This window comes from Neopsephotus bourkii, unplaced genomic scaffold, assembly GCF_033783945.1.
Source record: "Neopsephotus bourkii isolate Nb327-2 ecotype Australia unplaced genomic scaffold, CSIRO-AGI_Nbou_v1 NB_107, whole genome shotgun sequence".
Lineage (NCBI taxonomy): Eukaryota > Metazoa > Chordata > Aves > Psittaciformes > Psittacidae > Neopsephotus > Neopsephotus bourkii.
In genome coordinates this window covers 2,234,027-2,306,115 of record NW_026900624.1, presented here as the reverse complement: position 1 = coordinate 2,306,115, position 72,089 = coordinate 2,234,027, and the positions used below count along the sequence as shown (strand labels likewise).

The 72,089-nt window shown below is 41.2% G+C and overlaps 1 protein-coding gene and 1 long non-coding RNA gene across 3 annotated transcripts; both read right to left on the bottom strand.

Annotated features, from left to right (window-relative positions):
* Positions 1–38,494: 38,494 nt before the first annotated feature.
* KCNA1 (potassium voltage-gated channel subfamily A member 1) lies at positions 38,495–45,180 on the bottom strand. Of its 2 annotated transcripts, none has more exons than XM_061357940.1 (3): positions 44,838–45,180; positions 44,539–44,723; positions 38,495–43,773 (listed from the first exon to the last, which is right to left on the bottom strand). In XM_061357940.1, the coding sequence occupies exon 3, from the start codon at positions 43,309–43,311 to the stop codon at positions 41,836–41,838; it is 1,476 nt and encodes a 491-aa protein (XP_061213924.1). In that variant the 5' UTR covers positions 43,312–43,773; positions 44,539–44,723; positions 44,838–45,180; the 3' UTR covers positions 38,495–41,835. The 2 variants fall into 2 exon arrangements, with proteins under 2 accessions (XP_061213924.1, XP_061213934.1); XM_061357950.1 differs by having other exon boundaries at positions 38,495–43,770.
* Positions 45,181–55,122: 9,942 nt separating this feature from the next.
* On the bottom strand, positions 55,123–57,689 carry LOC133213986 (uncharacterized). The gene is made up of 4 exons (XR_009725947.1): positions 57,559–57,689; positions 56,580–56,640; positions 55,797–55,912; positions 55,123–55,279 (listed from the first exon to the last, which is right to left on the bottom strand). It is a non-coding gene; the product is annotated as an uncharacterized LOC133213986 (long non-coding RNA).
* Positions 57,690–72,089: the final 14,400 nt, after the last annotated feature.

Genomic DNA, 72,089 nt, shown 5'->3' with positions numbered 1-72,089 from the left:
TATAGGTACAAGTACACACACACTAGAGTAGCATTTAAGAAAAAAAAAAAGTAAAACAAAGGTTAATAACATATTCTAAACTTTTTCTGAGTTCCTGTTACAAAGCAAATCACCTTTCCTGAGCAGCATCATGGCACCAGTGGGAAAGGCACCAAGTTTCTCCTATGAACACACTACAGCAGAAGTGGTTTAGCTGCAGATACACAGATGGAAATCATCTATTCCTGGGTCTCTCTTGAATGACTAATACAGTCCTGAAGCCCTTCAGGCTTCACAGAGGTAGCAGTACATAATATTTTACTTCATGCAGTGCTATCTTTGGAGAACAGTTTGAGTCAGCACAAGTAGAAGTGGTAAAATATGCCCTTAATGAAAGCTATTTCTCTCCAGATGCTCATCTGACCCCTCTCGAATTTATCCCTTTTAGAGTCATATTCCAGCCTGCAAGCAACAAAGCCCTTTTCCTACCCAGCAGAATTCTGCTGCTGAAGAAGCCTTCATAACCTTTATGTTGAAGGAATCAACCCAACTTGAACACCTTTTAATTGAGAAAAGAAAAGAATAAACATAAACAGATATGTGCTTTACCTAGGCGTAATGTTCAGCACAGTAAAGTCTTAATTTCGCATGAGAAACAGCTAAGGAAGGAGTACCAAGAAACAGGTTAAAGTCTCTGCTTAATAGATTCCCCAATTCTCTTTAGTGTTGCATAATTCGGGATGGATAAACAGGTGCAGGAAACTAGGGTCAGTAAGATGATCCAAGGTTGCAACCACCATTCAGCAGCATCTGAATATTCAAAAGCAGAGAGTAACTGGGGAAGGAATCTCTGGAGGTATTCAGTGCAATCATTTGCTCCAAATAAAACCAGCTCAAAACCTGGATTACATTGCTCTGCTTGTCCAGCTGAGTTTTGAATGCCTGCAGGGATGTATCTACCACCACTAAGAGGGGGACCTCTTAATTTCCAAGTCCACCAGGAGGAGAGACAGATGGGCAAGGTCTATGCAATATGAGAAACTGTAAAGCAACTTAAACAACTCTGCTCCTCCAAAGGAGGAAATGGAAGTACTTTGGGAACTAACCACTTAATGGAGCTGGGAACTGACTGCACTTCTGCACCCAGCTCCCATGCTGAGTCTTGTTCATCATTCACTATATTAAAGACAAAATACTCTTCATAAGGAAGAGGCATGCTGACTGATATTTCATCCATGTGTCAGTCTGGATTTACTCATCACCATCTAACTCTACCCTTAGTCTTATTTTGTATTTTTTTTCATGAACCAAAATAAGGCTAAACCCTTTATTTATCTAAATGTTTGTTGACATGATTTGCTGCACTAAGATCCTGTGGAGATAACAGGAAACCTTCACAGGCAATCGTATACTAATGTCAGCATCAATCAGCAATCACATTAGAAAGCAAAACCTCTTCCAATATGTCAGTTCAATAAACAGTGATCAAATTCCACTCAGTGCAGGCCATGAGAACTTGCTTGTACTCCCTAATGATTTTTACATGACAGCTGCTTAAATCTACAGGAACTATGCTGCCCTATTTCTAAAGAAAGGAATAAAAGAACTGTGGGTATTCAATTAAATCAGGAAAGAAAAAAAACTCTCTCTTCCGAGGGACAAATGCACAACCATCTAATCTATAAAACAGATCAATCTGATTTCTAGGTTGCTTGAATTTTAACAGTATGGACTCAAACAGAGCAGGCTCAGCCAGTGAGTGCTGCTTTGTGATGGAAAAACGTGCATGCTTAGTTGCAGCTGAAGCCAGATCAAGATCTCTATTTCAGATTTGTTTCAGACACGGCTGTTCTGGAGAAAAAGTGAAAAAAAGCTGCTTGCTATTGAAAGAGCATACTCCAGAAGCTGCACACCCAATTCTCCTTGCAAGTACAGCCATGCATGTCACGAGTCAGTCCATCACAATTTCTAAAGTTACAATGATCCACAAATGAAGTGAGTGGCATTCATTTCATTATTCTTTCTTGCTCTGACTTTTAAAAATCCAGCATCCCCTGAATCCTGGAAAAAGAGTAGGTTGAACTTCATGGTGGAACAATATCCCACTTTGGCCTCAGCATAACTGTGTAAATACAAATTTTATGTACTATGAAGACATGTTTTTCACAGAAATCATGGCTGTGAAGAAACAGTTTCTAGCTGAAATTATGGTCCATTCTTTTCAGACTTGGCCAATGGCCATATTATCCAATTCGAATTTCACCTATACAGCTGATAGTATCCCTCTGGTAAGTTGTCAACTTTTTTCCAGTTTACTCTTCTTTCTTTTTTTTTTTTTTTTTTACTCTTTGCCAGCATATTTGCTAGTTTCCTCCAGTGAAATGAGGAACTGTTTCTTCATGATGCCATCTTCATGACGCCATCATCATTCTCTGGAATGCAGTAATCCAGGGAGCCTGAGAACTGCGTTAGTAGCATGCAAGTATCTTTTTCTTTAAGAAAAACGAGAAATCAGAAAGCTAAATTCCATAGAACTATCTCCACAGATTCAGCTCAGCATTTCATATTTTAGAGGTAAATACTCATAAATCCAATTTCATCTTCTACCAATATACAATATTAATATGCATAATGGATTTTCCTCCTATTGCTTCCAGTTCTTATCTTTTCTTCCACTGCACTTGTTCTTTATATGGTTATTGCTTGAAGTGGAGAGACTTCTTCCATATAGTGCCTAACAAATAATGTTTTGATTTCCAAAGGTCTTTTGGTAATATGGTAACACAAACAATAAAGACAAAATTTCCCTGGGGAGCTTTTCAATACAGCATTAACCACCCACCCCAAGAATTTACACCATAACTCACTTTTTCCTAATGCTGGTATCCAGGAGACAAAATACAAGAATGACAATTTAAAACAAAAAGATAGATGATGCAGACATTTGTCATGCAGTCCTTTTTGTTACACATCGTCATCCTACCTTTCTTCTTCCCAGCGTAACTCTTTTTGTTTAAAATACTTCCATTCTGCTAGAAACCTGTAGCATGAATCTCAATCGGTTTTAGAACAAACTCTGTTCTGCTCATCTTAAAATAAGGTTTTCTGTTCAATAAGACCTTAAAGCCCATGGGCCCATCTCCTTTGTCTATAGTCCATGGTAAAACTTAATTTCTTCACCCTATTGTGTCTTCCAGCTTGATTTCAGTAGCATTCCTATTCCATGTTATTACAGCATTTTTCCTGGGATCCCACAAAAATTCGTTCCATACAACCACACATATATTTCTGCAGTACTTCCATATCCATGTTCCTCAAGCATTTTCCACATATTTTACAGCATCTCCCAATCACACCAGCATTCCCTCAGCCAGCCTTCTCTGGAGGCAACACAAGCCCCACTGTCAAGAGACTGAGCTCCTCACAGCCATTCCTGAAATCTCCTTGCCAGAGCAAGGGGAGAGAGTCTGTGTGAAAACTAGAAAAGAGTCAAGCACACAACACTGAAAAATCCAGGGCTACAATTTCCAAAGTTAGCACTGTGTCTCTAAACATAATTTTTATTTTTTGCAAATAATATGGAAATAAAAGAGGGTGATCTTAGTCTTCATTAGGGACAGAAGGCCCCCATCCAACAAAGCTGTACTGAACTCGCCAACGTTTCCAGACTAAGCAAGCTCTTCCCATTTCCATCTCCAAGACATAGTATCAAGTGCTACTGGACAGGTTAATCACAAGACTGAAGGACAGGATTTGTGCATCCTTTCATTTTGTCTTAGCATTCTGCACTGAAGCATGTCAGTCCTTGATGGTGTCACAGTGGGCAGACAGGCTAGTCTGATTCACCTTAGCTCACCCACCCTCCTCCCAAACTCTTTACCATTATGAAGAATTGAAAACAAAACTAAATCCCTCCACTTTGCTATTCAAGTGAGTATCCTAGGATTCAGGATTTTAGACCGCTGAACATGGGACTCACTATAATTCAGTTAACCTGTCCACTCTTGTGGTTTCTGTTTGTATTACTGTTGTCTAGATTGTGTGCTCTCAGGGCTAAAACCAGTTGCTGAATGCTCAGTTTTCTGTTCAGCTGTTACTTAAGCAGCAAATACTCCCATTAACTTCTGTTTAAATAGAATCATAGAATGGTTTGGTTTGGAAAGGACCTTAAGACCATCTAGTTCCAACCCCCCTGCCATGGGCAGGGCTGCCTCACACTAGACCGCATCGCCCAAGGCCCTGTCCAGCCTGGCCTTGAACACTGTAAACCCATCCATAACTAGCCAAAACACAGGTCAGCGAAGAATCAAGCCATTCTACCAGCATTCAAGAGCCACATCCAATAATACTGTTTGCTGCCTCCTAGATTCTAAGTTTATATCATTTGTAGCCCAGCATATTCTGGTTTCTTTTGTGGCCATAAGCCGTTGTAAATCAAAATCTGAATCTCCTATACACCCCTGACACATACTTATCTTGAGAGCATTTGTGCTGTTGATCATCTTGTCTTAAGACCAGCTAATTGAGGAGATCTCTAGAACTTATGGGAGAAATATCCTGATAGTTGCTAGATACATTTAATTTACAGGAATACTGTTGGCTGGACTATATATAATTGTACTCTCATGCATTTCCGCCTCTACTTTTAGCAGTGCTTTTGGATTTTCTTGTTTAAGAAAGATTCCACTGCTTTGTGTTGGAAATGTAGGAGGAGTACATGGCTTGTCAAGAAGAAAGATACATGAAATAGAACATCACTCCCAGAAGTTTGGTGTCCAATTGCTGAAGGACCCAAAAATGGTAGGGTAGCACCTACACACTTTTAAAAGATCGGAGAACAGTACATTTTTCTGTTAATGGCAAGCACTTATTTATAGTATTCAGAGCATAAAGCACCAGGGTGCTTTAGTTCAGAACACTGAAAATTACATGGAGTTCTCCAGCTTGCCATATCCCAGGCCTCGTTTAACTTCAGAGGGAAGCTTTGATCAAAAAAAGTATCATAGGGAAAAGGCTGGTGAAATCCCAGATGGAAGAAGGCCAGCACAATTAGATACAGTCCTACTTTAACTCATGATATTTTCCCCAGTGAGTTATTGGTAACTGGATATACTAGGAAACACAGCTGAAGCTTACCAAAAAAAAAAACAACCTCTGCTCATAAAGACACAGTGCTACAGACCACAGAAAGACTAAGCCTTGCTTATTTAGCAGCAATATCAATGGATAATTGGAGTAGAGGAATTTGCCCCAAGACTATAGCTTTCTTGAATGGTGCACAAGCCAACTAGCTATCATAGAGAAGGTGAATGGATTGACAGAAGGAATAGTAGAGAAGGAAATGCTTATTTTATTCTTTAAGTATAAAAGTCTTACGACTGTAAGTAGTATATTTTCTTAATGTACCCATTAAAACATATAAAAAAATAGAATTCATGTCACCAGCAGGTGACACATCTCAAACAGAGTTCCAAATTTTCCTAGACACTTTTTAATATAACTTTTTGGCATGAACCTCTCAGCTTCAAAAGAAAAAGAATTGCACACACTTCCAGCTGTGGAATCGGCAAACCCAACATACCACTTAATTGGAGTTTGTGGAAGATCATTTTTGAAGAAGCAGCTTGTGTCCCCTCACTACAGACCAAATGTTTCACACCCTCATCCAAATTTGAGATAGAGATGAATTCATCTTCCTTACTCCCTGTTGTGTAGAACAGGTTGCTTGCTAAGTGAAAAACCTTCTGGAGTCTTTATTAAGGAAAACTAAGGGACAGAAGCTCATAATTAATAACAGCCAGCTCCTGGAGTGACAATGACTGTGGCTTGCCCTCTAAAAGTTACTGCTTTTTCCACACATGCACACGCAGCTCTGAAAAAAATCATGCTTTCTTTGCATGCTTTCTAATCTCTTGCAAAGGCAAAGAAAGAGTATTCTGCATGTCTTTCTCTGACCATGAAAGAGACGTGAGTAAAGTTGTTATTCACGTATTTGCAGTGCTGCAGCACCCAAAGGCTTCCCTCAGGATCAAAATCTACTAGGCTAGGTTCTCTGTCAGCACAGAGGACTTCACCTTCAAAACCATGCTTTTCCCATCTTCAGGCCCAACCTTGAAAAAGCTAGTGAAAATATACTCTTATACTTAAAATATAGGCACTTGTTTTCTTAAGCGCTCATTCTAAGACTTCAGAAACCTAAAGAGTGATGTGAGATGAGGACAAAGTAACAGAATTTTTATCTACCTGTATGCTGGAAATATCCTTCAGTTATCACAGAAGTATGAAATATGTGCCTATACCTCCATCCATATTTCAGGACATCTTGTCTAACTTTTGTAGAAGACCATGATCTTGAGTAAAATCTTAAGAAGAGTGACCCAAGAGCTAGACTAAACCCATAAATATTGAGGTACAAAAATTAGTTTCCCTTGATTAATCTTTTGCTGCATCTCTTTCCCCAAGAAGTCCTGCAAACATATCCTCTTCCTATTTAAGGCAGGAATAAAAAGCAGAGCAGTTTAGTTTTATTCTTTATATAGCAATAGGGATGTTGCCAGTATTCAGTAGGCCATCCTCAGCAGCAATCATGGCTAAGATAAGGCAAGCCATTTTCTTTAGCAGCCTCTAGGTTCCTGGCATGACCCTCTTGCTCCTTTCCACTAACACAACTGTGCCTAGAAGGAGGAGTGACTCCTACTGAATCCTCTGGGTCTGAGCAAGTGAAAAAAAAAGGCAGAGCAAGCCTGTTACCTTCTTCCTCAGATAAAACAGTACAAATTCCAGCCAAACATCAGTACCTCTCCTCGTGCTTCCATACTTGTACACCACCTCTGTGCCTCAATGGGGAATAGCAGCATTTTCCACTAGCTAGAATAAACCAACAAACCCTCTTTTATTTATCTTGTAGCACAGCACCCTCCCTTTCCCTAAGGCAGAGAGAAGAGCAACAAGCCACCCACCCAGCTTCACATCAGTTACTGACATGCCTTGAACCATGTGAGGTTAGAGAATGAATGTTAATTTATCTTCATCGGTGCCATAAGAAGGGAAAACCCTGAAATGTCCACCAGAAAAAAAGCTTCCACTGAAGCAAGCATATGAGGAGTACTAAGCAGCAGAGCTACAGAATGTTAAAGAAATACTGATTCTCTATAGGGGCATTGAAAAGACTGGGGAATTGAATGCCACTTGCATTCATATATTGCATAAGTTTTTGTAGATAGGGACTGACTGTACATAGATGTATTTGCTGGAAACTCTTTTTACATAACCAGAAATTCCAGCAAGTTTTGTTTGTCATATACAGAAGTGTCTCTCTGGTTGTCAAATCACATTCACCACTCACATAACTTGCAACCCTTCTTGAATTCAGTTTTGATCAGCATAAAAAACTTCAGTTTAACTTTACTGGCTGTGATGGTGCATATGGAATACACTTATTTAAACACTTGGTTGTTTTGGGGTTTTTTTTAAGAATATCCCAATCCTTCACTACAGGATTAGCACAAGCAATTATTCTAACGTCTTCATTTATCAACAGCAATGCCATCTTACACAGTGGAGTCACTAGCATAATTTGGTGATTACCAGGCTTCACGCTCCAAATGGCAGGATTAAAGCTAAGCCTAAGGCAGTTAGAAAGCCAAACCACTCATTCATAGGCACCAGAATAACCTCTTCCAAAGAGTGCTCAAACATACAAACACTCCATTACATACCTAAGATAGCCCACATCTCTACACTTAGATTTATCTTCTTTCTCAGAGTGGCACACGTACATTCTGCTGCTGCAGGTGCTCGTTACTACTAAATTTCAAAGCATTAATAGACATCCCTCCTACTCCCCTATATTTGACACAAATATTTATTTTACTCATTTTTAAAGTCCTCTCTTCCACCCCAATCTTGCCTATTTTTTATAAAGCATCAGCCTTCCCTATTTTTTTTCTTGGTGAGCTCATTTCCATGGGGCTTTTTGGACAGTCAGAGAACAGCACTGTCTTAATTCTATTATCCCTTTTTGAGTCCACAACGTTTTCTTCCACATTTTCTTTTCATCCTTTCTTTCGTTGCACTTGTGTTTTACTGGATGCCAATGTTTATCACTACAGCATTCTCCTGAAACGTGCAAAATGTGAGCTCTAATGTTAACACAATTTGTGACAAGCAGACTACAGAACAGAGAAAACTACTTTAACCTCAGCTAAAGTAGTAACTGAGCACTTTGGTATCTATTAGTTAGGGGATCTATCTTCACAAGATTCCATGTAGGCATGCATTCATACCGCTATTTAAGGTAACCACATGAACCATTAAGCATGAGCCCAAAATGACTCTGATGTTTACAGAAAGACTGAAAAAAATAAAAGATGACTAAAATCCAAAAGATGATTCTAAAATACCACTCCATCATTGCATCACAGGCTCTTCAAATTCTATAGAAGAGCTCACAAACTGTGTAGACAAGGCCCTCAGTGACATGGGTTAGTGGTGGCCTTGGCAATGCTGGGGAGCGGTTGGGCTTAATGATCTTAAAGGTCTTTTCCAACTTGGTTGATTCTATGAATACCATGCTCTATGGCTCCCAGGTGCTTAACATCTGGGCCTGCTCAGAGGCACAACTGGTGTTTCTCCATTCAGGTATGCTAAAGTGAAGGGTTATCTCACCCATGCTGTAAGACCACCATAGTGAAAGAGTCAAGGGTACAGTTTGCATGGATGCAAGAGAATTCAGTGTGAAGACAAAATAGATGGCATTTATCACATTCAATTCCCTGAAGATACCTGAATGAGAGGCTGAGCAAGCAGCTTTGTAGCTTTGTAGTCAGTCAGTGCTGCTCTGCACAAGAGACCATTAGAGATCTCCAGTGGTCCCTTTCAAACAAGATTTCTCTGCAGTTGTAAGAAATTGATACAAGGTCGGAGGCTTGTAAGATTGGAATGTGCAAATAGTGTTACAGAAGTGATGACAACATGATGAGAATGTATTACCAGTCATCATGTCCAAGTACCACAGTCTACTAACTCTCTACCAAACAGCAGAAAAGATCAGTATTAGGTGATATTAATAGATCTAATAGCTTACCACCCATTTGGAGTCTGGCCCCATTATTATTCATAATAATGTACAGATGGCATTCACAGACCATACAAAACTGGAAACCCCAAAATCCAAGTAGGACAGTGAAGTGATACAAAAGGGCCTTCAGAGACTAATTCAGAGTTATGAAATACCAGATTAATGTCTTTTCTGTCATTTGTTCTCTCAGCAACAGAATCAATATGACAAACCTGGCAAACTCTGATCCCCAAGTATTGTTTATTAGCTACATGCTATGTACAAGTAACTTCCTAACCACTTGGCAGCTCTGTTTCTGTAGCTCTGCCTTTTCCTTTTTTGGCACCCTTCAAGAACCCAGAATGCAGTGAATATCACCAAATGCCTCACAGATTATTTTAACAAGCATACAGCTGGATTCAAATATATTTAAGACTTAAAAATGTAGATATGCAGTGGGAAGAAGAGAAATGGATAGCAGCACTGCTGAAGAATGGCACTGAAAGCCGAAAAGAGAAATACAGACAGCAGTCAGATGATACCACCAATAAAGTTCTAGTGGGTTTTATAGGAGGGTATCAATCTAATCAGTTCTGCAAATTGAAAATACCAGAAAGGTACTAAGCTATAGGCACCATTATCTACATCTTGCACCATTAGACACTTAGGCAGGCTATCAAGTCATTACAAATGAAACCAGTAACCCTCTCCAGGCACTTGGGATTGTCACAGGACAGATACAGGATAGAGACTTAGAACGAGGGATTGCAACTAAAACTGATGTATTTAAGTAAAAAAAGTGACCCAAGTGACCACAGAAATGTCCTTATGGTAAGATCTGGAATATAACCTCTCAAAAGGGGAAATGCTAGAAGCAATACTACGTCAACTATTAAAATATGTCTGACGAATATGCTGGAAGGAATTAGACTCCCCAGAGCAACCAGGTCTTTCCAATCCCAAGCTAATAAAATGTTGTAGTTCAGCATGTTTTCCTTAAGTATATCAGCTGCTAAAAATCAGCAGATGAGAAGCCATAAGGCAGGACATTCAATTCTCAGCCCCAACTGGACTAAGCAGAAATCTCTTGGGTGTGAACGATTGCAGCAAATGCAACAGAAAGACCCACAGAAAATGAGGGAATGCAGGTCCTCTGAAGCTGTTCTAGTACTTTTTTCCTCTGTTAAATTAAGGGAATTTGAAGGATGGCCTGAACTCTCCAACAGAGTTCTACAATCTTCAAAAGCAAGAGGCAGGGGGAAGAAATTTAAGCTAACTGCCATCTCTCATCAGCTTATTGACCGAGACTGCGAGGAGGAGTAACACTATACTCTTCCAACCCTGCTTGCCAGGGGTAGCTGCAGGTTCCCCCAAACCTTTCAGCCAAGTCCTCCAGAATGATACACTAAGGCCCAGCTTCCCCCTTAAACACAGCCAGACATCACAGCGTTTCCCATTTGCTAAACACCTACAGCAAACCGGGGAGACCGAGCCTGAAGTGAAAAGCTACAGCCACTCCTTCACCAACTCCTGTGGTTCACATGGTCACAACTCCCATACCTGGAGGCAGGTATTGGTGCTTATCTGATACAAAAGCAGTCTACAATCTAGTCTTCTCTCAAAGGAAAGAAAAGAGGTTTACAGAGATGTCTAATACAGAGATATAGGTCATGCTGCTACTTTTAAGATGGTGACTCCTGACAATATTTCTACTATGTTCCTGAACTCTACCTTCCATCAGTGATAATAACAGACTAAGGGGTGCAAAAGTCCTTTCAGGCTTCTGTCTGTAGAGCTGTACAGAACAATTCTGAGCAAATTCAAGACAAATACCAAAGTAGTCACTCTCAGCAGAAGCACCCTCCTTCAATACACTAAGAAGAAACCCACTGGGTTATTTTTATTATTAATTGCAGGAACAAAAATCCATGACAACTCACAAAAAAGGAACTTTACATGTTAATTAGGTAATAGAATGAAACAGAAAATTATATAGACAGTTAAATAATTAAGAAAAGGTATCTTTCATTTAACAGATATGTCTTTTCTGAAAGCAGCTGGTCTGGAGTTTAAAATAAAATCAGACTTCCCCCTGACTGTCTCCCTCCCTCATTAACTTGATTAGTTTTCCTCAAAGCATCTGAGCATACCTGAACTCCAGTAGTTGAATCAGCTACCAAATAAACACATTGCATTGTCCCTGCTGAGCTACTGCATCTTGTAATGATATTCAAGTTGAAGTATATTCAGTATAAGGATTATTAATAAAGTCTTTTATCAACATTCCTTTGGCTGAACTATTTGGGGTAGGTTAAAAGTGTTCTTTAGTAAGAAGAGATTCTTGAAGAAACAAGTGTTCTATCAGTTTAGGAGGCAAAACCAGTGCACACAAACAAAAACAAGTTATGATCAGTTGGACATTTTAATTGCTGTTAACAAACCAGAATAACACTATGTGGTGAATTTCCTTTTTTAAGACATAAATCTAGGCCAAAAATATGCTTAAATATTTTTTTCATGTACCTGAATTAGCAGATTCTTTCAGTTTAAATAGATGTGTTTCTTCAAATCCACTTGTGAGTGTGCATACAATCAGTTGTGGTTAGGAAAACATTTGTTATTTGCAAGGTGCAGTTATAAACAATGGCCCAGCTATTTCTACAGCATTATTGATTTTCAACAAAGATGACAGCTTCATGCATCAAAGTAAGGAGAGTGAAGTGCTGCCGTGTTTTCTATTTGCACCAGAAGAATACCACTCAGCATTATCTAACTAGGAGCATTATCTGACTGGCAGTAAGAAAGCTAGATCAATCATTTTCATTCCAAAGCTCATTAAAACATGCTTGGAAGGATCTAATGCAATGCCCTTTCACATCAGTGGAAAACCTCACTTCATTGAAGAACCTACAGCAGCAGCAAGTTTTATCTTCCACATAACTCACTGCAAATCTACTCTGCATAAAATAATTTTAAGTGCTACCCTTACTGGTAAGTACCTAAAGTTTCAGTCACTCTTTCAGGAAGAAAATTACTCTCCAAGTTGCATAGAAGTTCAGTTACCTCTGAGGGTCTAATACTACTCCTGGGATTCAGCAGGTTCCCACTTAAGCACAGAAAACGTATCCTGCAATCAACAGAAAAGAAAGCAGCATCCTATCCACTTAAACAGATCCCTATGACTGCCACTGCACAGAAAGGATTCAGTAAAGGCACAAGTAAAAAGAACCTGCTTGTGAGATACATTCACATTAGCTGCTAAACCAACCTTTCCCAAGAAAGTCCCAAGTACTGGAGACAAGCCAAATAACAAATGAAGCATTTCTATGAAAATTTCAGTCGCTGATTTGTTTATTTTGGCTGCCAAGTGGTTTGTTTAAAGATGTTTCATCCCCACAGCACATTTGAAGTAAACAGGTACACAAAAAGTCTTTTACACCCCCCGCCCCTAATCCTTAAGCTTCTCTCAGCAGTTTGCAAACACAGTGTCCTTCTATACAACTTTCTATAACTGTATGTACACACCAGTTCCCTTCTTCCAGCAAACACAGCATGATCTGTGCATGTTGGTTCAGCACTAAAAGCAAAGGCAAATGGTGACTTGGGCTGCCTAGCTTCCGTATTTCAGAAGGAGTTTCTTTTATTGGCTGGTGTCTATATACCACTTCTGCCACATTAATTTATCATGGGGACTTTGCTTACTTTTGAGCAAAAGAATAGAATCATTTGCTTGGGGAAATGAAACCACTAGGTACACCCTCCAAAAATATCCCATTTTCAGCTAATTCAACTTAATTTATAATTCATCTTAATTTTATGATACAAGGAGTCTGTAATAAGCAAGTGGATATTAGTGAAAAAGTGAAATGACCGCAATGAATCACTTAATACGTCTTCATGTGAAGTAGGAAAATCATTCCTTTGACAGTTAACTAGGGTTCTGTTAAAGCAGCACAAGCCGCTTAAGCAAAGCCTAAGCCACAGAAAGGAGCAGAGCACTGCAGTTCCTAAAGCAAACTTCAGCCCCATACACACTATCCCCCATGCACCCCAGCAGAGGCTGCAGCTGGAACCTCACATCAGCAGTACAATAGCTAAGGGTCTGCCTGGGTGAGGATCTCCTGTCTCCCAGCTGCCCTTTCCCATCCTGGGGACAGCACAGCCTCCCTGTGCATGAGAAAACTTGTGACAGATTTATGTGCTCTGCCATGCCCACAGTGACTCGGTGGGATCTTTCAGTGCAAGATCTCAGTCACTTTTAGCCCATGTGAGACTGTACTACCACTTGAAGGAACGGTCCTCTCTTTTTACCTCACCCATAGCTTTGAGTACCCCATTCTTTCCCCACTCTCCTATTTTGCACCAGTGACACTAATCTTGTAGCTACACAATGATCTGATCTGCAGACTGATGGAGCTGAAAGCTAGTTTTCAGCCAAGCTCAGGGAGCTGATCTGAGTCACAGCACAGCTTCAAGAACACAAAGTCGATATGGGCTGTTGGGAACATTAGCTGAGCACAAGCAGAACTGCTCCTTTTGGCAGCAGATCATGATTCAGTCATGATAAGCTGATTGTGAAGCCACAATCTCAGTCAAACACTTTTAACTGAGCTCCAATAGCTGCAGCCACAGAGTAATGCACACTTAGCCAATAGGTTGCAAAGCTCCCTAGACTAAGGACTATGTTTTCATTTATCTTTGAACTATATCCAGGACCAAAAGGTACCCCAGGTCTCGTGACATTATTGAGCCACCTCAGCTTTTAAAAACTTTGTTATTATAATCACTATCCTAGATCCATGCTGATCATGCCACATCAGAATCCAACTCTTTCTCCTATGCAGAAAACAGGCATATGTTTCCTGAGTATATTTCACTCCTAAGCATACCCTGTCCCCAATAACCAAGATCTCCTTTCTTTTCCCTCTGAACCCTATTAGGGCTTTCTGCCATCTGCTACGTCTGTGACAGATGCTTGTGTAACTGAGTGATCAGGCTAAATATAAGATATCAACACCTCCGCATGCTCCAACCATTTCAAGTTTAGTATTCCTATAGTATGCAAGGCCTAAACATAGTAAGACAAAACAAAAACATCTTTCACGTTGAAGTAGTCCTCAGATTGATGACACCTCAGAGCAAGGCTGCTGAAGCTTAACAGGGAAGGGAGAGGACAACGTCTCCTGTTATTAGGAGATTAAAAACATAATTTCCAACTTCCTAGCAATCCTCTCCCTGCAATAATGATACTCTGCAAAGAGAAGCAGCATAGTTGGGGTTAACAAAGTTTACGACCATGGGTACAAAGCCATAGTGCTATGGAAGCTCACTGTCGGGGAGCAGCACACTGTAGAAAAGACCAGCTCAGCTTGGGAGGGGACTGTCGTATTTTCTAGGCCTGTAGGCCAGGAACAGATGTTCCTCATCTTGCTCAACACGGCAAAGCTGGCCTCTTTTCCAGGTCTCTGTGGACCAACCTGTATAGAAAAACTGTTCTGTTTTCCTCCTGCAAAGCTGCAAGGTTCCTGTGTCCTAACTGACAGTGAAATCAGGGAAAAGAAGCCCTTTGCAGACTGAAGAATACTTAGCAGCCACAAAACCTACTGTTTCTATAGTGCTTTTCACTTTGAAGTGACTTGGAACAATTTGTGTAGTGTAAGGAGCTGCCAGTTCACCCACCACAGAAATCCAGCTACTCATCTGGTCAGAGGTGGCAACTGCTTAAGTAGACTATCAGGTGAAAAAAATACACATGAAAGTAGAATATACCACTGAGAAATAGTATAGTTTTAGGAGACGCACATTTAAATAGAAAATAGATAGATACTCACATAGGACTTCACCAGCTACGTTAACTTGAGAGGTCTGTAAACCACAAAGAGCTAATACCTTTATTTATTTGCCTCAGGAAAACAGAAAATAAGAAAAAACAATGCAAAGATTGCACTGTTTTCTGTACCACTGCAAAGCACAGATGCTGTATTGCATCTGATGAGGCAGAGCTAACAGGTTTCACTCAGGAGTCTCCTGTTCAGGCACTGTCTATATTTAATAATATGGCTTAAGTTCACCAGCATGAAGACATCCATAACACATTTATGTGAGTACTCCTTCACCCAAAAAGAGATCATTAGTCTCAAGCACCAAGAGCAAGGGTTGCACAAGCATGGAGAACAATGAGCCAAAAGCAATTGCTACATAGGCAATGCCCACACCAACTCGGGAACAGTGCCGCTGGTGCAGCAGATTGATACCTAGCAGGGCCACCACAGTGACAGTGACTAGTTCCCCTAAAATATGAGGTAAGAAGTCAGGTCTGAAGTCAGGTCTAAAGTCAGTCCATGGAGACCAGTCAGAAAGAGCAGGAGAGGGGAACAGAGACTAGGTACAAGATGACAGCATATGCATGAAATCCATACTGAAGAGAAAATAGGAAGCAAGCTACCCAATATATAGTTTTGAGATCCATCTAGGATAAAGATCAGGTGAGGCTGAACAGCGTAATTAAGTTATATTAGTGCTTTCAGGAACATGGCACCAAGCACAGGAAGTAGATGGGAATTGTAAACAAAGACACAGAGAAAGGGCAGGCAAGATTCTGTCTCACGTTGAACACGTCAGAACCTTCCTATGGTATATTGTTTGTATCCTATAGGATCTCATTTGTATTCTATGATAGCCATAAGATAAAAACCCTATACCTCAAAGAGTCAACTTAGAGAGACAATCAGAATCTTCTAGAGAGCTTAAGGCAAGACTGGCAATTGCATGTGGGAAAAAGCTGTTCTAGATATGGAGCCGCATGTAACAGTGACTTGGTAACAGTGGTCTTACAGGCTTGTTTGCTTTCTCCTTGAGTCATCCGAACTACTTAAATGCTTCCAAATGGAAACAGCCCTGCTTTTATGGCCTATCTCCAGCATGGGAGCTTCACTCAGACATCTTGAATGCTATCTGTACTTCAAAAAATCAGCAGCTGGTCAGTGTGGGTTCTGGAGCATAATCTGACATTAAAACACACCAAACATTATCAAAGAATTTGGGCCCAAAAAATGATTAGGAAAGGAACATAAAAATGACTCACCAAAGGACAGATCTTTTGAGAGATGGCCAGAATTTCAACAGGTAAGATGTGAAAAGTATCATGCTCATGCTCCATTTAAGAGGGGAAGAAGAGGACAACTGAAGTTCAGTGCTGTAGAGAGCATCTAAGTGACATGCTGAGATAAATCAGTACCAGAGAAGCTGTTACTATGAGGTGCCAGAGTCAGAACAAAAGAGAACCGCAGAATAATTTGGGGTAGAAAGGATCTCTAGAGGTCTACAGTTGAATCCAAAGTTACTCGGAGCACTCAGATCTCCTATTTTGCAAACTCCCACTGATGTGACTTCCCAGAGAGGAAAGAAAAAGAACAGGGCTAGGTATTCCAAATTATCACTCTCTCTTGGTTGCTTCAGTGTTAAGTCACCCAGCTTAATACACACAGAGTAGGATTTTCATGTCTGTTTAATAGTTTGAAACCCACTCTCCTCTGGAGATGCCAGAGGCAGCAAAAAGAGATCAGGGTGAGATCATTAAAAATTCTGTCCATTAACACTATCAGAGTAAATGTAATAGCAAAAAAACATTGGCCTCACTTTGGACATTTTCACAAAAGTATTTTGTTTTAGCTAATTAAAATTAATGTTTTTGGAAAAGATGAAGGTTTTCCCAGACAAGCTGTCCTGCATATCTGCTATATCTGCTCTTCTCTAACTGATCCTACTGCATTGTTCAAACTGAGTAGTATGTATTTGCTAGCCTAAGGAAGTACTGAAGATCACCACTGTCGAGCTGCGTACTGCTGTAAGTCCACTGAAGGATTTTTAATCTCAATGCAATTTCCTTATGAAAGCACAAGCTTTCCAGGAGGCAAAACAAGCTGTGAACACACTGTCAAGAAAACTCTTCAAAAGGCGTTCTTCAGAGCAGCCACAGAACCCTGACACAAATACTTGCAACAGCCTCTCAGAAAGTCATGGAAATTCAGGTATTTGGTCTGATTCAGGAGCTTTAGTTGTGTGTAAAACATATATCCATTGAAAGGAGTGCTCAGCCATTACTAGCATGTATGTTTTCTAAGTAACTGACCCAGGAATTTTCCTTCCCCATGAATTCTGTTTTATGTAAAACTGGTTGGAGTTTTTTGCCTCTTTGGAAAGCAAAACAGTCAGTCCAAGAATATCTAGTTCCCACATCTCAGTAACTTCTACAGCATTTGGTCAGTAGGCATTTCTTATTATATATAGGTGCGAATCCAGGATTCATACTTGCATGACCACTGCCTGAGCTTCTCCAGGAGCAAAACTGGCATCAAGATGATGAACAGGTCAGGAAGAACTTTACAGTGAGTTAGTTCTTTGAAGTCTTTGCATGTAATGCAATATTTCATACATTGTGGATTTTTAAATATCCAGTTAAGACTTGGAACTGAACAGCAATTGCAGCAGGGCCCTATAGGGACATAAATGAGATAAATCAGTTTGTGTTCCCATGGTAATGTTCTAAACACATCATTGCAGTATGCCTATCAAATACATACAAGGACATTCACAAATGATCATGGGGAGAAATCTTTTGGCTCAAGGAATGGATACAGCATCATCTCTTTTCCACATTCTTGCAATATCTCCATGGTATCTGGGCATCCTCCCACTATAAACTCAGAGATGTGACTAGTGTCTGCACCTTCTTTCCCAGAATGACCATAGAGGAACGAGAGTCAGCTCCTTTTCCCCAGAGGAGTCTGAGTGGAGAAACATAAATGTAAGGCTGATCAACACCATTCGCTTACAGAGATGAAATGTGATGATGGTGAAGAAGGAAAACACAGCCATTGGGACCATGACAGACTCATGCTGAGCTGCTCCAGCTAAGTGATTTCCTGAACCAGGGCCACTCTTCTTAGCCCTTTCCACACAAGGGTGAAATATTGACTCCGCAGGCAGTGAGAAGCTCCCTAATTTGAGGAAAAGGTGGGGTTGGGATGAAAGGCTTTTAGCCATTCTGTGATCTCAGCACAGGACTGGAAGCCATGGATGGGCTACACTGGTGCTGTGGCCCCTCCCTAGTGGAAATGCAAGGACATTTCATCTCCTTAGCTTGTGTTATCTCTAGATATCCCGGTGCATTCAAACTGAGTTTTCAAGAACTATGATCTCTTCCCAAAGACAAACGTCTCCCAGCAAATAAAGCTCAGCAACACAAACTGCATGAACTTCATAAACTGCTTTGAATTAAAACACCAGAGTTAGAATTAAGCATCAGCTTCTTCACAGTGCATGAATATGACAGAAAGCATTGACTTATATCTTCTAATCATAAAACCCCTCTCTTCCTTCAGTGCTACTACAGACCCTGGACTGAAGTACTTTGCACAAACTAAGTCACTGATTCTCTTCATCAGAAGAGAGTGGATGATGCACAGCACTGAAGTCCTCAGCATTCACCTGTCCCTTCAACCCTAGTGTTTCCTCCAGTGTAATATTTCTCCTGCAAATCATCTGTAGAGGACACTTCTCTACTGGCATGCAAAAAACAGGCAAGGTGATTTCTGAGCTACAAGGTGCAGCTCTGCTAGTCTCAGAAGAATCTCTGTTGTTTTACTCTCTCCTGTCTTTTTACTCATGTAGCATCTACTCTCAACACAAAAGTGTTAGCTGGAAGTGACCTCTAGAGGTGTAGTGGGTTTTGGATGGGATAGAGTTAATTTTCTTCACAGAGGCTTGTATAGGGCTGTGTTTTGATTTATGCTGGAAACAGTGTTGATAACAGGGATGCTCTAGTCATTGCTGAGCAGTGCTTGCACAGAGCCAAGGCCTTTTCTGATTCTCACCCCACCTCCCAGTGAGTGGCTGGGGGTGCACAAGTAGCTTTGAGGGGACAGAGGTGGGACAACCGTCCCCAGTTGACCAAAGGGATATCCCATAACATATCACATCTTCTTCAGCCATAAAAGCAGTGCAAGAAGAGGGAAGGGGGAGGGAACATTTGGTGTTACAGTGTTTTGGCTTCCCAGGTAACCATTACACATGATGGAGCCCTCCTGTCCTGGAGATGGCTGAACACCTGCCTGCGATAGGAAGTGGTGAGTGAATTCATTGATTTGCTTTGCTTGTGTGCATAGCTTTTGCTTTACCTATTAAACTGCCCTCACCTCAACCCACGAGTTTTCTCACCTTCTGATTCTCTCCCTCATCCCACTGGAGGGGAGAGTGAGCAAGCATCTGTGTGGGTCTAAACCGTGACAAAAGGTCATCTAGACCAACCTTCTGCTTAGAGCAAGATTATTATCAATGCTAGATTAGGTCAGCTGCAGCTTCATCTAGCCAAATCTTGGAAATTTCAAAGTTTAGACTTTCGAACCCCTCTCCAGGTGGCACATTCCATTGCTAAAATACCACGTGGGAACTTCAGTTTGTTTCTAATGCCTAATCAGAACCTCAGTGATTTCATTGGAAACCTTGCCAAAGAAGTTTCTCCATCTCAGTATCATTCCTCTTTCAGACAGCTCCCATCCTTACCCGGCAAACTCCCACATTAACACGTACCACCTTGCCCTTACATTTTCAAAGTTTTATATAGGACATACAGCTGTATAGCTCCTGTTAACTATGACCTGATTTGATTCCAAGTTTAGCATTATCAGAAGGACAGTTTCAGGGATGGGAATTTCATGGATTTGTGACTGTGCAGTCATCTGATTTCAAGAAATAGCATTAATGCATATAATTTTCAGTAAGGCACTGAAGAATAGGATGTTTCCAAAGGTGGTTTTTTCAGGGGACAACTGTTTACCACTGTTTCTAGGGTCTCAAAAGCTACCAATGACCATTTGGCTGTCTCACACCAACACAAATTTGTGATTTTATTTCAGACCAGCCTGCATCACAGAATGCCCACAGAGAGCCAGACTCCTTCCAAAACCTAGAGTATTATCTTAAAATCATCACAGAGAGACCATGCAAAAGGTCAAGAGGTCTGAGCACCAGGAGTATAAAGCAATACCAGCCCTTCCAAATGTGAAAGAAGCAAGCTGGCAAGTCCTGCCTCTACATTCTCAGTGGAAACTATAATCAAAGGAAGCCTTCAAATTGTGAGGATACAACTGTCCTTGGTCACACTGTGCAGCTCCCCTTGAAGCCAGCAGGGTCTCTAATTATGTACCTCCAGGAGAATATACCTCTGAGATGATGCAGGGGTACTTACAGCATAGTTTTACTTTATAGGAAAAAACACCCCAAGCCCCAAATTCCATGTTAGAAAGACTTGATTTTATATTCTGACAGAAGAACAAAATGAATGGGCATAAGGAGGCAGGCGACGCAGTATAGGCGATTCTCAGCAAAGCACTTAACAGCATCTCAAAAAATATGTTTGAAATATAACTTGGACATAATAAATGAATTGAAAACCAAGTATAATTGCATAAATGAACAGCAGCAATTGGCTGCACTATATCAGAGAGCACTAACAACACACTGGAGGTGATAAGAGCTTCTTTATTACCTCAGTGTAAATACCTGCATTTCAAAGGAGAGAAGCAGTTGCAGTTGAACAGCAAGAGAAATCACAGCAGTACACAGCAGCTATGAAATCCAGCTTGGAAAGCCCATAAAACCTGATTCTTTACTGAGCAGTACATCAATACTAAAAGAGACTCATTCATATTTCAGAATAATTTGGCATAATAAGGAGATGAAAACCAGTCCAGGGGAGTGAGGGAAGGATCATCAGAATGGCAGGTTGGTGCTGTTTCCACAGCAGTCAGTGGCAATACTCAGTCCTCTACTGCCTTTGTACTGTGAGGCCAAACAGCACACTCAAGCAGACCGATAGTAAAAATAGTACCTCACCAGCACAGCAACACAGCCATGGGAAACCTGTGATGGAGGAGATATCAATTAATGATGCAAAATAAAGAGGAATCATAAACAGAGGCTAATAGCTTCAATGGAAAAAGGGTAGGACCATTAGAAGGCAGTGTCAAGAGATCTGGGATTAGCAATATTCTCATAAACTTGGCCAATACGGCCAAGCTACCAGTAATCTTCTCATGGTTTGTCCACATGACGAAGTGGGAAGAGAAAACCACTTGACCAGGGAGTTCTAGAAACAGTTTTCAGCCATATCAGAAATTAAGTGGCCAGAGGTCGATGAACTGATTTATGATACAGCTTCTCTGTACAAATAAGGTCCTTGGTTACATAGTGCTGTAAACAGCAACATGGTATGGATTCTGAAGCTGGCACTGTGTGGACCTGCTGCACAGATATACAGAGACTATACCTCAGATTACTGTATTGATTTCTGGGATCATCTGTATTAAAAGCATAGCAGCAACCTGGAACAATTCCATTCAAGTGTGACAAAAAGACTTCAAAGGCTCTATTTATGAAGAAATTATTTCTCCCCATCAGTCAGCCCTAATTTTATTCACCCTTTTGCTTCCAGAGATCTACCCAGTCTCTCTCATATGGAAAGTTACATAAAGTAACAGGTAAAAAAGTACAACAAAGGCTTTTTCAGCAGAAATATGTGCTAAAGGTAAGTTAGCTTGTCTATAAAATGTTGAGGTTTACAGACTCATAATAGATTTTCTAAAGCCTTTGGCATTTCCGAGTTTCAATGGGAATAAGTATTGACTTTTACTGCATCATATAACACAAATACAAGTCTTCCTTCAGCTGCCTCCAGTTTTACTGCTGAGAGGCTTCCTGAACTGCTTCAATAACATATCTATAGAATCAAGACTCCCCTGTTGACCCTCCAGTAAGTTATACTCTCTCTACATGACGAGCTCTGCACTCTCCCCTACAGCAAGCAGAGAAAGATGTAGCTGGACTGGAGCTGTGAGATTGGTACCCTCTGGAGAAGCTCTGCATGTGCTGCAGCATGTGTCCACAATCACCTTCTCTTGGGAGGGGAACAGGGATCAGGAAGTATGTTAAGAATCGGTTTCACAGGTAAATCAGGGGGCTCATTACAATGAAGTCTGCAAAATGTGTGAAGGTTGGTTTTTTTTAAGTTTTTGGCTTCCTCTCACACTCAAGAAAAGGTAATTGTTAACAAGGATAGAATCAAAATTATTCTGGGGTTTGGGATCCTTCTTTTCTTGAAAGCCAAATGTTTCCTTCTATCAGCAAAAGAACTCCTGGGTATTTTGATGAAAATGTCTAGAGAAAAGAAAAGGCTTCTACTTCAAATCACAGCTCTGAACGTTTCAAAAAATTGTCTGGTTATTTTACTCTAGCTGAGATTTTTGTATTGTTGAAAGTCAGTAAACTAAGGAAAGTGGAAAGTTCTTCTCTCTTCAGCTGCTGGTTTTTGAAACCATCAATATTTCAGGAAGGGAAGCTTTTAATCTCTTTCTTTAGGCCAAAGATTCATGTCTCTTCCCTTGTCCTAGCAAGCTGGGAAGTGGGCTCTCTCCAGTGACACACTCCTGCTTTGTGTGACTCCAGACTCTTTATTTTCTCCAACTCTTACACTTACACCAGAACTTCTGCAACTGGAAAAAACCCAGCACCCCTCCTTCCACTCCTCTGGAATTAGATTTTGGGCGAAAAGATCCCCCAGATCAGAAGAATCTAAGCATCCTTTTTTTGTATGTGTGATTCTACAGTGACTGCTACTCCCAGATGAGAATGAAACACTCAGCCTATAATTCTGTCCGTGTTCTCCTTCACAGGCACTGATTGACTAAAAGGAAGACATGACTGATTTAAAACAGTGTGCTCCAGTGCAGAGTTTGTCCTTTTTCTGTGCCTAGATTTCTACAGCAGCAGCATCTGCTTCACACTGCAGTCACCTCACAGCGATGTTTCCACTATCTCCTCAGGCTATGATGAATGCAATTTGTCAGTGTTTGCATGAATCCCACACAGTAGTAATCAGCAATTATCAGAAACAGCAAACAAAAATAATTAGACATTTCCAGGACATTCAAGTACACTTTTCCTTGCGATGCCTGCCTCTCACAGCTATGGGTAAAAAAGTTGACTGCACAACCTACGTGATAAGAGGGAAAGAACAACTTTACCTCCATGTCTTGGGCCCAATCCAAGCAAGTTAGACAAAACAGTGTGGATGAAGGCGTTCAAGTGATTTCACATTTTCAAAGGAAGCAAGGAGCTTAAAATGACACCTTCTGTTCAGGTTCCATAATCAGCCTCATAAACATGGGGAAGCACAGTGGGTTAACTTTGGCTGCCCAGCAGCATTGTTACCTTTAGTGTCCGATGTCATTCCATTTACTTTAGTATCTGACATAATTATGTGTGCTATGGCAGATCAGTGTCCTTCACACCCTCACTACCAACTTCTCCCAAATAAAGTTCAATGCCAAGAGATGTCAACCTTCACTGCACGACAAGTCTTGACATGTTATTAGTCACATGTTCCTGTTGTCTTCCCTAGATGAGTTCCTCTAAAATTTTGAAATAGAGGATGTATTTTTGCTAATGTGTAATATTTCCTGCCTCTTAAAAAGAAAAAAAGAAAAGGAGTAGGTTTTTGCATACTTTTTCTAACAAAATGCATCTTCCTTTTCAAATGAAATTGCTGGACAGGCATACAGTTAGAGGGATACTAAATAAGGATGCTGATATATTCAAGTGCACTCATTTACTTTTCTCAAACTTAAATTCTAATGAATAATTAGTGTATATGTGTGTGCACACTGAAGGAGTGGGAATGCTGGCTGAATAGCCTACTCACCCATTTCGCCTCTCCTCTCTCCAACTTATTTTTGCTTCTGAAATCACCTGACCAATTTGCATCTGCTATAAACGATCATAATTTGGTGGAAATCAATGGACCTATATCAGTTCCCATTACCTGAAAGCTTTTATGTACACGATGTACTTACAAATCTAGCAGGTTTGATTAGACCACTGGTCTACTGAACCCAGTCCCAAGAAACCTGTACTCCCAGAATTAACTTATCTGCTCTTAATCTTATTAACATTTACATAAACAATCTAAATTAACATTAACATAAACAATCTAAATTTAATTTTTAGGTATGCAAATCTGCACAGAATAAACTATTTCAGTGAACTGAATCAGCATCAGATCAAATGGGTCTCTCCTACATTAATAATTCCTTAAAGGACAAGAAACATGACAGATGTTGTCTCCAGATTTTGCATTTTAGTTCTTTCCTTGACCTTCAGGGAAACAAATATATCCAAAAGAATGTGTGCATATATACATATATATATATATAAAGTATATATATATATAAAGAATATTTGTCATAACTACCTGTTTAATTTTGAAAGAGACACTGAACCTCACTTTTTAGATTTTAAAGCAATCTCTGTGTACCGGAAATCAGGATGAGACTGCATACGAGAATATGTATAGTCTTAGATGGTCCTACATGTATGTCCTTTGGGGTCCCTGTGTATTCCTGTAACACTGGGTTCTGCAGAGGACAGACAACTGGGCTACCAGTCGTACCAGAGACAGACTCCAAGCTACTGATCTGTCATGTACTTGCAGAGATAGGTCTTCAAATGTCTCTGTCTGAATTCCCAGTTACTTGTGATCACACTGTCCCACTTGTGATCACACATCCCACAAAGATGATCAAAGGACTGGATCATCTGTCATATGCTGCAGCAAAGGCTGAGAGAGGGACTGGGACTATTCAGCCTGGAGAAGGAAAGGCTCAAGGGGACCTTGCCAATGTGCATAAATAACTGATGGGGAGTATGTAAAAAAGACAGAGCCAGACTCTTTCAGACAGGACAAGACGCAATGTCCGCAAACTAAACCACAAAAAATTCTACTAAATTCCACAAAAAATTCTAAACATGAGAAAAACAGTTTTTTCTTTTTAATATGGAGGTGGTTAAACAATGGAACACATTTCTCAGAGACAATATGGAGTCTCCATCCTTGGAGATATTCAAAATACAACTGGGTTTGCTTCTTTGCAACTGGGAGACACAGCTTGAAGCATGGGTATTGGACAAGATTCAACAGAGATCTCTCCTAAACTCAGCATTTCTGTGATACTGTACTACTGCTGAGCAAAAAATAATGACTTTCAATGTCTGGTCCAACATGAGTTAAACCAGCACTATTCCCCATCCCTGGTTATCCTGAAAAATACACTTGCTTAGTGAGTGCAAAGAGAATGGCAATATCCCTTTCTGGCACTTTGTGAGTCAGCATATTAATTTCCCTTCTATCATAAAACTTCGAGATGACCATGTCCTTGGAAAGTCAACGTGAGGAAGTAGAAACAAGTATAACAGCTTTGTCTTCCCTACATTGTACTTTCCTTCCCTGCTTCCTGCCATAATACTGACCTGCATCACTCCAGAGCAATGATCCCTCCTATTAACTTCAGAATTGCCATGATCCAAACTGCAACTCATTTAATCACAGAGAAATATGTGATAAGGATGGAGCAAAACCCTGTGCTTGCAACTGGAGAAAACATATTGTGCCCTCTGAGAAAGGGTAAGTACCACAGGCTATGGAAATATTTGCAGATAACATCAATTTTGAAACTGGGAACCCAAGGGAAGGTGAGGGGAAGAACAGGGAGGGTAGCCAAGCAGAAAGGAGGGCAAGGACCAGGATGCTGTACACAACTGCTCTTTATACCACACCATTTCTTTACTCTCCCAAGAGGGCAAAACTCAACTCCATGAGTCACACACCAAAATGCCTATGTGGACAAGAGCTATAAGACAAGTACCATGTTCCTTGGAGAACTGAAAAAAAACGGAGGGCTGGGAGTCGTTTCCAGTCCTATCTCCCCACCACTGCAAAATGAGGATGAGCACAGCATTTGGTGGCATTTTGTTGACAGCTGCTGCTGGCTTGCTCATTCTGCCATGGGAGAGAGATGCAGATTACACAGCCTTGCTGCCTGCCATGTGATGCAGTCCCATGACAAGAAGCAGGCCCACACTTCTTGCCTGCTGTATGTCATTAAAGAGCCAACTAGTTGCACAGCTTTGAATCAGCAGTTAGGGAAGCCTGCTCTCATTTGCACAGTATGGTGCTTCTGCTGCATTGGGCAGGGTGAAGTTCAGGAGTCTACAGAGACGACAAGAAACTCCCATGTACCCTAGTGTCCTGGGTACATATTAAAAATGACTGCTACTGCTAACCCCAGGACATTATAGAAAACTTCTTTCTTAGATCCAACATGAACTTCTCCTGTTTCAGTTTGACCCCATCACCCCTTGTCCTATCACTACAGTCCCTGGTGAAAAGCCCCTCTCCAGCATCCCTGTAGCCCCCTTCAGACACTGGAAGCTGCTCTGAGGTCTCCATGCAGCTTCTTTTCTCCTAGCTACACCAGCCCCAGTGACAAGTACAGCAGCATCGTTTGAGAGTTCTGAAGGTTTTGAATGGCCTTTGGGTACCCTTAGGATCTGCCTGATGATTGTGAGTAGGGTCAGGTGTCCTGTCTCTGCTTCCTCCCGGCTTCCCCTCCTCCCTGGCAGAGCATGAGGCTCACAAAGTCCTTGGCCAAACCAAAACATCATTGTTATCAGCTCTGTTCCCAGCCCGAAAGTCAAAACACAGGACTGCAGCAGCTACCAAGAAAGAGAAAAATGACTGCTACTGCTAAGCCCAGGACACCTAGAGACCAGCACATCAGGAATTTCCTGTATCTTTATGGGCAAGGACTCTGCAGAGTCAGGTAGTGACAGAGGCAGTAAACTGCTAGTACCCAAATCTCCTGAGAGCAAATTGTCGCCCCAGTCGTGTGTTGGGCAGTGTACTTGTAGACATGGCTTTTACATGTAGCCATGCATCCTAAAGACTGCAAAGGCTAAAACAATTGCTTGGCAGGCTGTAAGTTAATCACATTATCAGCAGATTATAGTGTCCCTGTACAATATTTATGAGCAGAGAGACATTTGCCAAAGTGATTCCTAGCAGACCCGTAAAAGGACTAGCATCTTACTGCTTCTATTGAGCTTTACCTCGTGTTACTCATAGAAAACCTGAGAGAAAGAGAACAGTAAAGAATAAACCGGTCTTCTACATATTACCCTGGAAAAGTTCAGACAAATGAGAAAATAGCAAGACCTTTTTTTATCTCTCTTTCCCTGTCAGTCACAATCTCAGCTTCCACAGAGGTGCTGTTCATACAGGTTGTAAATGAGACAGAGAGCTTTCCTCCCATTTACCCATAAAACACTTGCCTCACTCCAGATGTTACTGAGTTGAAATACCAGAGAGGGCTTTATTTTAAACAGTAATCAACAAGATTAGATATATTAAAAAAATAATATCCTTGTTTTAACTCCTATTTTTAGTGTAGTTACACCATGACTTGCAGGGCTCCACTTGGTGCTTCACACCAACAGTCCCTGTCTTGAGTGGGTAACAAGCATGCAAGCTTTATCTGAACTAACTGCAGAACATCATTCAAATAACAGTGTCTACTGCTTTTCCACATGTCACTGTTAATATAATTCCTGCTCAGTAACATATTAAGAGGTGCTGAACTGAACAGGAATTTAGGGCACTTGGAAAGATCAGCTCAGAAATTAAGTGGTATTCGCAGAGAAATGCCCTCAATTGCTCTCTGATGCTGTAAGCTGCTTTTATACTATAATTTCATGGCTGATGCCTGCCCATTTTCTCCATGCCGGTAATCTCATGGGGCCACTGGCTTCCTTGGAACTCCCATTTAAACCAGTTGAGCATCGAAGTGGTCCTTAGCCTCCCTTCTCCAGAGACAGGGGCTTCATTCCCTCCCTTGGCACCATCCTGGAAAATGAGGAAACACTAGATCAATGTTTCATGGGGCTCAGTCAATTTCTCACATACCCTTCCCAGCTAGAGACCGTGAGCCAAGTGGCCCAAGCTGCTCATGCTATTCTGTGCAAGTGTTTCAGATTGTTTAAAATTAATTGAGATTCTTCTTAACCTCGGTAAATTTTGTGTCTCAAGACAGCTGGAAAAACCCCTCCACTACCCTGAAACCAACCCAAAAATCCCATGAGATGTATCTAATAAGTGAGGTATAGAAGAGATAGTCCCATTCTACCAGCCATGACACTCTGAAAAGGTCCAGATGCTTTAATTGCTTTACCATCATCACTGCTCATCAGTGTTTCACCATGCAGTGTAAGAAATCATTAAGTTGGGTGTAAGTTTTAGCACAATTTAGACTGTATTAGAGTAGATTCAGTTCCAAAGAGCATGTAGGTTGTATTTGTAGAAAAATTATTGGTACGGGGTTTTAACAATGTTCTGAATAAACTAAGATAAACAAGCAGATTTGAAGTATCATAGCAGAGATTTACTGTGATAGAAATAGTTACTACACTTCCACTAGCCTTGTGGATAATATTTATCTGCAGGAGGTTTTAGGCTTTCATGTAGAAGCCAATAAGGCCTGGAGCATATCAACTTCCAGTACAGTAAATCACATCTTTTGGTACTGCTACACCAGCTTTATCAGAGGAATGTTAAAAAAACTCTGGAGAAGAGTAGGAATTAACAAGTTAGCTTGCTCTGTAAATGTCTCCATGAAAGCTGACATTTCTCCTGTATCTTAGTTATTATCAAACTAATTCTCCAGCATTAGCTTATGTTTTTCATACACTATTCCAAATTAAGTTCAAATTTATGCACAATGAAAGAGAAGAATGTAAGTCTTCACTAAACCAGCATCATGGTTATGAGGCCTGTGGGCAAAATAAAGGATGTTTATATATATATTTCAATATATATTTCATTGCCTCCAACTTCTAATTTTATTATCTTAAAGCATACATTCTGTGTGATCACAGATTACTGTCCAGAGTCACAAAACATCAGCACATGAAAATGTATTTGGTGTCTCCTTTAAAAGAGTTTGTTGGGATTTTTTTTCCTATTTACTGTACCATGGTGGCACCTGATGGCCAAGATTCTTCTCTCTTGGCCACACAAAAGCTCTGATTTATATAAAACATTACCAGTTATGAATAGGAAGGAAAGACCCTCAGCTGGTTAATTCCGAAGGAATAAGTTATGCTGATTTTCAACAAAGCATTTTTCATTTCATGTAGGAAGAAAGAGCTGCACAAGATGCAGGCAGTGAAGTCTTAGTTCCCATGCTCTTCATGCTCGTTTTGGTACCCAAGTCACAGGAGTAAGAACTCAATGGGTATTACAAAAAAAGACACCCAGAAATCAAAAGACCAACACCCCTCCACTCTTCTACCTGTCTCCCAGCCACAGATAGCCTAACCTGGGATGTAGGGTTGTGTGGATGCATTGATCTTTTCCGGAATGGGATCAAGTTGCTCTTTCTGTTGGTAGATTTCAACAAGCTTTTTAAAGTGTCATACATTGATGATATCACAGACATTTGAAGACCAGGAAAAAACCATCACAGCCCTGTCAGACAAAATGCATGTTTTGAATATGCATTAGCAATAGTGGCTGTATAGTATGCAGTGAGAGCCAGCTTCCATTTGCTACCTTTAATAATTGAAGATATTGACTACAGTAGTTTCAGATTGCTGTTTAGTATCTTCTGATACACAGATTGATACCTTATATTAACACAGAGTGTGTCATCCTGAGCAGTCCACAAATCCTTTACCAATTTAATAAACTGACACACAAGTTCCCTTCCATTTTTGAAACACAGCTACTTCTGCGACAAGACATGGCTGCTCTTCAACAGCACCCTGGAATGCTACCAAATGAGGAGAACAGCACATGAAAAATTTAGAGGGTAAACGAACACAAAGCCAAAGTAGACTAGAGCAGAACTCCAGTTCTTCCCAGACACCAGGAAGGCATCACAGTCCTTAATGACATCAAGATCTCATTGCATTACTCAACCCAAACACCAACAGGATGCCCCTTACTGCCATGTTGGAGATCAATTCAACATTACCCGAGAAGGACTGAATCAGTGGCTTCAAAGTCTCTACACCAACTATATAGATGTGCTGAAGCATTCCGCAAATCAAATTTCACCTACATAAGGGCATTCATAATTTCTAACAAACTAGCCACAGCACACAAAACATAGCAGTGCTGTGGTTCATGCCAGATTTATGTCTCAAACTCAAGAGGACAGAAAAAGCATAAAGGAAAAAGGAACAAAACTTTAAAGCCAAGATGACAGAAGCTAATGTGCCATGAAGCCCACTGGAAGATGTTAGACCATCATTACCTATTGAACAAATTTGTACAGGACAAGCAAGATTATACCAGATCAGTGTTTTTCTCATAGGCAAAAAGATTTTTCATTCGGCATTTGGAACCTGAAAGTTAATTCATTCTTCTGTTGAACCATTGCCTCGCTGAAGCAATGACCCAGGGGGACTGTGGTTTCTAAACCAGGCTCTCATCTCAGTGCCCAATGCTCAGTTCCACTTGCGTTGCTACACTCCAATGACCAGTTGTGGCTGTTACTCCAGAGCTGCATAGCCACCATGTTGTAAATATTACCTTCTAAACACCATGCTGTTGCTTACATACCCAGCCATTGTTCCTACAATATTCGGATCTTACCCTCTTCAGGATTTAAATATTAAGTATCAAAAGAGTTTACATTAAAGCCCCATTAGCAGTAAAGGCTCTTCTCTTGAAATGTCAGACATTTTTATCATCTAAATAATCATAGCAAAGGCATGTAACCCAAGGAACAGAAATACATTTTTTTTTTTTTTTTTTTAATTCTATTCTTTCCCAGCTAAGTAATGCCAAGATAATTCAAACAAAAAAAGACAGTTTCAATTCCTCCTCTTTGGGAGGAAGCTGTTCAAATGCATTTTGGGAAACATTAATTTCCCTTTTTATCTTTTCAAACTCCTGAAGAAAAGAAGTTTGTAACTGAAACAACCAAACTTAATGACACTAATTGAAGCTGCAGATATCAAGGTAGTGAAGAAAAACCCATCTTTGAGTAGCTCAGGAACATTTGCAAGAGATCTATTTGCATCAAAAGCCATGGCGACAAAGTTCATCAAACCAGTTCCTAACAACATCTGGATAACTAAAAAAGAAACTAAAGGAAAGCTACCTCCCGTGTAAGCTGGAATTGGCTTTTTTGGGGGGCTTAAAATGAATACTGCACACTGAAACAGAAGGGAAGGTTCAGAGTCACTAGAAGAAGGCAAAGATACATCTAAACACCTACCATTGTCTGAGCGATTCCACTTGGAGGCATGACCCTGTTGGCAGGCTCAACTCCCACCATCAATCCAGAATGTGTAGGAAACCAAATGCCATAACAGTCTAAAAGAGTCTTCGTTCTGAATTTAGTGCAGAATTTTACATACAGATTTGTATTCATCATGGTCAAGCAGCAATGAGCTAAATACTCAATAAATTAAAACCAGGTTTTTTTCCAACCTGTAAAAGCTTTTCAAATTTATATTGTACTCTCAATATTCATTGAAAAATTATCTGGAGAATCTTTCCACAGCTTGTCTGAAGATCTAGATTTTTGGAAGCCTGTTTCTGATGTCTTGCTCCCAGCTGAATTGTTCTTAATGAAGTTTAGCCATATACTGAGTTATGGGCCTGATTCAGGCCCTATGTATTTCTTGTCAAACAGAAATAACTCTACCAAAATTAGTTGAGCTACTGTAATAGTATGTGTGCACCACCAAAGAGTGAAACTGTGGGCTTAGCCACTTCTTGCCCCAGTATGTATCAAGATGAAAAATATGAAGTATTTCTTACAGGGACTGAAATGACAACAAAACCCCCCCACATATGGCCACTATAGCAGGTACATTTGGATTGTCAAGCCCTCAGGCATTTGTCCTCCTATTATTTGTATAAATCAAAGATGTTTAACTAAGTCTTTTGAAGTGACTGTAGGCTGTATCAGTAGCATCAACCTAGGTAACTGTGGGACACCAAACCCCACTTCACATCGTAACCAGATGTCACATAACAGGCTTCTTACATGAACTGAATACAGATGAACCTCCCATTCCTCACATACTGTTGTTAACCAAGTAGGATGGAAATGGTGACCCATGAAACACATCTGTCCTCAACCTGTCCTCCTTCTAAGGGTCATCCAGCCTTTTTTATGCAGCTCTATCACAGTCAGAGACAACTGCAGGCTTCTTTGCTCAAAAGCCAAATGTGCTAGTGTTCCTACCTAGTGAGAGGAGGTCACCAAATATACCACCTACAATTACATTTTCATCTTCTAGCTGTAAAAGCTTTCTATTCAACAGTCATTATTGTCTTCTTGTTGGAATAAAATGTGAGGTATTTTAGGAAGCTGTTAGAGAAGCTGAGTGGATTGAAGTATTATGGTGCTAATTAAAGCTTCTTTGATTTTTGAATACTTAATCTCAACACTATAAAGTGAGCATTTTTATAAAAAGACAAACCATGAGATATAATGCAACTCTAAAAGTACCTGTTAAAAGCCTTGAGTACAGAACATTTCTTATCTTCTTAGCAGACTGAAAGGGAGCATGAAATCACAGTCTTTCTGCAGTCTTCTGAAGTGAAAAGATACAATCCTATTTACTTCTGTGGACTCTAGTTTACTTCAAGAGCACATATTTGTACATATCTGCAGAACTTGGATGCAGCAGTACATAGCAGCTGCTCTCAGGGTTAGCACTGAATCAGCCAGTCCAATTTTCTTTAGCAGTCAGGACATCTGACTTAGACTGCTAGCCCTGAAGGCAGCTGCTCCACAAGTTTTAAATGAAGGATAAAACATTAACAGTGGGTAGCAGCTCACCTGTGAAAAAAGTTTCAAGCTCAGCGATGATTCATTTTGTGCTGTGGAATATTAGGATTCTTATAAATTGAAACACAAATATCTGGTTTCTGCATAGCAAAGGAGTGCATATTCTCACCTGAGATTCATATGTTTCCTTAAAGCTATTATTTTTTTATACATTAATCAACAGTACATGTAAGCTGAGCAACTTGCGAGACCAACTGTTAGGTAAATCAAATTCAGGTTACATTCATCAATATTATATAGAGAAGATAACATGTTAAAAGAGCACCTTGCTACTGAATGGGCTCTCTCCCTTCCTGTGTTCAAAGTCCGCTGAATTAGTCTCTGCTCCCCTTACAACCAGAGTGCGAGTGCAGCTGAAAAAGAAAGAGGAGCCTATTCCACAGATCATCAGCATGTCTGTTATCTAAGTCACATCTTCAGAATGAAAATTTTTTTCCTCAGTGTAGGTTGCTTCAGAGAAAACCTAGAGATAAAGAGGCATCTTCACGTAACCAAAGGAAAGACTCAATACACAGATTTTTTTGTAGCCGATGAAGCGTAGAAGACAAGATAGGAGAATTCGCATTTGGGGGGAAAAACCCCAAAAAGCAAATACATATATCCTTTTGAGATTAAGCAATAAGTTAATTCAGAGACTCAACTAACCCATTACACAGTGTTTTGGGTTTAGTTTGGTTTGGGTTTGTGGTTTTTTTTGTTTGGTTAATTGGTTTGGGTTTTTTTAATGGGGTCATTTCAGGGGGCAAAGAACACATCCTAGAACCTGGCGCTGAATGCATTTAGCTTTGTTTGAAAACCTCCACTTCGCAAAACTGATCACATCACAGTAAGTATCTCAGTACAAGATATACCAAGGGGTGCCATGACTGCAGAGGCTGTGGGAAAGATGAGGAATCATAAAGTATGAAATGCTATCTTGTTAGCAGCATGGCCAAGGAACCTAACGGGTGCACTTTCCACACAGAGGAGGTAGCACAGATGGAAACAGGCAAGGTTTTCTTCAAAAAGATGCATGATTTTGAAACAAGAATTGGCATACCCAGTCCTAAGAGAAAGGAGCTTTTTGAGCTCAATCCATGACAAATATGATGAGACAAACCACAAAGGACCTCAAGTGAATGCTCTGGAGATGGTATTTTACAAGATGAAGTGTGGCCAACAAGGGAGGAAGCTAGTAGAGAGATACAGAAATGGGCTACATGACAAGAGAATTGTAGATTCAGGAAAACAGATTACACAGCAACATTACTATTTCACCCGAATAGTGCAACAAGAGTTTTACTAAGGACAAAAGGGAGAAGACTGATACTGTAGAGGTGATAAACAAGCACGTAATTTTTTCTACACAGAAAAGAAGAAGGAAGCAGTGAGACTTTATACACACCTAGAGCAAACAAAACTCAGTGACGCTCAAAGTAAGTCATAGCCATGAGTACCTTGTTGAATCACAAACACCACCACAGAGCAGAAACAGACAAATGGCCTGGACTAGACCCATTTGAGACTGATACTGCAAACCTTTACTGTCAGCTCAACAAAACAATTTTTGACACTTTATAAGATTCAATAAGATGGACTAAATATACTTGAAGCTATTGATGAGTGATTATTTCACTGACAAAAGCTTTTCTTGACCAAGAAAGCAAACAAAGAAATAAATAAACTCACATGACAAGCCACACAACATGTTCTGCCTCATATATTTTCATTTCATTTCACCATATGTAATCCGCATTCTACAGCACACTGATCCCACTGTTACAAACTGCACCTCTCTACAGAAAGACCTGGGAGTCTTTATGGATGGACTTCTAATACACAGAGGCAATACCTTGGGCATAAAATAAAATAAAATTAGCATTTATGTCAATGCCTTCTTTATATATAATACAATACTGAGTCATGACTGTAGCAGACCACTTTGCATGAAACACACCTCGAAAAAAAACCAAACAATTTTCAACAGAAAACAAGAGCAAGTCAGTTTGACTTGCTTATATTCAACCCAAGCCAAAAACCACGATCAGTCATGCAGTTGTTTGAAACCTGATTTCAAGTCTGCACTTACATGATAATGTTCAAATTCAGGAATGTAGCTGTAAAATGTTAATTCATACCCACCAAACCTTTGGAGAACACAATCAGTTGGCTTAATCTCATTTCCACTGGGTTTGATGGAACTCAGTGCTGTCTCAGCAGTGAAGGCAGCAGAGTTTGGCCCCAGGACATTACTCACTCAAGGGTAGATCTGAAGCTGATGGAAGCCAAACTCTTATACTTTAACGGCTGAATTGACATTTACAAGCTTCTCAAAGCCCATAGCCACATTTCCCACTCACTACATAGCCATTTCTTATACCATACCAATAAGAAAGCCACCAATGAACCAACCATTCATTTCAGATAAACTGGCCAGTAATGACAGCAGAGAAACCAGACTCCAGAAAATAACCAGACAGAATAATCCTGGGTAAGATCCTTAAAAATTATCTTTAATTGATGCCAAGTATGAACAGATGAACAAGTACAGAAGCAGGTAAAATTGCATAGATGAAAACTATGCATTTCAAATAGCTCAAGAACTGATAACATTAGATGTTCTAAAAAAGGTAAGTCAAATGATTTCACTGCTGGAAGTAAAATGAGCGGTAATGACAATGAAGTACATACTTGACCCAAAGTGTAAGCCATTTGTAAATGCTGGAAATAGGTACAGCTGTGTCAGCTTAAATGGTTTGTTGCCCTGATGGTGCACTTTCATATGGATACTATTCAGTTTATATATTTCACATTGGTAATAACTGATCTTTAAAATCAGAGGTATGTCTGAGAGGCCATATACAGTTCTATCAACAACTGCTATTTATTCATTTCAAACCGACATAGTGCAAAAAACAATGGTTTACATGTAAAGGAAAGGAAAAAAAATATTTCATCTTAGCAGGTTATAGGTAAGGGTTTGCTGAATTTAGTCATAAAAATATCATTTTTACTTTTGTACAAAAGTAAAATATACATTTGATCCCAATTACATTATAGAAACGTCACTGAAACAATAACATGGATCAAAGACTGATGCACCTAAAGGAACTGAATGCAACGTCTTCATTTTATTATAGAAACTAGAAATGGAAGATGATTTTTGTTTTATAACTTGTAGTGGCATTTGCTAGAGCATGTGAACAGGTGAAATATACAGAATTACATAGATATTAACAGATACTTTGACACAAATTTCAATTAAGACCTCAGTTTCATTTCATTTCCTTTGAAAATATCCAAGCTATGCCTTGACAACATAAATTGTTGACCTCACTGGTGGCAAGTTCACTTATACTGAGTGAAACGGTAGAACACCCTGAAGTTTCATTTTTGCAGATACAAATACTGACACCTTTAAGAATACTTGGTAAGCATTTCAGGGAAAAAAAAAAACAGTTCTCTACACTGATTAAGTAAAGCCAGAACAACAGAAAACAGAAGAAGAAACTCAGCCTGAAGTAAGTTCAACCACTGAGCCTGTTTCAGACTTGCCATAGGCAGGTCTGGAACAAACTTGCCATGTTGTGCAATTGCAAGGACAGCTTTGCAATTCCGTCCAGCTCTGTGGCTATGGAGGGTAAATCACACTTTAGAGCTCATTCTGCGTTCCTGCAAGTCTGAAATTAGTCTGATGAACAGTGGCATTAGGCTGCTGGAAGCCTACAGAATCAGACCATTCCTGGAAAAACTGCAGTACTTCCCTCTTCTTCATGTTAGGGGAATTGAATTAATCCAGAATGGCACCCCTCTAAAAAACAGTTATCCAGCTAATAATATTGGAGAGAAATATATTGTCTGTATGTTACATGTGTATGCAGAAGATCTTATTCTAAAATACAACTTTCTGCCTTTTCCTCATAAATTTCTGATGTTCTTGTCCTAGTGTTTATTTTGGTTAATATGTGTGCAAATGAGAAACTACACTGTCCAAGTGAGAACTATGGAAAAGTGAAACTTGCCCTCAGTTCCTTTAAAAATACTTTCAAATAAGTAGGTTTTTATGTTACGCATGGGTTTCAGCTCCCTCAGAAACAAACTTTCTGCACTTCTGCCCAATGGAAACAGTTGTCCCTTAGTAAAAAATGTGTCAACAAAAGTTGCCAGTGCTCCAATTATTGATCTGGACCAATGTAGCCTCTAAAGAATGATGCGTAGCTGATTTGCTAAGAAGGCTCTGATGCCTGAAATCTCTATTTGGGCAAGATGGCTGCTGAAAACAAGAGTATTTTGCTGAATTTTGTCCTGTCTCTAGTGCTTTGTACTGTCTTTCAAGTGCTTGTCCACATAGCCAACATTACATCAGGTTAAGCACGTGTACAGTTAACAGGCTTCATAAGTGGAAATTAATTTCTTTGGGGCATGATTATCGTCAGCTTCCCAGAAGGCAGCATGATTGATTTTCCTCACACCTACAAATGTGTAAACCATGAACAACGGAAGGAAATCACTAGAATTGTTACCATGTTAGTCCTCAGTAAGCCAGGCTGTGAATCTCCAGCACTCACATACTAAGAGTTTAGAGGCACATGGCCGAGCTCTGCCCAGCCACCCCCTGTGAAGCAGGGTCAGTTCCATTACATTTAATGATTACTAAAGGCTTATCTGTCTGAATGAACTTGTGAGGCAGATGAGGTAAACTGCATTAAGCCCCATTGTGTTGAGAATTAAAGCAGCCTTAATTTAATTCATCTTACTTTCCTTCCAAAAAGAATGCCTCCGAATCAGATTAAGGTTGCTTTTATTCTGCAACAGAATGTCCATGCTGGGCTTTAAAACAGTTTAACAAATCTACTTTAAATGCACACCTTTCATTAATTCACATTAGTTTTCCTGAAGTCCCCTGTGGAGATAAGGCTTAAGAGACTCCATGCACGAGAATTTGCATGGGTTTGATACGATGCTCTCAACTCACACCCTGGCTTACTGCACACTATCTTCCCTGTGAAGACAAGTAAATGCAGTTTCTTGTCTCTCCTGAAGCTTCTGCACAGAGAATTTGAGCTCTTGGCAGTCTGGCAGCAACCTCACAGCTCAGTGATGGAAGAGGCTACAGAGCCTTTTATTTCCACTCTCCCCCTTGCTCCTCTGCCTGTTCCCTAGTGCTCTGTAGCTAAGTATGGTAGGGCCAGATGGGGAATTCTGGAAGTAATACCAGCCTATGGGATTCCCACCCACTGCCCCTCAATTTCATTCCTGCCTCTGCATTGCAGTGCACTGCTTCCTTGCTCATGCCAGATAAGTTCCCTCATCCCCTTCACTGTGTGGATGAGGAAAAAGCTGTACTGGGGCAACTAAAAGCAGAAGAGGCATAGAGCAGTGGCTGGTAAAGGAGGCTTAGGTAGTGACTCCTTATGGTGGAAAAGCTGCCTTACCTCATCAAACTAGAGCCCAACTAAGATTGTCATATCTACTGGTTTCTCTGGCCAGCATAACAAGGAAGAGCATTGCTTCTGGGAGTTCAATACCAAGTGAATGAAAGACTCTTGACTCTTTCAGAGGTACACTAAATTGGCCAACAGCTCATTTCCAGTCCTTGTCCACTGACATAAACAACCCCATAGAGCTCATGTGTGTCAAAACAAAACATACGCCAAAATGGGGTAGGAAAAAAGGAAAGAAAGGAAGGGAAAAAAAAAAAGAAGAAAAAAGGAAGAAAGAAGAAAAAAGAAAGAAAGAAGAAAAAAGAAAAGGATGCTAACTGGTAAGAACAGGTAGTTAAGTGCACCTTCAGGACCACAAAGACACTTCGGCACTCCTGCATAAAGGGAGTAAGAGCTTTTGTTGCTATCTTCTTGTGTCAAACATATCGAAAAGACATGCTTATGCTACATGAGATTAATTCCTGAACTCCGTATGTATTGAGATCCTTTGCAGTGAGCTATAAATGGACAAAGCAACGTTCAGGCTCCCCAGACCACCCCACGTCCTAATGATCCATCCTGGTCTCCTGACAAAGAAGAATCACTGCATGCAGCACTTTACAGATGTAGAATGATTATCATTCTGTTCATTAAGCTAAGATGTCCATGCCCAACTGTGGCAGAAGTTGTTACCAAACTGAGGCCTTGTCTCCCAGATGCTAATTTCTGATCATCAGTCCCACAGCACTGAATAGATTATTGCTGTTTAGTTTAGTCAGTTGGTTGTTTTATAAACTGAGTGCAGCATTCAAGTCTGTTTTGACATGAGAAATCATATCCTAGAATTCACGTTTGAGAGCATCAGGGCCACCAGAATTTAATGGGGAGATGTGTACAATGGGCAGGGGTGTGAGCAGGGGACAGGAAGGAAGCTTTATAACATCTACCTAGAGAATGTAATGCCCTGTTTTATTTGATGCTTTGCATTTCGCAGGAGTCAAAAGCCCCCTCAGTTCTTGACTGGTTGCTCATCGTTAAGATTCACAGAAGCTACACTGAGAAATAAAGTCAAGTCTTTCTAGAAACCTGGCAGGTCAAGCTTGTGCGTTACTGCAGAGTTAGGGTTGTTTTTTAACTCTTAAGTGCCTTGATTTTATATATGTGTGTGTCTGCACATGTGCGTGACACACATGCATAACCAGACATATATATTTATTTATACACATATATACACATATCAGAAAGATAGGGAAGAAAGAATCTGTACAATGTGGAAGGAGAAGCGTTCAACAGTAGTTGGCCACGTGTTAAGTGCAGAATGAAGATCCTCAACTTTTTCCATTTAAAAAATAAAGATTAGTGCCTACATTAGTTCAGATCAAAGTTTAGCATCTTCCAGAGCCTAGCAGTCAAGGATGGCATATTGCAGAAGATACCTTCTCCTAGTGTGGATTCCTTCACCAGATGATGGTGGAAGTAAAATAAGTTTAGGAACCAGAAAGAAGAATATGGTTTAAAGGAGCTGTGATGGGATTTAAGATCTGATGGACTGACGAAAGGGGATAGAGGAGGCAGGTATGGGGGGGCACTGGAAAGCCTCTCCTACCTACCTGCTGGGAAATCCAAGGGAAAGAAAAGCACAGCCCTGCAGTCTGGTTGCCTGACTGGGTGATGCCGCAGTTCATGCTGACCCCTACTTCTTCCTGCAGCCTGCAGCCTGTCCCCAGCTGGGACAGGCTGCCAAAAAGCCATCTCAGGGAAAGGAAGGGCAGATACAATGATGGCAGCAATGTCTCTATAAACAACCTTGGGGAACTCGAAGTCTTGCATAAACACAACTATGAGTTATTTGGCAGAAGCAAATGCTGAGCCCTGCAGTATCAGGCTGGCTGGGGAAGGAAGGTATACTATGGGTGCTGATGATCTCTGCCCCCTTCTTCTGCATCCCTCTCACTCACACTTGCTTTTTCTTTCTCTATCCTGTTCTGTGCAGTGCCAGGAGGCAGCAGAGAACACTCCTGTACTTGTGCTGGTGCCTTTTAACCCTTTCCTTTGCTATCTCTGACCAGCTCAGTTCCTGGAGGCACTTTCAGCAATTTAGGGGATGTAAGATAAAGGCACTGCGCAACTACTTATATCAATATGTTGAGTCTCTTCGGTGAGCTTTAAGGGAATACAAAAATGTCTCAACTAATGACTGCAAAAGAAACCAGCTGCTGCAATTTGGATGCATATAATAAATAAGTTTCATTTACATTCTGAGAATGCACCAAAAAGCATGCATCTGCACCTTTCAGCTATAAAGGATACTAGGTTGTAGGTGTTGCTATAGATAACTTGACTTCTTAATTTTACATACAGCTTTCCCTTTAAGGGTTGGGATATCTTCCTTTCCGACAACGCCTGGACAAAAGCCAACACGTTTCCCTGAGCAATACAGGAAAACAATCAAGTTTCTCTAATCAGTTCATTTAGGCCTTCAGTCTACCAATCACTTTTTTTTGTTGTTTTTTTATTGTTATTATTAGTTATTGTTATTATTATTGAATTCATGCATTAATTAATTCAAGTTACACCTTAATCAAATAGGCCATAATGCTGAATATTTGAACATGCTTTGATCTCCAAAAGTTATTGTTCCCGTTTGACTAACATATGCACTTAAATACAGTACTTTAAATTACTAGTCAATGATTTAATAAACTAAGGAGTGCACTTCTGGTGAATGCAAAACAAAAAGAAAAAGAAAACAAGGAAAAAAATGAGAGAAAAAAGAGAGATAAAGGACCTATTTTTAGGAGATTCAGTTCAAACGAAAGCTTATCCGCTATTGTCTGAGGTAACGTTTCAAACATGCTATTATAAAATAAATAGTATCAAATTCAAACATGCTTCTATTAAACTCCATTGTGCTATCTTGCAACAGAGGGGCTTAAAGTTTTGTATCCAGTTCTGGACAGGGAAAAGGAAAAGTATGTTTAAATCATCTGCATGTAAGAGAACTTAGCAGCATTGCAGATGTTTTGTCTTCAGCTTTGTTTGTTATTTTCCTTTTAGAATAGTTCTTGTATGGAGAGCAAAAGAGACCAGGCTTAAGTATGTCTGTAATAAGGTAGGCTGGAAGTATGTAATCTTTCACACAGGGGGCAGAAGGAAGTTTTGCACTCCTTCATAAAAACCATGGCAAATGCTTGCTGCAGTTTTTTGCTAATCTTTTTTCGTTATCTGATGCACTTTCTTGCAACTGTGCAGTTTTGCAGAATATTTTCACTGGAATCCATGCATATGCTTTATAGCTCTAAAAACTGTCTTGCTTAGTTTAAGTTAACTGTATCAAACAAAAAAATAAAAGGAGGTGGGAGAGGAAAAGTTTAGGTCTAGCATCACACAGCTTAAAACTAAACTAGTTCAAATGGTTACCATTTACCAGGTGGAAAATGTTTTTTAGAAATAAACAAAATCTTATCTTTCATGGATCCTGGAAGCTTCTTTATCGCTGAGCAAATATTCGCAATGCAACAATGCATTTACGAGGTAAATAAAGCATTCAAAGACTATCAGTAAAGCATCTACAAAGTGTGACTGTGTCACTAAAGTCTTCAAGCTGTGAATGGGGATTTGGTTGGGTTTATTTTGTTTACACATCAGTCAGCAGCTTGCTTTTATTAACGCAGTTTTGGTTGGCTACAGTGCAGTTGCCAGTTCTGAGATTAGCCTCTCTAAAATTGTCTATGCTATTATTCATATCCTCTTCGATTTCCATGTACTCAGATTTGCTGATTGTGGAAGAGCTGCGGCGACTGAGATCACTGTCAGATGCTAAATTAGGGGAGCTAACGTGAAGTAACTGAGCCTGTTCTTCCCCTTCTGTTTCTCGGTGGTAGAAGTAGTTGAAGTTGGACACGATGACAGGTACGGGCAGGGCAATTGTCAGCACACCAGCGATGGCACACAAGGAGCCTACGATTTTGCCTCCAATTGTCACAGGGTACATGTCACCATAGCCCACAGTGGTCATGGATACCACCGCCCACCAGAAAGCATCGGGGATGCTGGAGAAATGAGACTCAGGTTCTTCAGCCTCAGCAAAATATACCGCACTAGAGAACAAAATCACCCCAATGAAGAGGAAGAAGATCAGCAAACCTAGCTCTCTCATACTTGCTTTGAGGGTTTGTCCCAAAATCTGGAGACCCTTAGAGTGCCGGGAGAGTTTGAGGATTCGAAAGACTCTTACCAGTCTGATGACTCTCAGGATGGCCAAGGAGGTAGCCTGCTCTCCTTTCTGAGTCCCCTCCTGCTCGGCCATCTCGGTGCCCAGGGTGATGAAGTAAGGGATGATGGCCACAATGTCAATGAAGTTCATGATATTCTTGAAGAATTCAGTTTTGCTGGGGCAAGCAAAGAAGCGCACCACCAGCTCAAATGAGAACCAGATGATGCACAGGGTCTCCACAACAAAGAAGGGATCTGTGAAGATGTTGGATTTGTAGACCTGGGTGGTGTTGTCAGTGCGATGCACTGTGTATTCCTTGTCTTCTTTTAGCTCAGGTAACGTCTCTAAGCAGAAGATCACAATGGAGATGAGGATCACCATGACAGAGACTATTGCAATGACCCTTGCCGGCCCAGAACTCTCTGGGTATTCAAAGAGGAGCCATACTTGACGCTGGTACTCCCCCTCCGGCAAGGGTCTCTCCTCGTCTTTGATGAATCCTTCATCTTCCCTGAATTTCTCCATGGCCTCCTCACCCAATTCATAAAATTTGATCTCCTCAGAGAACATGTCCAAGGGCACATTGACCGGCCGGCGGAGCCGCCCCCCAGACTGATAGTAGTAGAGGATGGCATCAAAACTGGGCCGATTCCGGTCAAAGAAGTACTCATTGCGCAAGGGGTCAAAGTATCGCATGCGCTTCTTGGGGTTGCCCAGCAGAGTGTTGGGGAACTGGGCTAAGGTCTTCAGCTGTGTCTCAAAGCGTAGTCCAGCAATGTTTATCACTACGCGCTCACAACACTCATGGTCATCATGGGCAGCGGGCTGGTAGCTATCCTGGGGGTGGCCAGGCAGCGCAGAAGTCTCATCCATGTTCTCTCCAGCCATCACGGTCATGGTGGCACACGGGAAAGGGGACCCAGGGGCACGGGAGGAGAAGGGAGGGAAGAGGGACTAGAGTGGGGAGGAGGATTGAGGAGAGTACAGAGCCTCCCAGGACAGTTCAGGGAAGGGTTGGGGGGGGGAGGCTCAGAGTCTGCAGCGAGGGATGATGAGTCTGGATGGAGAGCTTGAAGAAGGGATGGATGAGAAGCCTAAAGGATGGAAAAAGCCAAAAGGGGAAAGGAGAGGTGGGACAAAGGGAGAGGCATCAGGGATGATGGGAGGGTGAAGAAAGAGGGAAGAAGTACCTTTAGGGGGGGAAGAGGGCAGGTAAGGTGAGGGGTCCTGTATCCCAAGCCGGGAGGCTGAAGGTCTATGGAGTGCACCCCCAGACTGAGGTCCCCTCCCCAGCCGTCTCCTTTTGCCTTTAACTCGATCCGTCCAATTTTCCCGCTGACTGGACCATCTCTGCAGCTGCTGTCACGAACTTACCACACACACACACACACACACACACATACACATACACACAAATAAATAAATAAGTAAATAAATAAATAAAACAATCACGGGGCTGCTGGGAGGTGAGTCCTTGCAATGCCAACTCAGCAAATTTCCATCGCCTGGGGGGGGGGCCCCCCCCCTCCACTTCCCCGGTCCTCTCCTCTTATGTGCTGGAAAGGGAGTGATGGAGATACCCTGCTTTTGAAGGCATAAATCTCACTTGCAGGATGGAGGCTGACAGGGAGGAGAGAAACATAATAAACCAGCCCCCAAACCCCACCACACACACATGCTCAGGCGCAACGGATTGGCTTTCACACCAGCAAGAGCATCCCGCTCTGCCCACTACAGCAGCACATGTGGAACCCCTACGCGTTCCCACGCATCCCCAGACATGCACCGGGGCCTCCAAGGCAGGAAGGGGCCGATATGGAACCTGCGGTGCCCTAAGCACATCAGGGGGACTTCTTAGGCAACTTCAGTGGGGTCGACTCCTGCGATAAGTCTCCTGACCGCCACACTCCCCACTTCACAGACAGTGGAGACTCAGCTGATCACTGACAACTTCATCACACCAATCGGGGGAATAAGGGGAGGGGGAGCAAAGCATCTCCTCTCTTGCTTTACAGCAGCTAAATACAAGTGAGAGAGAGACGAGGGAAGGGAGATCGACAAGCCAGACCCAAACTGTCCAAAATAGAGTCCAGTCACGAGGAGGGGAGAAGGGGATTTCCTTACCTGTTCCGAGTGCGATGCGCTGGTTAGGGGTAGGAGCCAGTGCCGGAATGCGTCAAGTCGCCTTGCAGCAGCATCCAAAAAAACCAAACCAAAACAAAAACCGCAGCGGCAAACTCAACCCTCGTCCTCTTCTTGTGCCCCTCTTAATAATACAGCGATCGCTTTACAGGGCTGCCTGCGAGACACTGAAATATTCATACACTGTCTTAGGCTGCACCAAGGGCGAGTGGGTTTAATTAGTTTTCTGTCGAGAACCGCAGTGGGGGGTGGGGGAGTTGGTTTAAAAGAGTGCAAAGTACCTTTGTCAAAAGGCTTGAGTTAGTAAATAAAATCAAGGAGTCCTAGATAGCTGCTGGCTCTCCTGCTCTCTTCCCCTAAGATAGCTGGAAGAGGAGCCGGGCGCTGGGCAGCGGCCGCTGGAGAGATGTGAGAGAGCCGCAGTCCTGCAGCCGCATCCCCGGAGTCAGTCTTGGCTCGTCCCGGCAGCAGCAGCAGCAGCAGGAGGCAGAAGCTGGACGAGTGTGGCAGGAGCGAGAGGGCTGCTGAATGCATAAGAGCAAGGAGCAAACTCGAGCCATTTCTTGACGCTGCAGTATCAGCAGAAACCTGAGAGCTGTTTGGTGCAGCTCGGGGAGCGGAGGGCGGGGGGACGGGTTTTGGGGATGGGGGGGGAACGCACGGGATCAGCGGGAGGAGCGGAGGCAGGAACGCTGCACCCCCTGGGGCGCCCGACAGCGCGGCCCCACCGCCGCTGCGCGCTGCGCACCGCGCCCCCGACGCAATGCAGGCTCCGGACCCGGACCGCACGGACCGCAGCTGGGCCACGGGGCAAGGGGCGGCGGGCGCCGGGGGTTATGCACAAGAGGACCCGTTCCTCGGCTCGCAGCCCGCAGGCACCTGCAAAGGAGGCGGCTGGTGTGGTGTAGGGCTTTACACATCCCACACGGAGGGAGGTGGCTGCGCCTGCGGTGTCCCGGAGCGCCCGCGGTGCGGGGCTGGCACGGGTCCGTTCGGCCTCAGGTCCCGGTCCCGGCCCCCCCGCCACGCCGTACGCTCAGTAGCAGGTGAGGCTGTGCAGCCAGAGCCTTCTAGGCATAGTGATGGAGGTTGGGTCCCGAGCGGTGTGGCTGAAACTGAGAGGGAAGAGTTAATCGGCAGGCAGCGTGTTACAAGGAAATTGCCCTTTCATGCTGCTTTATCCCGCTGAATTCATTTAGTTGATGAATCACATAACTTCGAGATGGAGAAGACCCATTATGTCATCAGCTTCCCTCCCCTGCCAGTGCGGGATTGTTCCCTACAGTATAGGATCATGTACATTATATAAAAGCCTTCTGCTCACTTTGTCAAAGCAGGCGAGGTGATCAAAATACAACCGGGGCCTGTGTAATTTGAAGCACTCCAGGGCTAAGTAACACCAAATCCATGTTTAACAGACCTGGTCTCATTAGCTTTCCACTGCATAATACATTATTGTCACTTAAGATCACCACCTTGGCAGTCCAAAAATACTTAATCACCTGACCTCACGGACAGTTTCTGTCTTTTCTTCCCTTCCTGTTATTTATCCCCATGTGTTGTTAGCTTGGAGTGGGGTTTTTTGCTAGAGTACAAACCATTTGAAAATCCTCTAGCCCTAGCTGTGGTGTAATCACAGCTGCTTTGCATGCTGCAGTCACCAGTCCTGGTGGAAACAAAACTAAGGAAAAAGAAACAGATTTCCTGTCTAGCCTGGTGTAGGCTTTTTTTCCCTTTCTTTCTTCTCAGTGAGTGTCACATATGCTGAGAGTTTTGTAAGAAACTTCTGGTAAAGTTCTGAGCAAGAGGAACGTCTCTTTATGCCACTCCTGCGCAAAATAATCAAAGCACCGAATAAAAGGAGAGATTATTCTCCTAGGGAAAATCACAACCATTCATTTCCTGTCTGACAGTTTAGCAGCTCAGCATCAGCACCCTGACTTAGACCCAGCATCCCTAGACGCTCTACAAACTAAAGCCCCCCCCCAAAGAGAAAGGCAGTCCCATTTCCTAAACTAACCATGCGGCTTTTCAACCCTTCAAAAAACTCAGCTACAGCCTTTAACTCAACATCCTCTTATGGCAGTGAATTCCATGCCTGGATGACATGCTGCATAGAGCTGACTGCAAAGTATTCAGAGAGCTCTGCATTCAGTGTGTTTGGAACTGCTTTGCAGAAATATCTCTGTGAGCTACTCAACCGCCTCTGGTGCGGTGTTATATCCCCCTGTACGAGTTCAAAGACAAATACGGATGCTCAGGAGTGTGATGAAAATGCAGATCTGACAATCAGAGGCCTGAGTTCAAGGTGCTGTTCTGCCCTTGTCTTCCTGCATGATTGCAGGCAAGTCTATACATTATGCTTTTACATCTGGAAAACAGGAATAAAAGTACTTCTCTTGCCTGTCACAGCTGCTTAGGCTGTTTGTTCCTGAGAGCTGTCTTTGTAGAGCAGAACCCAAATCCTTATTGGAAGCTGTGGGTACACCAGCAACAGAAAAAAACATGTAAAAAATAGCACCTTTTGTTTTGACATTACAAGGTAGTGAAAGGACAAACTGGGATATTGCTAGCCCCCCCCCATTTTGAATAGCTTTGCACTCTGATTTCTCATTCCAAACTAACATTAGCACCAAGTAATTGCGCTGGAAGGTAGACATCTTTCTAAGAAAAGTGGATTGTCAGCCATAGGGTCACTGAAAATCTTGTTAAGGTGTGTATAAAACTAATGAGCAATAAAACTAGAGATTGCAAAGAGGTCGTATGTTACATGTTACAGTGCTAAGTAGCTTAATTAAATGCTAAGGAATAGAAGGAAACTCCAACATGTTGCTGAGTTTGGAGTCAGACTGCTGTTTTTCCATACTTTCTATAATACAGAAAATGGCCACCAGCAGTTGAACTGGTAATGCCTCCCTGAGCCAAACTGAGGAGTGCTGTTAAGGAGCAAAAGTTTTCATAGGGAAATGACAAGTTCTAAGCAACCAAAAGCATAGCTTTTTGTGGTGCTAGGTCTAGTGGTACAATGCAAATGTCATTATCCCTCTCCGATAGCCTTTCACTATGAGGAACACTTCCACTTGAGCCCCCCCATGGAAAGTGCATCCATCTTGGCATGGTAGCATGGATGAGCACAAGCAGATGGGGAAGCAGCAGGCATTCTGAGTTGCACGGGGTGAGGAGCTTCACTGCCAATTTCTATGGCCGATGATGTAACTTTTCGGAGTTCAACCAGAACCGATAGACTCCTTGTGTCAAAGGTAGGTCAGTGCAGCAAAAGCAGAACCATTTCTGCAAGTTCAAAGTCTTGCCTTGTAGACAAAGGCACAGATTTCCTGTGTTTCAGTCTGGTAAACAAAAGATTTCCCCAGAAATATTTTTATTATTATTATTATTCCGCAGATTTTTTCTTTAGTATTTCAGAGAGAGAAAAACAAATTTTTGATTAAAACTCTTAGTGTATTGTAAGGTTTAAAGAAGAATTGTATTGAACGATTGTGACTCTGAAGCTGGATTAAAAAATAACTATTGGCTTTATTCAGTGAAATAGGCATTAAACACTGTCACCAGGGGATCTGAAAACTGCTGATTGAAATCAAGGGATGCAGGAGCAGAGTGGATTTCCCAGCATGGCATTATTCATGTAGGTGTCATGAGGGACACTGTCAGCATGCTAAATTTCCACGACATGAAAAGACAGTTCTTGTGACAGAAACCACTGAAAAATCTGAAGTGGCAAGAGATGTCTGGGGTTGTTTGAACCTTACGGATCTTCACAGGCACGGTAGCCCCAGTTCATTCACACCTGGAAAACCACCACATAACACAGCTCCATTCAGAACTGCATAAACCCGCAAATGAGTTGTGCAGGTGTCACCATAGACAAAATTTAACGGCCTTGGAGACAGAGGATGCTATGGATGAAGGGACATGTTTCTGCTTAAATTTGCCTTGCAGAGCAGTCATAATGACCTATTGGTCGTAATGACCTATGAGATGGAAAGAGTCTACAGATAGAATAGAACAGCTAGAACCAAAGGTGGGCTTGTGGTGTTGACAGCTGGGTTTTATTCCCTAGGAGGAACAAAAGATCTTTTAAAAAGTTTATATCTTTTAATACTGATTTATGAGCCTTGTTACTATCCTGCAGTATTATTAGGCATTGTTATGACTGGAATAATCAAATCTCATGCTTCAAAGCATACTGATAGCTGATGGGAGATGACAATGACTTTTGTTCCCTCTTGTCATATCATTACCTTGTTGTTCCTGCTCCTTTTTAAAGTCTTAAATGTGGGCCTTCTATTACCAAAAGAGTCAATGAGTAGATCCAATATTGTTGCTACACGAAGGCAAGATGAGAACTTGGGAGTGCATCCAACCCTGGGAAGAAAGAAGCAGAAACTGCCCTCAATCACCTGACAGTTTTGCTGCTAGGACCAGCCTGGAGAGAAAAGATGCCACCGCTTTGCTGCTTTTTATCCCACAACAGCGGACTGGATGTGGGCAAAGTGTGGCAGTGGAAGGATGGCTCGGCAAGGGAGGACAGAAATTGTGCTGTGCTAGGACAGGGTTGAACCTGCTTTTGTCCTCCTCTGAAGCAGCTGTGTAATCAGACAAAATGGAAAGGCAAAGATGCTAATCCACTTCACAGTGCCCAGAAAATTTCACACGCTTTTGGGCATGTACCCGTAAGACGAACACACTTCCATATGAAATGCAATTAAAAATGCTCAGGAACAATATTTTCATGGCTTTAATATCAATTTCTCCTTCTCTGACCTCCTTTCCTAGTCCTAGATTTTATTCCCAGAGCTTTGCCCAACTGGCTGCTTGCTGCTGGGAGAGCCCCGTGCTCAAGCAGGCTGGTCTGGCCTGTGAGAGGAAGAGACTGTATTTTATTGAGACTTGTGGACCAAGTCTCTGAAAATCATTTCTGTATCCCATTTTGTGCAGCAGGAACAACACATGGAGAAGAAGCCCCAAATAACTTAGTAACTGCTGCTTCTGTCTATGATTACTTGAGCATACTCAGTTATTCAATCCACATGAATTCTTTCTTAACAGTACTCAGTGTTGGCTTCCCATGATTGTATTGCTTAGGTCTCATACTGGTGCAAGAGCTTTGTTCACGAATGCTGCTGGCCACAGAGTATAGAAATCAGAGAGTGAACTTTGCCCATGTCACTAGGTGTGAGCATCACATAAAGTGCCACTGTCAGAGATGGAGAACACCTGAAGAAGAAAGAACAACATCAGAGCAAGTATGTTTCTGTAAACCCAAAAACCCGTTCTTGCAATGGGTCCTTGTAATACACAACAAAGAATTCAACTTTGGGAATCCTCAAGTTTCTCCTGTGTGAGATCATTTACAGCATGATTACAGCTTATAAGAAAGATGCTTCAACAAAGCTGATACTTATCTAAAGAAACCCCCCTTCATATGGCATTTCTACTTGAAGTGCCCCGAAAAGAATGAGGAAGTGCTGGTTCTTAAGGAGCAACAAATCTTGCTATGAAACCCCAAGCTTGAGGCTAAAGGCATCATGGAGATTGACATAATCATCTTTAGTTGAGTTTCTTTGCAAAAAGAATATGTGGCTTAACAAGTCTAGCCATTTCAGGGTACTCCCAGTGTTCAAATAGTTTACCAGTCCTACCATAGCTATAATTACAGCTGTCCCACCAGTAGCCCATTCACAGCCAAATTTGTCCTAGCTGGGCTGCAAGGTCACCTGCAATAGAACTCCAGTAACACTCATTAATGGCAACATTAGACTGCAGTAATGGAACCTACAATTTACAGTGATGCTTTACAGTTGAGGCTATTTTGAGGCTAGTGAATGGATGGGAGTTCTCAGTAAGCTGTCATGAAGTATGGCGCATTATCACTTGGTCTTATAATAAAGGGCACTCAGAAAGTCCTTCCATCCCTAAGCAGCTCAAGTAAGCATAGCATACCACCAGAATATCTTCAGTCTGGGAGAGCAGAGGGAGAAGTCATCATGGGCCCCATTAGGCCTTTCAAAAAAGTATTGCCTTATAGTTTAAGGAGACTGATACTTCCCTCAAAAGCTGACTATGAACCTGACATTCAAGCTACTGAAACAGGAAACTGTTGACACTCTCAGTGTTACTGAGGGAAAACTCTAAAAGAAAGAGGCAAGATGTCAAGAGACCTACTGAGAAAGGAGCAGAGAATAAATCAGCAGCAGTGGAAAAATAAAAACAACAGGCATCTGCATAAAACGAGAGTCTACACTGACACCAAACCAGTGCACACAGGACTGGAGGGAAGCCACCAGGCTTTAATAGTAATACAAGTCAGCCTCAATTTCATCTATCAAAATCAAAAGTATTCAGTGTCTGTTATGAGTTAGATCTGGATCTTGAACTGGATTCATGCTCTCCTGTATCACACCTGACAGAGTGTGAATGCCGAGAACATGACTATGATTAGTGTTCCCAGCAAACATTGAAACGTGCAGTAGAGCGGCTCCCAGGCATCAAAGCAGTGGGTGGTGGCACATTCTGCTGTAACTGAAAGTGCTGAAGAGGGAGTCCCCAGTCATGATTCCAGATTGTGACTGGCCCCAAGGAGACACTGAGAACACATATTAGCCCTAATGCAGGCAAGCTGAAGCTTGAAGGGGGCAGTCACCAGAATATCTGTGAACTTTAGAGTGCTTCCACTTATACCTCAGAAACCTTAGAGCTGCTAAGGAAATGACCATAACAAAAATGGTAAAGGATTTCTAGGTGCTCATAGAGAAGATGAATTACTAGATTCTTCTTTCTATCTTTCCACCTTTCCAAACACAAGAATTGTCTAAACAGTTAACTCACAGAGACAGAATTTGGCAGCTGTCAGAGCCCCATGTGATGGGGTAAAGGCAATCCAATGCAGGGAACCAGTCCCAAATTGCTATAAGCCCCTGGAACAGATAGAGCCACAGAAAGCTTGGAGTCATGATGCTGCAAAGTCAGCACCTTGAACACTTACTGGTGGAGCCCTGACACAACCAGGATGGAGTCAGATAAACAAAGAGCTGCTGCTCCTGCCTAGGGGGGGAGGACAATCCCATTGTGTCACTTTGGGGCATGGCATAAAGATGCAGTTTGAGGTCCAGCAAAAAGCAAGCATGATGAGGAAATGCTGAGTGCTCCTGAAAAGCTGCCTGGGTGGGATGATAAAGGCATTGAAGCAGTTCGTACAAGAGAGTATGTGGCTATACTGGAAGGAAAAAGGACTACAGGCATTGCCTCTCTTGTTATTAGGCAAAAGACTGAGTGTTGTTAGTGTGTGTGTGCACACATGTGCAAGATGGGATTTTATTTAAAGCAGGACAAGCAGTAATCCCTGCGGATATAAGAGCTGACATCAGGAAATGAGTAACTTCATACCTAAGGATAGAGGGTGCTTTATCTGAGCATTTCCATTGGCCCTTCACCAATGTGCATTGCAGAGCATATAAGACCCAGTGTGACATGTTTTCAGGGTACATTGATCAGTTTTGATCTTTCTGCCACTCTGAGATGCCTTTGCAAATGGTCATTTTTAAGGACAGGAGATGGACAGTCTGCTTTCTGAGAGGTGACTCTGGAGGAAGCTCTGGTAAGAACTGATCAGGAGTCAAGCAGCACCCTCCCAAAGTATGACATGCCTAACACGCTCTGCTCTGACGCGACTCATAGCACGCTGCAGCAGGATTTATGTGATTCAGCACTTAACAGGGCAGATTTGAGCACCAGATGTCTTGCCGTGGGTATCAGAAATGAAAAGTGCGAGAGAAAACAAAGTTGGCAGCATAAACAGCGGAGGGACTGATAGCAAAAACAAGACAGTCAGGAAGAGAGCCTTACCTGCCAAAGCTGGGCCACAGCAATGCTTTTTCCCTAAAATTGGATGGGAAGCAAGGAATACATTGACTAAAGAAGAAGGTGTAGAGGGGGGGTGTGTTGCAGTCCAGCAGTCAGGCTTTAGAAACATGTCACACACAGGAAAAATGGAAGAAAACAGGCATCATTTGTGACTGCTGTTCAGAGTGAAGCAGATATGAAGACAGCGAGTATCAGCATGGGTAATGGCCAAAGGAAAGCAGCTGCGTTCTGACAGGGATCATAGGTAATAGCTACAGTGACAGGACACTGTAAAGGAAAACTAAAGATAGCTGCAGACCTGGGAGAAAAGACACAACCTGAGCAAAGACCAAGCAAGTGCAGGACCTCACAGAAGCACCATGCTTCAAGAGCAGTGTAGGAGCACGAATATCAAATGGGGAATGACTTTAAAGGTCTAGGGAAAATCAAAAACCCTGCAGTCAGGGGTTCCATCTCTCTTGGAGGGACTCAGGATCTGCAGCCTCAGCTCCAAGTCTACAAAAAGCTTGGAAAAAAAACACAGAAGGGAAGAAAATGCTGAGTGGATAGTTGAAGTGCCTCTGTCTATAGCATCGGGTTGGAAATGCTCCCTGCTACCGTTGTTCTCTCACAGTGAAACCTAGTGCAAGTTGCTTTGCAGAGCTAGTTTGGCAGCAGGGCTTCTTCTTGCATTATTATCATGCTAGAGAGGCAAAAAATGCTTAGCAGGGTGTGTTTCAAATGTGTAATTTCCCTACAGCCTCAGTCAGAGTTACACTTGTAGAACATCTTTAAGGAATAGGATAGGGTTTTTTTTTAAGTGGTTTCTGACATACTTGGCCAGAATGGTGGTTGTATACTGGAGAGACAGCTGAAGTGAAGCAGAAGCAATTATTTATATAAAAAGAAGGAACTTGAATAAATGAAAATACTGGCAGCTGCTGTGTGTTAAAGTGAATGACCCAGATGCTTTGAAGCCTTGTCCTCAGGTGATTGTAATCACTTAAAAATTATTCTAAGTCTTACCCAAAATCAAGGCAGCTAGATACACCTCAGAGACTATCAGTCCATCAGCATCCAAACTCTTCTGTGCCTTGGGCACTGCTATTGCTCTAGCTTCTCAGTCTTGCTTTTTTGTGTCTTGCCTACTTATGTCTGGGCCAGGGTCTAGTTTGGAGTCTAGAGGTTTGTGATTTATTCCTTTTCTGGAGGACTCAAGCTTCCCCACTACTGTGCTGTGTATAGCAGAAGGGAATGGACCACTTTCTGTTGAGTGCTTTGAAATGTGTTGCTAGATCCTAGCACTTGAGTCCTGAGCATCTCTTTTTAAGATTTATTTTCCCTTGAAGTCTCAAAATCAAGTCTCATGATATTTAAAATGACACTGAGAGCTTAGTGAGCACATTGCAGTAGGGCCATTACACTTCAGACAAATCTTTCTCTCCCTTCATGGCAACTTGCTGATTTATTTACAAATTGCTTGCCTTTTGAATTTCTAAAGCTTTTGCCCCATTATGTCTCACATTCCAAATCCTTTTGCATTATGTAGGAAAAGAGAAAGGGCATTAATCTGCATTACCTCCTGTCTGTGCTCCACTGCCTCAAAGCAATAATCTGTGAGTTAGTATTCAACACCGTACAGTATTTTCTATCTTTAATAGTGTCTAAGGACTGATTCCAGGATAATGATCCCATTGTACTATGCAGCAGAGAAACACATCGCTAATGCAAGACATGCCAAGAAAAGCCTTTCAACAAGGTACAGATAGCAGCGAGTATGGCAAGATGTATGTTGTGAGGCAAACATAACAGCACAGTGCAAAATGTCTTGCCAGCAGCTACTTTAAAATATTTTGCGCATAACAGTGTATTATAAAAGGCAAAGACACGCGCTAGGAATCCCCAAATCTGAGTCAGAATATTAAACCTCTGTTCTTACTCAATGTTACTGAATATCTTCTTTATGTTGCACTCCAAGAGATGCTTTGGAACAGATTATCTACTGGAGAAAGCGAGTTCCCTGACATGGGACTGCAGCATGGGACTGGGTGAATACCCAGTGTGATGTATGGCAGGAGACAGTAAACATACTCATAGGAAGATGTTAGGTGTCTCTTTGAAACCTGAAGATGACCCAGTAACTGATCTAGCAGGCACGCTTTTTGGAGAGGCATAATCCTTGTTCCACACTCAACCCACTCACTACCTTTATTTGGATTCAGAGACTGTCATCCAGGCATAATCTTTGATTTTCCTTATTCTCATTGACACATCTTAAAAACATAAACCTTATGCTTGCCTCTCCCTCATAAGCCAACATGGTGTTGGCTATGGAGCCTTCCATGAACTGAATGAAATGCAAGGCATGCAAACTAGCTGCAAGAACAGGTAATACCCACAACCCAGGCGTCCTGTGTCTTGTCATGTTTTATGCATGGCAAATCCATCTCTTTTTCCACTGTGAATGAATATGGACCTTTTTGTTACCCATTTGTTTCTAATTTTACAGAATTTACACACTACCACTTACATATCTAAGGACAGATTTCACATTTCCTCATGAAAATGTACCTAGTTCTGTAAGGCCATTTTCCTACAACAGCAAAGCAGTAGAAAAGTAATTCTGATGTTTTCTCTTAAACTGGTCACTCCAATTTATGAAATTCATCACAAATTTTGAGTAGTTTCAGGTTATCTGCAGCTGTAAACTTTTAGAGTTAACTTTATTTAAAATAAGGTCATCCTTGTAACACACACAGGCACTCATGACTACATATATCTCATTGGTTTGCTACCAGCTGGAAAATCAGTGTGGGGAGCAGAACTTTGACCTTTCTGCTGCAAAACTGGAGGAAACTATCAACTGAAGGAGATAAAATAAAAAATGGTCATTAAAAAGGAAGTGGTACATGGCAATAGGGAACAGAAATCAAATTCGCTTGTTCAAAGATACACTTTGCCAAATAGCCCACGAAGGACAAAAGACTCTACTTGTTTAGCCACCAGAATAAATAATCTGTGAATTATAACTTGGAGTACTAAATAAATCAGAATACTGTTACATGTTATTACAGCAGAGGTTGCAGGACCTATTCAGGTGTGGAATTCTGCTTTACCAAATTGCTGTACGAGCAGACCAGGCTGCTCTTTTACCCTGGCCAGGGGAACAACAGGACATCCAGCAACATTAACACCAAGTAAATACAAAACAAAGGAGCTATTTCTTCACATAATATGAGAGTCACCACTGTATTGAGGACAAGCACAAGTCATATGTTCTTCTTAAGTCGTACTTAATCCCTGCTTTGCGAATTGAAAGGACATTCAAGTGATTCATAAGCCCTGTGCTTGTTCTCTGCACAAGAATGATTTTTACCCACCACAGAGTCAGCTGAGCCATGGAAAATTCTGCTGTGGGTGGCATCAGTGGAATAATGCTGCTGTGTTCAAGAAGCTCTGTTTGACCATTGCAGCTGTAGCTTTAACATCTGACATACTGATAATCAAAATCATGGGTTATGGTGTGCACTAGTTCCCCAGGGGGTTCTGGAAGTAATGTATGTCTCTTACCGGCATCATTGCGTATCTGGCTGGGAAAATAAGTCAAGGAGGGGTTTTTAGCAAAACATCAGGCACCAGCCAGGAATAAAGGCAGGAAGTCTCTTCTGATAGTTCATTGATCTGATCCAGCATGACAAACTTCCTGTTTTCAGAGAAAAAAAAAAAAAAAAAGAAAGAAAAATGTGTGTGTTTGCAGAGAATATGTCCAGCCAGAAAATGGGCAGAAATCAGTAAAATGTTGCTGCTTTTGAAGGTAGCAATCAAACTGCAAAAGATGGCTTCAGATACCATTTCCATACTGTATGTGAATGTATTTTCCATGTGTTTCTGGTTTATGCATCCTTATGGTAATCTGTTATTGCATATTATTTGCAGACCCTTTGGTAATGACTCTTGCATCTATTAGAACTCGTTCTGCACCATGCAGCGGAAAGGAGATTATTCTGATCTAGAATTCTGTCCATTGACGCTCCTTAAGATACTGTGTAATCTTATAGAGGTGAATTTATGTTTCTGGCTTTTACTGCTCTTTGTGTCTGAGACACTTTGATGCATAAGAATCTTTCAATAAAAGGAAATAAACATGCAGCCCTGACACTTACTAGGGTCATGAGCTCTCAGAGTTTCTTTGTTGGGAGGGCTGATACTTTCATTTCTCCTTTCCTGAAAGGAAAAAATACCTGAAGAATGTACATATAACTTGAAAATCACATCTTGATTTTGGTAATAGCTTAACAGGCAGGTAAAATAAATTCAAACACATTGAGAGATGCAAAGAAAAATGAAACAGGAATGAAAAAGTGTCAAAAGTGACAAAACCCATCCAGAGCATTCTTTTTTTCATCTACAGAATAAATAAAGTGGATGGAGGAGGATGAGCTCACAGTGTCACTACTCTTCTCTGTTAGAGACAGACACAGTGTAGTCCTTGAGAATATGAAGGAATGACAACGTGTCTGACAGCATAAAGTGCTAGATGCCCAAACACAGACAAAGTTCTAGATGCCTGATGCTAGTGCTAGATCCTGGCTCCAACTTCTGACCCAGAAGTACTAGCTGGGTCCAGTCACTCTCTGTTCCCTTCCCATCTTTCATCTTGCCTTTTCTGAGTAGACTGCAGTCTTTCTGGAGGAAGAGTTCGTTACATGTCAGTGCCATACCTAGTTTAGGTGACCCTGAACCTGTGCCAGTAGAAGAATACAAAAATCTTCAGCTTGACACTCAACAACATAGCTGGAAGGCTGGAGAGGGATTAATAGTGCCGTTTGTTCCTGGCAGAGCATGACCTCTGTCCAACTTTGATCACTTAAGAAAAGAAACCTTTCCTAGATCCTTCTGTACTATTTTCCCTACTGTGGTGTTCTTTTTTGGTACTGGATAGTTCCCCAGCTGTGACAGAAACTCCCACCACTCTGTCCCTGCTGAGGGGAAACAATGCTTCCCTGCCAGAAGAGGTGTTCTTAATGCTATTATAAAGTAGAGCTATCTCCTGTGCAATGGGGCATATTGCATTTACTCTGGTTATTTAGCAAATAAAAGCTTCCTAGTCTCATTGCAGCCCTCCTTTCCTTCAGTACTTACCATAAGTCCTCTCCTGTAATCTCATCCTCTAACTTGCAGCCATCCATAGCCATGTTGGAACACCTTTCTCTTTGTACCAGATGGCAATGCAGTAATGCCTGCTGCCAAGATGAGCATCTGCATCTTACTATGAAGAAAAGGAGACTGGAAAAAAGCCACTTGACAAATGACCTGTGGCAGGTATCTCCTGTTATGGGGCTCTCGGCAATCTGAGCATGCTGATTCAAATAACTAAGAAATAAGCAAATGACTAAGCGTAGAGACAGTATGCAGCAGGCAATTACTGATGTGGTTGATGTCCTAAAGAGAAACTACAGAGTAGCTAAAAACCCAGCCCCTGATTCTTACACAAGTTTTATTTTCCCATGTTCTTCACAGGAGACGGGGAGAGCATGTGCCCTGAACACAGTTTTGGAATTGAACACTTTCTTTAAGGTCTCTAACTAGATTTGTGACATTGTACCTTTCATATCTGTCCTCTTCCCCCACTCTCACTGCATCATGTCCCAGCATTAGCCTGGCTTTTGCTGGATGACTACACCTGATGTCCTCTTTCCTCTTTTGGAGTTAAGCCATATTTCCCCAACTCATTGAATGTCTTCAAAATAACAGACCAAAGCTTCATAAATACAAGTTCAGCCTTCTTTGCCCTGTAAAATTCTGAATCTTAGAAATGTATACCCTAGGCTCCCTCAATAATAAATAGAGAGATGGGCAATTCTCAGTGTAAAGAGTAATTTCTGAACTGTATTTATGTTTTGGATTATTGGGAAACACTAAAAAATACCAAACATTGAATTTAAATCTGCACTGGAATAAACTGCATTACTGAACTGCTCAAACTACTCTTACCCTTCTACGTCAGACCAGTTCAATGTTAAATTTTAGTACTCCGCAGGATACATTGCCTCTTGGCAATTTTAGCTGGGAAATCTCATGCATTTACCTTCCCCATGTTCATGCTGCACCTTCAAACATTCAATTATTGTGATAATACCATGTGGCTGAAACAAAGGGAGATCATGTGCAGCACAGACAACATAGCCTGTCCAGAAAACATTGCACATACACAGAAGGCAGCAGTGAAAGTATGTCTGAAGGCAATTGATTAAGAGCAGTGCTTTGCTTAGCCCTGTTGGCAAAGAGAACCAGGGACTGTCTCACTGATTCTCTCCCATCTCAGAAAGCAAGCAGGTGCCAGAGGCCCATGTCCAAGAACTATCAGCAGAGAGCTGCTGTACAGGGCAAGATGGCAAGATGAGAAGATGTGCATCATCTCTTCTCAACAGAAATTCAGATAAGCCTTTATGGATGATGCAAGAGAAGTTTGAGTGCAGATGGTGAAACTGAACTGAAGCCCAAGCTCTGAGTTATAAAGAAGTGAGGATGTGGGGACATGCTAGTAGAGCGCAGGCTCCACTTCTTGCTCTGATTTGCCTTTGACCCACGCCACTCCAAACAGAAGGAGCTGTTGCTCATTTTGGGATAATAAAGTCCTCGGAGAGTTGCAGTTAATATAAGGATAAGGGCAGGATGTGTTTTCTCTAAGCAATTTTAACCCAGTCCCTGATCTACATGCTATTAATCAAGACTCCTAGCTCTACATCACAGAGCTGGAGGAAGACCAGAAAGAGGCTGTGGCAAGAGAAGGAAATCGCAATATTCTCCATGAACTAAGTAAGTTCTATGGGGAAAACAAAAAAAAACAACCCTATATCAAGCCTTTTAAAGCTATATAAGCTGTCTATTGGCTTGTCTTCTGAGACTGAAAAGTAGAGAAGGTCCTCAGTACTATCAGACACGACTGTCTTCAACGATCAGAACTTTTCATTCAGAGATGCCACTTATTTTGGTTTTTGTGGAGTTATTTTTCAAGGTTTCAATTCTGTAGTTACTGAGACAGTCTAATGCCATGCTAATTAGGAACTGCAAATTGACCATGCAAAGAGTCTAGCTGGGTGTCATTGTTCTCAGGGCTTATATAGAATCATAGGTAGATGTTAGTTTTATGTCTGTGTGCTCAAGCAGGACACTAGTCAAGCGACGTTTTCATGGGATCACAAAATGAAAGTCATACCAGGTCAACCTACTTAAGAGAGGATTACAAAATGCATGAAATAATGTTTATCCAGTTATAGCCAAAATAACACACTTTAATTACGCAAGGCAACTCTCAACACCCCTATGGGATGACACATAAACAGTGAAAATGTCAACTGCAGAAAATTCATACTGTTGTGGTGGAAAAGTGTTTTCAGGTGGAAAAGCCATTGCAAGTTACTAATGGCAAAGGTAACTTGCCATTCAGCAGTGTTGCTTCTTTTCATATTCTTCATGTTGTTGCATTAAGGTGTCAGGCTAACTTCAGTACTGTGCAACTTCCCTCTGGTGCATGAAAGAGAAAAAAAATAACTAAGACACTAGCCAGCAGAGATGTGTTCACCCATGTGATTTAATAGGCTCCAAAGAGGTGGAAATAAGTTGGGTACTATATAAGAGGTGGAAATAAGTTGGGTACTGGTATATCCAGGTATCATAGGTGCACTGTAATACTGAAAGTCACGTCATATAGTAGCCCTGCAGGAAATATACCTATATATTTGCAGCGGGCCTGACACCACCTCAAGCCATAATTTAAACAAAACAACACAGGTCAAACATTGATTTAGCCTTTTGCTCTTTGGATAATATTACCAGCTCTCCCAGGCTTCACTGTAAGGAGCTTAACTCTGCAGCATTATTGTGACTAATCTCATCAGAGACTACTGTGGCTGCCAGGCTCCCATAAGGCAGCCTAGGGGAGGATCCTAGGGAACAAGTAAAAGGCAGATGGGGAAGCTCTGCTTAAAGAATATGAAATAAACATTTAAGAGCTCAACTGAAATCCCAGATAATAAAAACAAGTCTGATCTCCAGGCCTCTTTGGACCCCAAAATTTCAAAATCCCATTTCATAGACTAAAGGAAAGTAATTGTGTGTCAGAAGAATTGTGTGTCAGTGTGGATGTGAATGTATATGGAATATGTACTACTGGGCTTCCCATTAGAGATTCATTTTACAGTTAAGAAGTGCTACTATAGTAATGGTGAATCCACCAAATAATGTGAATCCGTCATCTTGAAAATGGCTGCAGCCTAGACCTCAAGGTAGCAGAAAGCTTTTTTTTATGAAGAGATTCATTAAAACAAGCTTCTCTTTTATTTTTTCTTCTCTGGGAAAAAGGAAAAAAACAAACAATCTTTCCCTGTCTGGAAGCAATGGGATCATAAAAGGGGAACTTCACCTCAGGTTGTGATGGAGACCCAAAAACCTGCTACATTCCAGATTTTCTTAGGGCTTTCATAAAAGAGCCAGAAAGACACTTCTACCATAGCAAGGGCTAAAGAGATAGATCCAGCCCACTGGAATAGATAAGTAGATACCCCAGCAGGGTTATGAACCTTCAAGAGAGAAAGGTGCATTGGTGGGAATCTGCTGTAAATTTTCTCTGTCTGCAACCTTCCAGATTCATCTAAAATGTGCTGTCTCCAGTGAATTTAATCCCTGTGGTAGGAGCTCACCACTAAGGCATCATTGTTTTGGTAGAAAAGTTTTTAAAGAAGACAATCTCACAGAAAACGTGTTTTTCTAGAGTTATGTAGGCACTGAAAAATTAAGATCACTAAGACTGGAAAAAGTCACGACAAAATCTACTCATGATCCCAATATACAGGTAGGTCTAATCTTTTTTGGAACTGTTGCAAGACACATTAGAAGAATGGGGGTAGCTGTCTGAACACATAAGAATGCAGGACAGAGTAAAAATCCATCCATATCTATCCATCCATCCATCCATCCATCCATCCATCCATCCATCCATCCATCCATTTATTGATCTCGTATACTTCCTGACAAGAAGATATGCTTCTCTCTTCCTTTCTTTCTCCTCTCACACATCAATCCAGGCAGTTACTGGACATCATAATTATAGTAAGCTCTTAAATCCCAACAAATACTACCAAGCTGGCTACTCAGAGGCTTCCATGCCAACAACTTTTTAACACAGTAATGATGATTAGACTATATTGCATCTGACTGCTTTTAAAGGTATACCCTTTGATTAGACTTAAAGAGAGGGTGGTAAGAAATACTGGCAAAAATGAGGAGATATGTCAGCTTGGAAAGGGATTTAGAAGTTGTGCTTTCAAATTCTCACAAAAGGCACCATTAGTTTTGCTGCTTTAAGATCTTTCCATTCTGCAGCAGCAGCAGCAGAGTAGGACCAGGATGAAAGAGAAGAGAAACACACAGAATCAGTGAATGTTTGGCTATCCAAATGGCTGAAAGGCGAGGAAAGGATCCTGGCACATCATGAATCAAGGAAAAAAAAAACCTAGGAAGAGCAGGTACAACAGAAAGTGAGAGCAGCATGCTTTCAGTGGAGGAGGAATAAAGGGGATCAGTAACATTGCAAGGGCTAAAAAATCTTTAGATAGCTGTGAGTGAATAGAGTGGAGGTAGAAGGAAGCTTCATCAGATCCTTCTCCTCAATCCAATAAAAGAGTCTTAAAGAATCTAGATATTGACATGTGTGTCAGTAACAAGTGATCCACTACCTTTCGGTTGCTGTTAGTGCAATGAAGCTCTGTATACAGCAAATGGTGTCTCAGGCCCAGCAGTCTGTGGCAAGAGTAGTGAAAGTATGCCAAAGCCATGGTAGCCTGTGTGTTTTCCATATCACAGGACTGGAGTGATTCACCAATAACTTTCCTCTTCATTTTCCATTCAAGTTTGTCCAGATATCCACAAAGGGATGCCACACTTTCTGTCCATAATCAAGGTTCATTGAATGCCCAGATGGTTTTGTACCAAGATGCGGCTTCTGGTTTTGAGCAGAATTGCTTCCAAAGGGCAAAGATGAAAAATACCAGCTGTGTAACACACTAATCTCCCCAGTGTATTGCAGGAGCTGTTGCAAAGAGTGAATACCTGTGTTCACAGATACCCACAGGCCGACACATATATTCATCAGACACTCACCTAAGAATTTCAGCAGACAGTTTTGTAAATGTTGAAGTCAATCCCAAGAAAAAGAGGCTAAATTCACTAAATAAGGTCTGTGTTTCAAGATTTTTCCCAGTTCATCTCCAGCAGTTAGCACTACCATAGTGTAACTATGTTAGTTAGGCTATGGTTGTGCATGACACTGGGAAGGGCACAAAGAGACTTCATGTTGAGAGCTGTGTTGACTGTAGTAGGGTGTGCATGACTTAGCCTATAAAAGCAATGTATAGGGTAGGTCTTTATGAACTAATAGGGTAGGTGTATAAAAAGGTACACTTAAAAATGGTATGGCAGTCAAAAATAAATACTAGTTTAATTCAGCTCCTATCTATTAGATGGCAATATCAGGTAACTGCAAATGCATATGATTGGGACAAAATAAAAGAGGCCAAAGATATGTCAGCTGAAGATGAAATCAGTTCAAATGGTCAGCCTGACTTTCTTCAGCAAATTGCATTTCAAAGGTTTGAGCACTGAAGAAGAAAAAAGGGAAATTTTGATATTGAGGTTATTTTATATTCCTTATAACATTCATGCTGATCTACAGAAAAAAAAAAAAAAGGGTTATGTTTCTACTACTCTGGAGTGCAATATACCTTTCAGCCCATGTTTGTTTGTTTGTTTATATGCCTACTCCCACTGACCTGAGTGTATTTAGAAACAGCCGCCTTTATAAATTTCAGCATCTCCCACTGTGAAAAACAGAGCCACTTCTATAGCAGAACATGGCAGCCGTTTAACAGCACACAACACTCTTGTGCATCACTTTAGGCTACAAAGGATTGCAGATTACCATATCTAATTGCCATTGCAAGATGAAACCTTAGATACTTAGGCTATAATTAACCACATTGAATTTGAGAGGTAAGCTAAGGTTAATGGTCCTACAACACTTGAGAAAAGTGTAAGTGATATCCTAGAGAGCACAAGTGATTAGGATATCAGTTTGTGTCACTAGAAAGATAGTGCTGTCAACACCACAGTGTCCACTAACAGTGTACACAGTGCACCACTTCAGTACCAACCTAATGAAATGGATGTGCTTAATACCACATTTTCCAGCACCTTACAAGCGTGAACATAGACTGACTCCATTATCTTTTGTGTTTTTACAATGAGATTAGTCCAACTGCTCAAATAAGGATTCATACATCTCATAATAATCCCTTCCTTTTCTCCAGCTTTCAAGGACAGGTAATGCTGCTGTCCCCATTTCATTGGATATGGCATTAAGCAAAGAAGCTATGTGAGCTTAGCCTGAAACAGAGCTACTTTAGCAGATATTGCCTAAACCACAAGTGATTAGCATGACACTGTATCCAAGATGGTAAAGCCTGAACCACAGAGGATATGGCAAGCCGAGATCCCTTTGTTAGTAGACTTGCACTTGTAGACTTGTCCTAGTACCACAAAGAAGATAACTTGTCAGAGGAAGTAAGTTAAAAGACAGATCAGATGAACCCCAGGATGGGATTCCAGCATGAAAGAATCCATCCCTGGAAATATGAGAGAAAGAACAATAAAAAATGTTTGTATGATCAGATTCTAGGAGTTACCTCCTAGAACACTTCAGCGTTTAAGGAACAACTGTTCAACTGAAACCCTTTTCTTAAAAAAAAAAATAAATAAATAAATAAAATACCCAAACCAAGTAAAACAATGTTTAAGGAACTGTGGAAGCCTCTCCCATTTCTTCACTGGTTCATTTCAACTCACTACCTCAGCTACCCCATCATAGAAATTGATTATTCCAAAGTGACCAATGATCTTTGGAATTGCATGCTCATTCTTAATAAAGACACGGCTAAATTTCCTTCTCAACAATTAGTCAGATTTCTTCTTGAGCTTTTCACTGTAGAACAGAAATAGATCTTATCTGACTCCAAATGGATTTCTAGCAATGGGCAGATCAGATAGAAAACGGATGCTGGATTGGGAAAGATGTAGTTCTACTTGTGTTTTTAATCGGAACTGGTGGTTTTGCCCACATTAAGAAACAGTGTTGACTGCAGGCAATCAGTGTAAACCTAGCCAGGGCTGAATATGTTCTAAACTGCTGCTGGTGTAATTTTGACAAGGCTACTGGTTCTGCCCCCAGAATAACCTAAAAATATTTTTTCCTGTCAGTGTCTGACAATATTTTTTCCTGACAGTGATGTCCCAAATTCCAGCAGTAATGAGTGGACAAACTAACTTCTAGAGGAAGATAAAAACTTGTGATCTTTTCTCATGACATGAATCGTCATCATGCATTAGCCAGACCCTAACACTGGGGTCTGCTTCTTGCTCAACCCTGGAAGAAACCCTGTTTGACTCCATTTCCACACTACCAAGGAAACAGTTCCTGTGGAAAAGCACCAACATACAAATAAGTAGGTATGCATACAGAAAGGTATAATTTTCCACACACAGAAGTATTTTCTTCCTGTTAGGGCTTTGCTCATTCTTGCACGCAAGACCACTATCTGCTAACTTAAAGGAGCCATTCATCAAATGCACTAAAGATATGTTCCTGCTAAGAACACTCCTGCTTCGACACATTTCATCTTACTGCCCTTAGATTTTAAGAAGCTAGAAGTATGTGTCTCATACCAGATGAATCCTGGATTCTTCCAGCAGGAGTCCAACCGTCATGCAGGTTGTACTACATGTTTTGCCTTGTTTACCTGATATCACACACAAACCTGAATACCTGTCTATAAGAAAGGTGGATGTGAGAAAAGTGTTATTCTTCTGGTTTTTAATAATAGAAATTTAGCTTTGTGGACAAATGGAGACAGTTGGATCACAGCTACCATCTACAGATATTGTTAGAGATTCCTCTGAAGTCATCAGTGTTACGCAGAGTAGTACACAAAGCAGAGAATGCATACAGAAACTCTCATTCAGACCTCTGGCAGAGTGAGCTGCAGTTGGTTAAGATTTTAGCCCCCACATATCTGTCTTCTCCTTTTCTCTGCTGAGCTAAAGCAGTAGTCATTACAATGAAAAAGAAAGAAAAGATTTTCAAGGACATGGTATTGCTTGGGTTATCCAGTCAGTAGCAGGAACTTCTTAACAGCAGAGGAAACAATGTACACTGAACATCAGTAGTGCCCACAAATTCCAGAATACCAGGTATTCCCGAATATTTGTGGGTGTGCTGGGCTAGGACATCTTCTGTTTAATATGTTTTCCATTGTTTTTCCAACACCACTTGAAATTTCACTGAGGCAGCTTTTGATTTTTTTACAGTTCATTGTTACAAATATCTTTAATAACAGGCAGTTAGGCAGCATAAGACTACATATGGACACAACTAATCATTGAAATGAATAGAACTCCCTTGTTTTCCATCAGTGGTGCAGCCATACCAAATGGCTTGGCCCAACGTGTCTGAGCAGATCAGCACAAGGTATGTATTGCAATGTTGACAATATTACTGTTCATCTTTCCTTCATCAGTCAGCCATCCATTAGAAAGTGTACAGTCAAACTTGCCATCCCCTCTGGACCAACTGCAATTCTGAACTTGCAGACCTATAACTAGAGCTTGATTTTAATGAAAACAACAATAATGCATAAAGCAAACACCACTATGCAGAGGGAAGCTTCATCCAGCCTGAAACACTTTGTCTAACCTGGTATGATATATGAGACACCTTATGGCACTTTAATTGCTGTCTGGAGCCAGCTTTAGTTTATAAAGGCTTATCGAGATCACACCTCAGGGTAGGGTGGTTTCAGGACAGATAACATTGCTATCAGGTCACTTAAAGACAGGCACAAATTTTAAGAAATGAAAGTGGAAGTCTGTCATACAACAAAGCAAAAAGCAGTTCAAGCTTGGCTTCTTTTTTGATGTATATCTAGTCAAATGCACCAAATCTGCTAGGGGCCAAAAACTGAAAACTGGACTATGACTTTCTGCACCTCCATTCACCCAAACTCCCACCACCTTGCATATAAACAAAACCAGTCTAAAATCTCAGCAGTGAAGCCTCACTAGCATATGCTTGCCTCGCTCAGTAGCTGCCCTTTAATTTAAACCAAACAAAACCTCTAGCAAGCTGCTACAATGCATACCATGCATTGTTATCACTGCAAGTTGTTATAACAAGCCTGGAAGTCGAAGGCTTTTTTGGACGGTCACCGTTTCTGGTATTTAATGATGCCAAAATTCACTTAGCCCGTGATCAGACAAGATCAAGCTTATGAAGTGTTGGAAGCTCCTCCAGCATTCATTCAGTGGCAATTTACTGTAACTCCAGTAATGAGTTCCTCCCACGAGGCACTTGCATATCTGAAGTACTATTTCCTGAGGCTGTCATGTCATTAATTTCCAGTGTATATAGGCTAGAGGAGCTCTTGAATTTGCTGGGTGTAAAGGCTTTGAGATTATAATGCATGTACTGCAGTTCATAGCATGTACATCAGGTCTTCAACATAACCTGCAATTCCTCTCCAAAGGGCATTTGCATGGAGCTCAACGAATAGAGGGAGAACCAGAAGGGGAAAAGGAAGAAGGCAAAGGAGAGGGGGAAAGTACACCATTGCGCTGAACCTTTAGCATACAAAACAAGGGCATTTATTAGAATTTTCAGCATCATCTATTTTCCTTTTGCAGAGATGTAACTTTTATGATCAACATGAACATCTGGTACATTTGATACAGGATCTATTAAGTGGTAAGGCACTGGAACAGGTTGCTCAAAGAAGTGGTAAATGCTCCATCCCTGGCAGTATTCAAAGCCAGGCTGGGCAGAGCCTTCGGTAACATGGTCTAGTGTGAGGTGTCCCTGCCCGTGACAGGAGTGGTGGAACTGGATGATCTTAAGGTCCTATCCAACCCAAATCGTTCTGTGATTCTATGATTATGAAAAGGTATAAAGCTCTGAACACTGGCCTTTTAGTAAGATTTTGAACCTTCTGTAAAGGACTGAGAACAAACTTGTGCCTCATCCAATTCATGCTAAAGCAAATGGGGTCCTGCTGACCTGAATTGGAATGGACTTTACCTTATAATATTGTGGTTGCAAATTACACCATCCAGGTAATAACACCCGAGCAGACGAATGAAGTCCTGAGGAAACAAGAAAAGAATAAGAGGCCTGAGTTTGCTGTGACCCAGAATAGAAAATTACATTTGCATTTAAAAGATTCTTTTAAAATAACTGTTGTAAAACAAAAACAGTACACACTCATACTGATGTCCAAAACATCTCTCTTCAGCTGGATAATGAATAATTACTTGTATTCCAGGTGAGCAGAAATTCCAGCAACCCAAAGATTGTCTTCTCTGAAGTAGAGCAGATCTGAAATATCTCGGGTCTATGCATTCAGAAATGTTAACTATCAGCTTCAATACCAGTCAAAGTTTTTCAATCAACTGAGTAAAGAAAGAATATAAATATCATCTTTTCCGTGTGGAACTACAAAGTGATTTTAAGGCATCAGCAATCTACCTGTGAAACTACTAATTCTGACCAGAGGAGAGAAGATATTGAAGACAAGGTGGAAGATTAAACACATATCTACAATTTTTAGCCTCAAAAAAAATCAGCATTTAAGTGTGTGTGTTTGACGGATAGGTGGTAATAACAGTCACACCATAGAATTTGGATCACAGCAGGAATTTGTCATCAGAATACCCCTCAAGAAGTCTAAGAAGTCCCCAGGGAACACGTGACAGTGTAATGGTTATTTGACAGCTTTTTTTATTGTTTTTTCCTGTATTCTTCTGTTTATGAACTACGTGTTTAGGTTTTGAAGGGGATAAATTTTTATTTAGAATTCTCTTTGAAGCAATTATTTATTTATTTATTTTTTTGGCCACAAAACCAAGAGATTTATATCTATATCTCATCTCATGCAGTTTTGACTTTTACAGCCTAGAATATTTGTGCCTTTCCAGATCACACATCTGTTGATTTCTAATATCGCTATGAGGTGGCAAATTTGTAATACATTGTTTTGTGGTACCAACTAGGCAGTCTAAATGATCTAGTAGTCCCTGCCTGAGCAGTCTACAACCCAAACACATAGAGAGAATGCTTTATGGGAAAATAAGATGTGTATCAACCATGGATATCATATGATACATACCTGAATATTAGACATATCAGTCTGTATCAACATGCAACATCTGCACGTGGGAATTAACCTCAGTTTTCTTACACGTGTGATCACATAAAAAAACAGAAAACCAGCAAAAAAGAGGACCTCGCAACTGTTTTAAAATAACTTTCAAAGTTAAATAAATAAATAAATAAACAAATTGTCAAAGTGCTGTCTTTCTTAACTGGAAAGACACAGAAGGTTTGTTGAACACAATTGAAAAACAAAATATGACATTCCTGAAATCTGCAGCTATCCTTTTTGCCTCTGAAGCTCTCTAAGTCTCAGGAACGCCCATTTTTCATGGAGATTGGACAACCCACAACTTCTATTTGTACCCTTCCATATCTGACATAGGCACAGTGCCAGACAAATGAAAATAATTAGCCTCCTTTCTAGTCATGCTCACTTGGATGCTGAGCTCAACCACCCACCTCCTCACAAGTCCCTCTCAGCATATGATTTTTCACCTCTTTTTCATCTTCTTTGCATCCTGTCATTTTCAACATTTCATTAAACTCTGTCTGTATGTCTGCTGCCTTTCTTTTGCCCAAGAAAGCTCAGCACTGCAAGCCCTGATAAATGGATTTAACCTTCAACATGACTATCAAGTCTCACATGATTCAGGCACACAGCTAAGCTTTGGGAGATAAGGAGCTAATTAATTTAATTGTCAAACAAAAAGAGTGAGCTTCTACTCAAGTTTGCCTGAAATCATCTGATTATTTGTTTATTAATTTGCCATTCTGTTTTTAAACCAGAAGGTAATGGAAATGGGAACAATAGTCCCCCTTTTTCTCATTCCTCCCATGAAATGATTTTTTCAGGACAGCTTTTAATCCACTCTTTTATTGCATGTGGGAACAAACAAACAAACCAACCACTTTCCACTTTCAGATGGGATTTCAAAGACCTTACTTACACTTTAATCAAGAGGTGATGGAATTAAACGACGGTTAATATATGTGATTCTCTAGCATGAAAACTTTGTATTGAGCAGAATAGCATTAGCAGATTGTTCTGTAAAAAACTATTCTGAAATTGGAGGGATTTAGTTAATCAAAGTGTAGACATGTTTAATAGCTACTGACTCAGGATTCTGATAACCAAAATGCTTTAGAATATGCCTGATTTTAAGTAGCAGGCAATTCAGTTTATGCAATATCTGCTCAAGTGGTTAAGGTTAAAAACTTGCATAATAAACATTTGACTGAATCAGGACCTCAGATCTAAATCTGGGTCTCAGAAGAAATTTTTCCCCTTTTAACCCGAGGCACTTATATAGGCTTTTTGCAAAATTTGTGTGTTGGAATGAATATTGCTTATGCTTTTCAGTCTGTGAAATGCTTTGGGTTAGCCAACAGTTATCTAAAAGTAAGTAGAAGCAAAAATGTTATTCTTTCTTCAGAACACATTTTTCCCAGCTTTACTTTATGTCCATCCTCATTATACTGAAGATGATCTTTAATGTAAAAATATCCTTTTGCCACAAAATTCAGAGTGGAAATGGTGCAGTACTCATTCACTGTTTTTGTTCTGGAGCAGTGAATACTTAATAACATACTTGCTATTATTTTTTATCAGTCTGGCATCTAAAACCACAGCTTCTGCATCATCTGTCGGAAGAATAAAACCCATAGCAAAAGGAAAACATCCAAGTCAATCATTCTAGCACTGTACTGGTCTTCTGTGGAATCACTTCACTCTCATCAACTGCTTTCTTATCCAATATTATATACATAAGCAATTGTGCCCATCCTCAAGACTCGTTTGAGGAATTTAAAAGCATTCAATCAATCACAAGAAAGAATAGTAGAAAAAAGCAAGCCAGCAGGCACTGCCCCTTATGAGCTGGTTTTCCCCTGTAGGGGAATCTATGGTCTGCTAGTCTCTGAGAAATATCCAAATGCTGTCCCAAGATGTGAAAGGAGAAATGGAACACAATCACATGTGCCTCATTTCTCTGGGAGATGGAGCAGCAATTAAGGTTCTAACTGATAATTTGGAACAAGCATCTGCAGTAGGATACAGGACAGAGACAAGTTAGTCATGAGCACAGATGAAGAGTAATCCTGCATTAGTCACACCACAGATAATAAGAGCTGGGAAATGATGACACGTGAGCCTCATGTTAAACCCACTTATTCTTAATTCTCTGCACTGAATATAAATTGTTCTAAAGAACAACTCATTCCTACAGAACAGTTCTTCATGTAATGCCACTAACATCTTTGTCACCTTGATTTAGGCCATTTAAATGTCAGTAAGACAAGTTAATATTGCCTAAGGGCAGCTTTGTCCTATGCAGCAAAAATCTTATTTATCATCCAATTTTTTTTGCAGTGTCTCATGATAAGATTTTCCTCATGAAGGGATATGTTTACTGGGAGGTGGAACAGGGGCTAGGAATGGTGATTCCTCTTTTTCTCCCCAGTATTCCTACCCAATGCAGTATGTGCTGTGATGCAAAGAATTGAGATGTAAAGTGCCTAGGTGCATCTCTGCCTCTGCCACCACCCTGCCCTTGGTGTATTCAGCCTGCCTTGTACAAATGCTTCCTTTCTATTACTTCCACCCCTGAAACTCTTGATTCTCCAGAGATGTGTTTTTATGTCCCAAAAAGACAAGTGATCAGCCATGGATGATGAGGAAGCACAAGTCTTCCACCAGCATGCAAGGTGCCCCTCTGCAACAGCTTTGAATGCTAAAAGATCCACAATTTCTACAGTCAGACAGGATTATTTGAAGTTGAAAACACAGAAAATACTATAAATCCACTCTGCTGTGGCAAGCTCTGTAGCAGAGAAAGCGGGTTTTGAAGGGCAGACAATTCCTTGGGGAAGGGGGAGTTGGTGTGTTGATCTCTGAGAATGCAAGTTCAGCAAAGAAGCTGTAGTGAATTTTTCTTTTGGCAAAAGTGGGTGTAGATCCTGACAGTGTTAAAGCCACAGAGGTAAAGGTTTAAAACGTTAGCAGATTATTAGCAGCATAAAAAATGTGCTGAAAGTTTCACTGTTGAATTAATGATGCTGCCCTCTCAACTGCTTGCAGCCCATTTGAAAAGAGGCTCTGAACCACCTGCCACATGGCCTTCTGACCTGCAGCCATAGGGCTGCATGGCCCAAACACCACTTGGTCAGATGCCTTTTACCTGCCAAGGTTAGGAGTTTGTCCCACCTGCTGGGCAATTTCAGAGGAGGCACTCTAAGATACCTTTGAAGTTCAAAGCTCTGAGGAAAGTTAAAAAACACCTTATAAGCCATCTGCTCTCAGGTCCTGGGAGAGCTGTACCCGCTTCTGCACCTTCCTCTAAAGGTAATGTGTAGCCTGAGACTTAGAGGAAATGTGCATTGCTCACTCTCCTGGAGAGTGAACTTTTGAGGCACTGTTGCA

Coding starts and splice junctions, on each gene's coding strand:
- KCNA1 (XM_061357940.1), bottom strand. CDS start 43,311: ATGACCGTGATGGCTGGAGAGAACATGGATGAGACTTCTGCGCTGCCT.